Raw genomic sequence first — 72,089 nt, 5'->3', positions numbered from 1 at the left:
TAGATAGAGTGATGACCTAATACTCAGGCCGACCTGGGTTCCAGCCCTGCCTCAGACACATAACTGGCTATGGGACCCAGGCAGCTCTTAAAGGTTTTCATCTGCAGAGCAGGTGCTGGCTTGCCTTGATAGCATTAATTTTCTCACTAATAGTTCCCTACTGAGATACAACCCTAAAGTATGGTTCTGCCTCCTCCTAGAAGGTGCTCTATCCCATTGGCAGCCGAGGAAATTGAGATTCAGATAAAATGACTTGCCCAGAGCCATTGTGCCCAGTGCCAAGACAAACCCAGGAACTATATGAACACAGCAACAAAATACTTTTTCACACAAATAAAGACAGAGCTAAACAACAGGAAAAATATTAATTGCTTATGGGTAGGCCAAGCCAATATAATAAAAATGATGATTTTGCCTAAATTAATCTATTTATTCAATGCCATATCAATCAAAATACCAAAAAATTTATTTTATGGAGCTAGAAAAAACAATAAAATTCATCTGGAAGAACAAAAGGACAAGAGTATCGAGAGAGTCAATGAAAAAATGTGAAGGAAAGAGGTGGAGCTGTACCAGATCGCAGACATTATAGAGTGGTAATTATCAAAACAATTTGGAACTAGAGTGTAGATCAGAGGAGCAGATTAGGCACACAATACGTTGTAGGAAATGACCATAGTAATCTAGCATATGACAAACCCAAAGATCCAGGCTCTGGGAACAAAAACTACCAGGAAAGCTGAAGAACAATATGGAAGACACTAGGTATAGCCAACATCTAATACTGTACACCAAGAGAAGGTCAAAATGAGCACATGATTTACACATCAATGGTGATACCCTAAGCAAATCAGGAGAGCATGGTCCGGTCTACGGATAAGGGAAGACTCTGGGACCAAACAAGATATAAAGAACATTATGAAATGTAAAATAGATAATTTTGACTGTATAAAATTGAAAAGGTTCTACACAAACAAGACCAATGCAACCAAAATTAGAAGGAAAGCAGAAAATTGAGGGGAAAATTTGCAGCAAGTATCTCTGATGAAAGCCTCATTTCTCAAATATATAGAGAATTGAGTCAAACTGATAAAAATACAAGTCATTCCCCAATTAATAAATTGTCAAAGGATATGAACAGGCAGTTTTCAGACAAAGAAATCAAAGCTATGTATGGCCATATAAGAAAAATGCTCTAAATCACTTTGGTTAGAGAAATGCAAATGAAAACAACTTTGAGATACCACATCACACCTGTTAGATTGGTTCATATAACAAAAAAGGAAAACGACAAATATTGGAAGTGACGTGGAAAAACTGAGACACTAATGCACTGTTGGTAGAGGAGTAAACTGACCATTCTGGAGAGCAGTTTGGAACTATGGCCAAAGGGCCACAAAACGGTGCATATTCTTTGATCTAGCAATAGCACGGCTAGGTCTGAATCCCAAAGAGTTAAAAGAAAAAATGGGGAAAAAATGTGGTGGGGAAGGGGGGCGAAGACCTATTGTACAAAAAAATTTGTAGCAGCTCTTTCTGTGGTGGCTTAGAATTGGAAATTGAGCAGATACCCGTTAATTGGGGAACAGCTGAACAAGTTGTGGTCTATGACTGTGATGGAAGATGATTGTGCTATAAGAAATGACAAGAAGGATGATTTCAGAAAAACCTGGAAAGATTTACATGAACTGATGCTAAGTGAAGTGAGCAGAACCAGGACAATGTTGTACACAGTAACAACAATTTTGTATGATGAAGAACTGTGAATGACAACTATTTTTGGCAACACAATAATCTAACACAGTCCCAAAGCACTCAGGATAAAACATGCTATCTGCCTCCAGAGAAAGAATTGATACTGACTTAATACAGATTGACCTCTTTTTTACTTTCTTTCCTTCTTTCTTTCTTTCTTTCCTTCCTTCCTTCCTTAGTTAGTTTGTTTGAGTCTTCTTGTACAAAATGACTAATATGGAAATGTTTTACATGATTACACATGTATAACCTATATCAGACTGCTTACCATCTCAGGGAGTGGGAAGGGGAGGAAGGGATAAAATTTGGAATTCAAAACTTAAAAACCCAAATGTTAAAATTGTTTTAATGTGTAATTAGGGAGAAAATTCAATATTATTTAAAAAATAAAAACAAGAAAAATGTTAAAAAAAGAAATGACTTGCCCAGGGTCACACGCAGAGTTAGTAAGCCAGAGGCCAACATGGTATTTGAACCCAGGTCTCTGGCTTAGGTCCTCTGAGTACAAATACAACCCATTTTCCAGACTCATTTGTGAAATGACACTTTTTATTGCCATTTTATATTTCACATATAAAGATAATCAAGTCCATGGAAGATGAATGACTTGGCCAGTGTCAGAAAGATACAAAGTGAGAGCCGAGGCAGTAACAACAATTATAACAGCAGTTAATATTTACGCAGAGTTTTAGATTTGTTGCCTCATTTGATTTTCTCACCAGCCCTGCGGCAGAGGTGCTGTGCTGATGAGCCTCACTTTACCCCTCAGGAGACTGAGGCTGAAGAGGTTAAGTGACTGGGATCACTCAGCTGCTAGGTGCATGAGGCTGGATTCGAACTGGGGTCATTTCCGGGGACCTTCTGATGGCTTCCACAGCTTCTCCCACAGCCCTACATGGCCCCATCTCCCACTGCATACGGGGCCCACCACCTGACATTTCAAATTCCACCTAAGTTCTGGTGTGTGCCCTCTTCGAATGGACATTGGGCTTAATGATGATAAAAATCTGTATTTATCCAGTTCACTGTCTTGCATGACTTTGGGCACAGCTCCTTACCTCCCCTGGCCTCAGTTTACTCTTCTGCAAAAACATAAGGTTGTTCTGGATGACCTTCAAATTCCCTCCAGACCCGTGACCCCATGGTCCTGCCTCTAAATCGAAGGTTTGGCCCCGGGGACTCTTTGTTAATCCCGTTATGATGCCCCTTTGAGATCACTTCAAGGACAAATGCTCTCTTCATTTTCTAGACTAAGAGACTAGCCAGGTCAGATACAATGTGCCCCTCCTAACATGCCCAGGTTCCTTCATTCCTTCCTGCATGTCCTGGCATCTGGGAGCCATGCCACTCAGTGGGGGAGGGGACAATGGGGGGGCACACACCTCGGACATGAGCTGGGAGCGGTGAAGACAGCTCTTCCACGGTTTCAAAAAGCTTCCTGTAGCCTCCAGCTGGATGCTCAACTCTGAAATGGGTCAAGAGTCAGAAATAAGCCAATGCTGCTTCCCAAAGAAAACCTAGACAAAGAAGCCAGACCTGGGCAGGGGAGAGAGTGGGGAGCCCGCCCTCTCCCATATGCCAAGGTTTTATCTTCAGCACGAGGTCAGGCTCGGAAACCTCCAGCCCCTGGAAGGAGAATGGATTAATGATCCATTAATTGCCTGGTAAAACAGAAATGCTCCTTTGGTGCCAATGGAAACCATCTTAGAAATTCTTCCATGTGGCCACGGTCATAATAATTCACAGCTGGACTCGTCACTTCTCTAGGATTCAGTTTCCTCCTCTGTCGAGTGAGGACATTGACTGCATGACCTGCAAGGACAGTCGTCTCCCAGGCGGTCAGTCTGGGGAAGCCTGAGGACCCTTTCTCACAACCATGTTTTTAAAGAATTAAAGGAAATGTTCAGTGTCAGCTAGAGGCCGGTGAAAACAAAGTTCTTCTTTCCCATCCAAGTTCAGAGACGCCCTGAGGTCTACCCATGGATCCCTGGGAGTTGGCCCTCAGCTTAAGAGCCCTTACTCTGGTCAGATGCACCTCTTAAGTGTCATTGAATGGAAAGAAGATTGGGTTTCGAGTCAGAGGACCTGGATGCAAATACATCCTCCCCCCTTGCCACCTGTGTGGCCTCGGGCAAGGCACTTCCCCACTTTTGGCTACAGTTTCCCCATCTGTAAAATGGCAAGTGGTGTCAGATTCAAATAGAAGCAGACCCTGCAGCTGCATCTTCACTTGGAAAATCATAAATTAACATGATCGATGTTGTATTTGTGTAAATTTATTTTATTTTATTTTCCAGTTACCTTTAAAACTGGTTCTGCCAACTGAGGAGGTCATGGGCCTGAGCCCTCTAGGTGTGGACAGCCTCCAAGCCCTTTCCAACTCAAGATCAACGACGTTAGGACCCGAGAGGTCAAGTGGCTTGTCCCAAGGTCACCAAGCTAGTAAAGGCACAAGTCGGTCTTGACATCGCGCCTCTTGCCTCCAGGTTCAATGTTCTTTCCACCATCACATTGCCCCAGGTCCCTGGCCTGCCTCCCTGAGGCTCTCCCAGAAGCATGAAGGCAGCAGGAGGAATAACTTCTTCGACACCGCCTCCTCTCCTCTGCTTAATGACTGGGGCTGTCCAACGTGCCCTCTGAGCACTGAGTCACTGCCCTCCCCAGATCTTGTGTTCCCAATCCGTAAAGTGGCAATACCACCGCATAATCATAACAATGAAAAGCTAACACCTATAGACTGTTTCAAAGTTTGCACAGAATATTACCTCATTTGGTCCTCACTACAACCTTGGGAGGAGTGAGGGAAATAAGGCAGACGGAGGTTAAGTAACTTGCCTAGGGTTACAAAGCCAATAAATAACTGAGGCGAATTTTGAATTCAGGTCTTCCTGACCCTAGGCCTAGCATTCTACCCACTTTGCCATCCAGTTCTGTGTGTGTTATGTAGATGTGTGTTCATTTATACTTATACACGTACTTATATACATACATATGTATATACATATGTACATGTATGTGTACACATGTGTATCTACATATACATATGTGCATGTGTGCGTGTGCGTGTGTAGTCGTCTAGTCATTTTGCAGTCATGTCCAACTCTTTGTGACCCTATTTGGGGTTTTCTTGGCAGAGATCCTAGAGTGGTTTGCCCTTCCATTCTCCAGCTCATTTTACAAACGAGGAAACTAAGGCAAAGGGGGTAAAGTGCCTTGCCCAGGGTCACGCAGCTAAGTGTCTGAGGCCGGATTTGAACTCAGGGAGATGCAGGCCCAGTGGTCTATGCACTGTGGCGTCCCCTAGTAGCCTTTCTATACCCATCTGTATCATCTTCTTCACCAGGGGTTGTGAGAATCAATTTAAATAATGTCTATAAATCTCAAAGCCTTATCCTGCTGTTGTCTTTTATCATAAGGATCACAGACCTAGAGCTGGAAGGAGCCTCAGGACAGGCCCAGAGACTAAGAGGTCTGGCCAGGGTCACACAGCACCAGAGGTCACGTTTGAATCTGGGTTCTCTGACTCGAGAACCAATGATTCTTCACTGTTACCAGGCTCATCCTCACCTTCTATATTATGGAAGCTGCTGCAGGCAAGGTCCCTTTTTGATTTGGGAATTTATTTTTAATGGAAAAGCCCAGCAGACCGACCCTCTCCTCCCTTGCCCTCGTCAGCCTCCTCACCGGTCCTGGCTGCATTCCCTGACTGGCAGGGAAGGTGCTTCCTTGTCTTTTGCTGGTCCTGAGACGCACATGAGCCCTTGCACCTTCACAACAGAATCCTTGAAAAGACCCCTGAACAAGAAAGTCCGCTGCTGCCCTCCCTCAGAATGCTGCTGCCCCTGTTCCAGCCCCATCTTCCGCTCCAGAGGTGAAAATGCAGCCTCTGGGAGTTACTTACCCACTACACATGTTCTCCAGAGGGGTGGACCGAGTGGGGTGGCGGCAGGGGCTCAGTGAAGATGCCAGGGTTCAGGCCGCAGTATTTATGTAGCTGTTAAGTCCTTCTGAAAAGAGGGAGAGCTTTGGAGAAAACCCCTCAGCCAGTCATGGGAGGAGGGTGAACAGAGGCTGCTTTCACCCCTCAAGCCCTCCTAATGCTCTCGAGCTCTTAAGTTCTGCGTTCCCATGGCAGAGATCTTTGACCATATTCCAGAGACCTCAATCCTTCCCAGGGAGAGGTGGATGACAAAGAAAGGAGGGTGGGAGTGGGGCAGGCCGAGGCGTCCCATTGCAGGGACAGTGATTTCACTGGCACCAGCTGCCACCCCCGCTTCCTGGGCTCTGCCCATGGTGTGGTCAGGGTTCAGGGCCTGGCACCAGGTTCTAGGCCCTTCCTGCTACAGAGCAGGGCCACTGACCAGCTGTATCCTGGATCGGGTCTGTCCCTGTCCCCTCCTTCTGCACAGAATCCACCTTCACCTTCGCTGACTGCCAGAATCACTCTAATCTCTATAGGATAACTCTTACACCCCATGTTTCAATAGTATTTAAAGGCAACTCTCATATCCTTCTCTTCTTCTGCCTGAGCATTCTGAAGGTAGATAGCATAACTCTTTCCAGGCTTCTCTGAAACTACCCCTTTCATCATTTTTTACAGCACAATAGTGTTCCATAACAATCATATAGCACAACTTGTTCAGCCATTCCTCAATTAATGAGTATCCCTTCAGTTTCCAATTCTTTGCCATTCAAAAAAAAAAAGCCTCTACATTGTTGTGCATGTAGGTCCTTTTCCTTTTCCTTTGATTTCCTTGGGGTATAAATCTAATCGCAGATTGCAGGGCTCATGCACATTTTTGTAGCCCTTTGTTCCAACGGTTGGACAAGTGCACAGCTCCGCCAATGGTACTTTAGTGTACATACTTTCCTACAGCCCCTCCAGCATTTGTCATTTTCCTTTTCTGTCATCTTGGCCAATCTGATAGGTGTGAGTTGGTGCCTGAGACTTGTTTTAATATACATTTCATTATTAGTGATTTAGAGAATTTTTTAATATGACTATTGATAGCATTTCATATGACTATCGAAAGATTTTTTTTAATCTTGCTGTTCATATCATTTGATCATTTACCAATCAGGGAATGGCTCTTATTTGGCTTAGTTTCTTAAGTAGTTGAGAAGTGAGACTTTTATAAAAAAAAACTTGAAAATTTTTTTCCTCAGATTCCTGGTTCTCTCTCAATTTTAGCTGCATTGATTTTGTTTGTGCAAAAACTTAGTTTCTCATAATCAAAATGATCCATTTCACTTCCCAGGATCCTTTCTCTTATTTGGTCATATTTTTTCCCTTATTCAAAAATCTGACAGGTATACTATTCCTTGCTCTCCTAATTTGCATGTCTTATTTGCTTATTTAGACCCTTTATGTCTAAATCATGCACCCATTTTGATCTTATCTTGGTATATAGTATGAGATATTGGTCTATACTTAAACTGCTTTCCAGTTTTCTCAGCAATTTTTGTCATATAGTGAGTTCTTACCCCCAAAACTTGGATCTTTGGTTTTATGAAACACTATACTCTTCTGGTTATTTATTGCTATGTATTGGATACCTAATCCTTTCCAATGATGCAATGTTATCTTAGCCAGTACCAGATTGCTTGGTGATTACTGTCTTGTAATACAGTTTGGGATCTGGTATGACTAGACCACCTTCCCTCCTGTTTTTTTTTTTCATTGATTCTCTTGATATCCTCAACTTTTCTGTTCTTCCAGATGAATTTTATTTTTTCTAGTTCTGTAAAATTTTTTTAGTAGTTTGGCATGGCACCAAATAAGTAAATTAATTTACATTGTATTTTTGTTTTTATCACATTGGCTTGGCCTACTCAGGAGCAGTTAATATTTCTCTAACAAAAATCTCTAGATTTTTGTGTGAAATGTGTTCTATAATTATGTTCATACAGTCCCAGATTTGTCTTGACAGGGAGACACCCAAGTATTTTATATTGTCTTAAGTTATCTTAAATGGAATTTCTCTTTCTACCTCTTCCTTCTGGGTTTTCCACCAGTATATGGAAATACTGATGATTTATGTGGGTTTATTTTATATCCTGAAACTTTGTTAAAGTTGTTTCAACTAGTTTTTTTAGTTGATTCTCTGGGGTTCTCTAAATTTACCATCATATAATCTGCAAAGAGTGATAGTTTTGTTTCATCCTTGAAGGGTTATACTCAGTTTTGCTGGATTGTAATCCTAGCTCCTTTGTCTTCTGGAATATCATATTCCAATCCCTCTGGTCTTTTAACATGGAAGCTGCTAAATCTTATGTCATCCTGACTATCATTCCATGATATTTGAATTATTTCTTTCTGGCTGTTTGAAGTATTTTCTCTTTGACCTGGGAGCTCTGGAATTTGGTTGTAATATTCCTGGGAGTTTGGAATCTCTTTCAGAAGGTGATTGGTAGATTCTTTTAATTTTTATTTTATCCTCTAGTTCTAAGATATCAGGACAGTTTTCCTTTATAATTTCTTGAAATCAATGATTATGATGCCTAGACTCTACTTCCATCCTGGCTTTCAGGTAGTGCAATAATTCTGGGAATTTTTTCTTAGGTAGCTCATTGACGGCTTGTTCAATTTTTCTAAGATAAAATTAAGTATTATTCTATTTCCTCTTCTGTTAATCTAGGCAATTAAAATTTTTGTGAATAGTCACTCATTTCACTCAGTGTCAGTTTTACTGGTATATTTTGGGACAAAATAGTTCCTAAGCAGCTGGGCACTTTGGAATATGTTCTCTCTTTACATGTATTGTGTCATTATGCCTGTGACATTATTAAAAACCAAATAGGGTACTGAAATCTTGGCCAATTCTGCTTATTTGAATGGAGGTAGGAGGAAATTAAAAAATAAGCAGAATTCAATTACTGAGGACTTGTAAAAATGCAAGTTAGAGCCACCAGAGCAAATTGGCTCCATGTTTTGAGAGCCTCATACTTAACAGTTTAGTAAAAGGAAAAAAAGAACAGTCCTCAAGACCCAATTTCCCCGAGACACAAGCTGTGTTAAAAAAGGGAACCTGGAAGTGGCTAAACAAGCTTGCGATGGGTGGCCATTTTGTGCTCTAATTTTGAAAGGAAAGTCATTTCAGAGGTGATATGAAGGAAAGCTATATTTCTGCAAAGGAAGAGCTTGCCTCACCCAAGCACGGGTCACATTTAGGGGCTGATCCTGAATACAAGGGGTTGATTTCTATCAAACTAAGGTTCTTAGTCTCTGCAAGCTCTGCACATGAGGCGCCTCTGAATTTATTTGCTTTCTTTTTGAGCTAGCCTGCTGTACTGTTGGTTGAAGCCAGAACTCCATGTGACTGTTCCTATAGATGAGCAGGGATCCATATGAGAAGAATGGGCAGGTCTAGGTATTTCAGGAACCTCTGGGGAAGCTTTATATAGGCCTCCACGTGGAATGCTCTATGCATTGCAAGAATCCATTGCAGGAAGGTAGGGGGTTGCCTTGAGTGTTGAGGGACCTATGGAGGAATTTTCAGCCAGGACAATTTGGTTCCTTACCCAAAGGTGAAGGTCTGATTTCAGTCCACCTTCTGTCCTTATCCCTGTTGGAAGAACTCCACATGATTCAAGGTTCATTTGGGGCTAGAATTTTCCTCTAAATAGGGAAGCTTATTTTTTTCTTTTCCTTTCATTTTTCTGCTTTTGTCAGTTTAATTTTCCCTGTTTTAGTTGGAACAAGCTATTATAAATACCAAGAAGGCGGTAACCCATGACAACTTTGCAACAAGTTTATTTAACTTGTACAACTTGGTTTTTCCATGAAGGGCAATATGGCGTGACGGATGAGATGGCTGCCTTGGAGCCAGTTAGACCTGGATTCAAGTCCTGTCTCTTAGACATACTAGATGTGTGATCTTGGGAAGGGATCAAGCTTCACCTTCTCAGTGCTCAGGGAGTTCCATCAGACTGTAAGCTGTAGGGGAGCTGCGGCTAAGAGGATAATATTTGAACTTCCCCAGAGGCCTTTCTAGAACTGGGGCTACAGACATAGCCTCAACTGCACCTCAAGCAATTTGCTGAGGCCGACAAATATTTAACGGAGGATATCCTCTGAGTTGATCAGAGCAGTTCTTGTCTGCTGAATCGTGGGATCCCCATGGAGCACATGTGGAGATGAATCTGCCCCTGACCATTGATGTGGCCTTCACGATCCGGTTACACGTGTATCCTGGTCTCCTGCCAAAGGACACACGTCATCAGTCTTCTAGTTATCCCGTGGTCATCCTGACGGGCAGTGGAGGGGAGCGGGGTTGAGGGAGGGTGGAGGTTCAGTGAACCAGAAAGTGGCCCACTCTGGAAACTTTAAGAGAAATGAATGCCCCCACCCCTTCTCCCCTCCGTATAACATGTGGGACTCCAAGTTCTCATTCAGACCTCCAGGGAGAGGGCAAAGGCTCTCTCCTTCTCAGCAGCAAGGGTCACTGTGAGCACATGGGAGAGGAATGTGTGCTGCTTGTCAAGGTGAACCGGCAATGGACCTCAAGATCCTGGCTGTCTCTTCTGCTTTGTCTTCCTTTTCTCCCCCTGAGCGGAGTAACTGAATAGCAATTCTGAGATGTATTTCTCTAGCCTTGGTGGGAAAAGCCTGATGAGTTGAAGAAGTCAGGAGCTCCTGGGTCCAGCGGCTGATTATACAGCAGCAGGTGATCTCCGTAACATCTTGGAGATGAGGAGCCACGCGTGTCTGGATGGCCAGAAGACACCGACCTTGAGAGAACTGCTCAGACAGTACAGACCTGAGGTTAATGGTTCAGCAGCTCCACAAAGTGTTTAGTGCATTGATGTTACCCATGTCAGTCTCCTAGAAGAATGAAACAGGAATTATTCCTTACTGCTTCCTGGTTTAAGGATGTGTCCGTTCGCTTAGGAGTCTTCGTTTTAAACATTTCTTTTCAGGTGCGGGAAATGAATAGCTGTCCCATATTTGATCTATTCTGTTGTACAGAGTATAGAAGTAAAGAGTACAGAAACACACATTGAGTACGTTTCTAAGGAAGAGTGCCCTGCTGATCCTTTTCAGGGAAGACCTTAGACATGAACTGTATAAATGCTGTATTTAGAAGATTTTCCTGGGTCTTTGGAGCGTAGGCATAACGAAGGAATGATAAAGCATTTTGTCAAGTACTTCCCACCTCCCAGTCACTGTGCTAAGCCCTTATTCTTCTCCCTACATTGATACAGAGGCAGAGTATTTATTTTCAATACGCAGACGATAAGAATTCTGCTCTCAAAAATCTCAGGAGCCTTGAAAGGCCCTCTACAACAGAGTAGATCTAATCAAGAACCCCCTCCACAGCCCACTCATATGGGATTACCCAGATTCGGCCTGATGACCTTCAGGGAAGGGGGCTCACTGCCTCCCAAAGGTAGCTTTAAGATAAATGCAAGTTCCCCACCCCCACAAGTCTAATCACCAAAGTTTTTGCTGACATCAAGCCTAAATCAATCAATAAACATTTATTAAGTGCCAACCATGTGCCTGGCCTTGTGCTGAGTGCTGGATCAGCCTCTCTTCAGCTCATTCCCATGGCTCTTGGACTACTGCTACCGGCAATAGCTAACATTTATGCAGTGCTTTAAGGTTTGCAAAGCTGTCAGCCTGTAAGCTTTTAGTAGGTGTCCACTATGTGCCAGGGCACTGTGTTAAGTGCTGAGAATACAAAGCACTTTACATGTATTAGATGATTTATTCCTCACACAATGACCTTGTGAGTCAGGTCCTGTTTTTATTACCATCTGGTAGATGAAGAAAATGAGGCTGACAGTGATTAAGTGACTAGCCTAGCATCACATAGCTAGAAAATGTCTGGGGTAGGATTTGAACTCATGTCTTCCTGACTCCATGTCCAGTTCCCTTACTGCCTGTATGAGCTTGGGCAGGACATTTCATCTTTATGGCTCTTAAGATATGGCTTTTAAGGAAAAAGAAGGGGGCTGTGCTAGGTGACAGCTTGGAGTGAATTGCTGGTGAGATCCTATGATCCGCAACGGTGAGGAGGCTTTCTCGGAGGTCTGAAGTGCCCAATGGCCCTTCGGCCTGATGGGAGGCCATCCCCCTCACCCTGCTCTCTTGAAAATGGGTAAACAGCTTCTGACTGGACTATCCCTCACATGCTCTCTAATACAATCTGGGGTATGAGGAAGGATTTTTTAAAGGAAGCTGGTAGTATTCCATTAAGGTAGATACAAAATTCACCTAAGTAGAAAGGTGGATCTAAATGGCACTCCTATTTTGGGGGCCTGCTCTAACAGAGAAGGATAAATAAAAATGATTGATTATAAATACTTGAAAGTAGAAACTAATGCTCAGAGGAATGAATAACTGATGCCTTTCAGACTCAGAAGAATATCTTTTTTCCCTGCAAAAGATAACTGGTTCAGTAGATAAAACAAAACAAACAAACAAACAAACAAACAAAAAAACAACTTCTTATACATATACCCAGCTTAGAGCTGTATTTGAAATGGCCCAGGCTCTTGTCGATTCAGGACAATTACTCCAATTGGCCGAAGTAAGAATCTAGGCTGTGCTAACATCTCATAGACCCAGCTACCAGATTGTCTGGCTAACTTGGATATGAGAGAGAGGGAGAGACAGAGAGAGACACAGAGAGAGATAGAGACAGAGACACAGAGAGAAGAGAGACAGAGTCAGAGAGACAGAGACAGGCAAAGACAAAGGCAGAGACAGACAGAGAGACACAGAGAGAGCCATAGGAACTACCAGGATTGGTGTGCTGGTTAAAGTTCTGTCATGACGACCACCGTTATGAGGGAAAGATCTGGCTAAGGAAGCTGTTTGTACCTCTTGGAGGACGGTGCTCTGAGAACTTGGTGAGTTCCAATGACTTGCATACACCGGGCAAGCACAGATCCACTTCAAAAAAAAAAAAACTAAAAAAACTAAAAACATAGCTTGGATACAGATTTAACTAAAATTTCTGGAAAAGATGAAGCAAGAGTTTTAAAAAGAAGTTAAAATGTCTTATAAATGAAATGAGAATGTCAAGAGTAAAAAAATGGAAAAGATTTGAGAGCTATGAAAGAAAGAACTGGAAAAGGAATGAATAGTTTGGACAAAACCTTGGCCAAGCAACGAACTCCCTAAAAATTAGAATGTGCCAAATAGAAGCTAATGATTTCATGAGACAACAAGAAATATGGAAACCAAGTCAAAAGACAGAAAAAATAGAAGAAAATACAAAGTATCTTATAACAAAAACAACTGATCTGGGAAAGAAAAGTAGGAGAAAAAAATTAAGGATCTTTGAACTATCTGAATGCCATGACCCCCCAAAACCAAATCAAACAAACAAATAAAAAAACCCCAAACATTAGACATCCTGTGTTCAAGAAATCTTAAAAGAAAACTGTCTGTATCTCTTAGAACCAGGGGCAAACTGAAAATAGAAAGAATCCACCGGTAATCTCCAGGAAAAATAAACAAATAAAAAAAAACGAAAACTTCTTGGAACATTATAGCCAAAATCCAGAGCTTTCATCCAGTTCAAAGAAAATATATTACAAGGAGTCAGGAAGAATTCAAATACTGATGAACCATGGCCAGAATCACACACGACTTGGTCGTTACTCCTATAAACGACCAGAGAGCTTGGAATAAAATAAGCCAGAGGCAAGGATACAGAATCAGCACCATGAATAACTTACCTAGAAAACAAAAAACAAAAACTAAATATAATCCAACAGAGGAAGAACATGGATCTTTAATGAAGTAGAGGACTTTCAAGCATTCATAATGAAAAGCCCAGACCTGCATAGAAACTGAAGTGAAAACACAAGAGTCCAGAGCAATCAAAGAACAAGGATACAACACTAACATTCAGCTATGGGGAGATGATGCATGGGTCCTCTTTGAACCATATTATCATCAAGAGCCATAAAGGGAATGTAATTAGACAGAAGGCCTGGGAGTGGTTCTCTTATGTCTTGATGATCTTAAAAGAAGAATGGAAAGGGGAGAAGAATACACTGTGGGGAAAGGGGAGAAGGAGAGAGAATTTAGCGAAAATTATCTCACATAATAGGAATCTATACAAACAAGAAAGAGGTGTGGGAAATGGCTGGCACTTGAAACTCACTGAACTTGTCATCTGAACTTGTCAAAGGAGGGAAAAATGCACATGCAAAGTTTGGTTTAGAAATATAGTTCATACATTTCACTCAGTAGGAAAATAGGAGGGAAAGGGGAACTAGAAGGAGGGTAGATTAAGGGAGAAATCAGTTTTATGAAAAATAAACTCAAAGAGTACACAACAATATTTATAGCTTTTTTCTCAGTGGCAAAGAATTGGAAACTGAGGAGGTGCCCACGAATCAGAGAAAGACCAAACAAATGAAGCATATAAATGTGACAGAATGCTATCTTACTGGAAGAAATGATGAAGGGGATGGTGTAAAATGACAACCATATTGTAAATAGAAAGAACTTGGAAACCCTTAAGAAGTGTCGTCAGTGAAATAACTAGCCAGAGACCAGAGGTCTAATTGTGAAACATGATACCTACCCACCTCCTGCTTGGAAAGCAGAAGTTTTGGGGGCAGAGCATTGTGGAAATTCATTTTGTGCTCAGCACTATGCCTGGAACATAAGATTTAACAAATGATTTTTCATTCATTCATTCAATGAGTTAATTTAGTTCTTATTTATATTTTTTTCTTAGAACACTCTTTACTTTCCAGCTTAGGAAAAAAGGACCCAGTTTAAACTAATCACCATATTGTATTTGCATAATATTTTCACTCAGGCCAAGGTGATCTCATTAATCCCATGATGTAGATTAATACTTTGAATTCAAACTAGGCCAGTGGAATGAGAGGTCAACGTGAGGAAACAGGAACATTCCAGGAATAAGTTACTTAACTTGAGCCCAGAAAAGGACAAAGGTTTCCCAACAGATAAATAGTCAGTGGTTCTGCATAAAAAGATCTGAAAAGAACCTATGTAGGCTCTCAACAATCTTTAGAGAAATACTAAACCACTAATAATGAGAGAAATCTAGATTAAAGCAGTTCTGAGATTTTACCTCATATCCACTGACTGGCAAAGATGATCGAATAAAGGAAAAGTATGATTGCTGAAGGGGGCAGGCATACCCAGGCACTGTTGGCAGGTCTGTGAAGTGGTCTAGCCATTATGGAAAGCAATTTGTAATGCTAATCAGAAAGCCACTACATTGAACACACCTTTAACCCAATGCCACTAGTAGGCCTATGTCCAGCTATTCTCTCTCTCTCTCTCTCAAGATATGGAAAAAAACATTTCTAGCTACTTTTTTTTTGTAGTGGTGAAAAACTGGAAACTATGGGGAAACCCATCAACTTGGGAATGGCTGAACAGCTTATGATATGCAAAAATACAGGAATATTATGGTGGCACAAAAATGATAAAAAGAGAAAACTGGGAGGATTTGATACAGAGCAGACTCAAAACAACTTATATAATAACAACAACATTACAAAAGAAAACAACTTTGACAAACTAAAAATGTGGATCAATGGAATAATCAACCACACAATTTCAGGAGATCAGTGATAAATCACAGCACTAATGTTTTGAAGGAAAGGTGACTGGCAGCCCATTCCACAAATAAGAAAAAACAACAGAGGGATAAATGGAGATAAACAGATGTTTTCAGAAATGACCTCTGTGTGGACTATTATTTCCTTGATTTTGTTTGTTATAAAGGAGGGCTTTGAGGGGAGGAAGACACTGTATGGAGTTCTCAGTGGTGATAGTGATGCCTCCCCCACTCCCCCAAAAAAAGAAAGAATGTCATGGTAATATTTCACAAATGCCCAGAATAAAATAGGAAGAAATTCAAAGAAAGTCTCAGACAAATAGGACAGCTTTGAAACTAACATGTTGAATTTACTTATTTAAAAATAATAATAGTTAACACGTATATAGTACTTTAAGAAAGCACTTTACAACTATTATCTCATTTTATTCTCACAACAATCCTGGGAAGTAGGTGGCATTATTATCTTCATTTTACAGATGAGGAAACTGAGCAAAGGTTAAGTGACTCGCTCAGGGTCACACAGCTAATAAGGGTATGAAGCAGGATTTGAACATGGGTCTTCCAGACTCCAGGTCTAGCGCTCCATCCATAGTGTCACCTAGAGGCCTCCAAATTCTATTCGAGTAACAGAGGTTCACAGTTTCATATACAAACCTCTTCTTTTGCTCTTTTTATATAGAAATATTTAAGTTTGTTGATGTTTATCCAGTTCATAATAATAAAAACGGGGGTGGGGGTGGTATATGTTTAGCAACTGGCTTTAACTGCAGAAAAAAAAGTACACCTGACACACTTTTATGTATATTTTAAGTATAATCTGCACCATTAACACCTTCTAAAGTCTAGGGGAAAAAGGGCAAAGGAAAGGTGGTAATTAAAACTCTTAATGTTGCATTTATGCATTGTGTAGGTAATGGGGAGTCATGGAAAGCACAGTGGACTGGACATCAGTTGACCTCAGTTTAAATCCAGACACTGGTGATATTTAGCAGTGTGACTTGGGACAAATCTGCTCATCTCTCTGAACCTCAGTTTCCTCACCTATAAAATGGGTTCACTGCCTATTGTAAAGAGGTAAGTACTCGTAATCATGAAGTGCGACATGAATGGAGCTCTGGGCTAAATGGCTGTGGAACGCCTCTCTGCTTCCTGGGTGTGGTGTAATATTCTGGAGAAGCATCAATGCAAATCCACCATTCCAATCTCTCCTCCTTCCCTTCCCCACTCCGCTTCCTCTCCAGTGTTCTTAGACCTTACTCCCCTCCATGTACTCCGTGATCCAGTGACACTGGCCTCTTAGAGCTCTTGGAACGATACAATCCATCCCCTGACTCTCCTGCCTTCCCTGGTTTCCTTCCAATTCCAGTTAAAGCCCCACCTTGTACAAGAAGCCTTTCTCAATTCCTTAAGGCCTTCCCTCCATTGACTCTCTCCAATTTATCTTGTCTGTATTACTGCTCATATGCAGTTGTTTGCTCGCCGTCTCCCTCACTGGCCTGTAAGCTCCTCTGGAGCATGGATTGCCTTTTGGCTTTCTTCAAATATTCAGTTCTTAAAAATGCTTCTTGATTTGTCAGTCATGGCAATCTAGAATGGAGGTGAAGCCCAACACATCCAGTGTGACTAGAATCAGATTAAGATGTAACTGGGAAATTTTTAACAAAATGAAAATACAATAGAGCGGAGATAATGTTCATTTGTGGTTTTCTGTATCAATAAGGAGCTCTCAGGAATCCTTATGTACGACTTACTGACTCGTTTATATCTGAATTTGACACCCCTGGTCTAGAGAGTACTGATCCCCGAGGAACAGAAAAAGATGATGAAGTTTCATGACGTCACGACCAGCTCCATGAAGCCTATGTCTTTTTCCGCATCTTTCTCTGAGGCTGCATCACCTCTTATAACCTGGTTTTCCTGAGAGATTCTCTTGTTAGAGAATCTAACTCAGCTTTTTCACTGAATTGGAGAATGTATTCAATGATACCATCAGAGAGCCATGGCAGTCAGAGCCTTCTGGGAAATTTCATCTAGAGAATTTCCCCCAAAAGAACAAGCCTGAGTCCCAAGCATGGTGGGAAATGAAGTCCACAAAGAGATGTCTGTGTGCCAGTATAAGTCATTATTTTAGAAGGGAGCTTCAGGGATGTAAATGCAGGCTGACATTTGGAGAAATGCCAGGTGAAATTAAGGGAAAGCAAAATGGCAGCTAATGAAGCCTTGTGGGAGCCCAAGGCAAGGTTAGTGAATTACTTGGGCAATCTTAGAAATCTGCTTATCTCACAGTGCTAAAAGGAAAGCTCAGAAAAAAGCAGATTTGGGGCTTCTAATACCCAGAATTTCTAGACTGATCAATTAGTTTGCAAGAAAAAAATTAAAAGTACATTAAAGCTGTGAAACAGCTTATGAAGATGATGCTGAGTCTCTTGCTGTAAACAGACATTGCCATTCAATCTGCTCAGTGGCTTTGTCCAAATCCTTCAGAATCTTTTGCTCAGCAGCTGCTGGATGCCCAGAGTAGGCAGGCCATTGAGGCCATCATCCGGACTCTTCAGGCTCAACAATTCCCACTTCCCCCTGAAGATTCAGGTAACTGAGGTAACATGATTCCCTACCTCCAATTATCCAGACTGTGGCTTCAATTTTCCACTCCATTCTCTGTCCTGGTAGCAAAGTGTACTTCTCGACAAGGCAGTGTGGTTTAGTGGATAAAGCACTAGACTTGGACCTGAAAGATTTGGATTCAAATCCTACCCCAAATGCTGACTAGCTGTGGGACTCTGGGCAAGACACCCTCCTCTCTGGGATGATAATAGTCAGACCTCACAGGGCTGTGAGGATCATGTGGTTGTGAGCCCCCCACACGCCTCAAAGCACCAAGGAAACGTTAGCTAGTGTGGTTTTGGTGACTTAATATTCAGAGGCATTCTGAGTAACACAAGAGAAGGAACCTGAGTCTATTCTGGTGCCATCTTCCCTGTTCCAAGCTGGCCGAGAAGGTACAACAGAGGAGAGCGGGCCCTCGGAATCCAAGGCTGGGAAGCATGTGGTTACTTTAGGTCCGGCACTAGGGTAGGACCAAGGAAGCCAAGGACTGAGTTTCTTTCTCTTCCCTCCTTTCCTTTCCTTCTCTCTGTCCTTTCTTTTTGTCACTTTTATTGTCTTTCCTTTCTCTTCCTTTCTTCCCTTCCTTTTTCTTTCTTCCTTCCTTCTCCTTTCTTTCTTTTCCTTTCTTTCTTTCTCTTTCTCTTTCTCTCTCTCTTTCTCTCTTTCTTTCTTTCTCTTTCTCTTTCTTTCTCTCTTTCTCTTTCTTTCTCTTTCTTTCTCTCTTTCTCTCTCTCTTTCTCTCTCTTTCTCTCTTTCTTTCTTTCTCTCTTTCTCTCTCTCTTTCTCTCTCTTTCTCTCTTTCTTTCTTTCTCTCTTTCTTTTTCTTTCTTTCTTTCTTCCTTTCTTTCTCCTTTTCCCTCCACTCTGCTTACTCTCTGTGCGGGTGGGAGGTGGGGTAAGAGATGACAGTGGATGAGGAGGAGGGAAGGGAGCAGCTTTAAACAGGCATTCTAAACTGAAGAAGAATAAACACTAGAATACACATATTTGAAAAATGATGGTACATGAAAGCATAAACAAGCATTCTTAACCTAGGGTTAGTGAACATGTTTTTTTAATTTGGATAACTGTACTTCAGTATAACTGGTTTTCTTTGTAATCCTCTGCATTTTATTTTATGCATTTAAAAACATGATTCTGAGAAGGGCTCCTTAAAACTGATTGCCCAAGAGTGAAGGGATTTGGCTGCTATTAAAAGAAAAATAGCGGGGCAGCTAGGTGGTGCAGTGGACAGAGTTCTGGCCTTGGAGTCAGGAGGACCTGAGTTCAAATCTGACTTCAGACACTTGACACTTACTACTTATGTGACCTGGGCAAGTCACTTAACCTTGACTGAATCCTCACCAAAACAAACAAAAAAAATAGCGTGTGACCTTTAACAAGACAGTAACAAAAACATCTTATTTGCCTTCTGAATTCTATTTATTTCCTGTGCATTTTTTGAGAGTTGGGGTGATGTTTCTATTGTTATCTAAAACACATTTACATTAATTAAATGCATTCACAGGACTGTCAAAACCAGCTCCTATTTACATAGACAGGCTGCAAAGGGCTTTCTTCTGGGGGCAGGAAATAAAAACACTGCCTTTAGCTCCCCCCTTGTCCCTGCAGGGCCAAAGAATTCAAGCCTAGGCGGCCAGCCTGTGGGGGACGGACTCTCCATAAGGAGGAGGGTTGGCTGCTGGAAATCAGACGTAGCCTGTCACTAAGGCTGCCCTTGGAGGCTCGCCTGTCAGAGCTTGGCACCATGAACCCAGCCTTAAAAACCCAACATCAGCTCCCTGCTCCAGTATCATGGAGCCTTTGGAGAAAACCAGAACACGTGTGTAGGGAAATGTTATCCTTGTTTTGCTTTCTGCTATATCATAAAGTCCAGCTCGATTTCTCTGCAGTCTTCATGTTTGCCATTTCTTATCAAGTAATCCAGAAGCAGCTAGGTGGCACTGCGGACGATGCCGGGCCTCATACACTTACTAGCTGTGTGACCCCCATTTGCCTCAGTTTCCTCATCTGTAAAATGGGGACACACTGGAGAAAGCAATGGCAAACCACTCTAGTATCTTTGCCAAAAACAAAAACAAAAACAAACCCAAATGGAGTCACGAAAAGTTGGATAAGACTGAAAAATGACTCAACAACAAATCAAGTAATCCATTCTGCTATGTTCACTTTTCTGAGTCATTTTGCAATCATGAAATCACCTGGGTTCTACTGTGTTTGGGCGTATATTATTGTGAATAATGCTGCCATGTTATCTTGTACAAATAATCCCTCCTCCCCTCCCCTGGCCCCCAGACACACACTTTGCTCATATTCTATGATACACAAACAACTACATACAAATGAGATGTAGACAGGAGAACTGGAGGTCTGGAGGTACTCAGAATGAAGGCACTAGGTGTAAGGGGGAGCAGGAAAGAATGTCTGCAGAAGATGGGATTTTAGCTAAGGCTTGAAGGGAGTCAGGGAAGCCAAGAGGCAGCGGTGCAGATGAAGACAATTTCAAGCAAGATGAACCACTAGGGCATATGCTTGGATGCCCAGAGTCTGGGGACAGGGTGCCATGTGCACGGACAGCAAGGTGACTATTGCCACCGAACCACAGAGGTTGTGGAGGGCTGGGGTGCACGCCTGCCCCCTCACAGGCCCCTCTTCCAGCAAAGGGCGGAACCATCAAATAACCATCAAATGGATCACGGGCTCTCCTGATCAATCCCCATTACTTCACCATCATTACTATCAGTAGAAATAAAACTGAGGGCAATGAAATGTCAATGACACCTTCAGATTATGTTCCACAGGAAAGGGACAGTCAGGAAGTGTGTGACAAATGCTTTTGTAAAACGAACACTAAAGAGGGAAAGGCACTTCATTCTTCGGTCCTCTCATTCACTGGCCAGCATGAGGTTCTAGTTGGAGGCACACTGAGACGCAGCAGTCTTTGGATGCCAAGGACAAGACGCCTGCTCACAGATTCAGGAAGCATTCCCACTACACTCCATCATAATATATTCTCTAGTAATGGGCCACATCGCTACTTCTAACACAAATAGCACTCGTCCAACTGAGCTCATTTTGGGATGGGCTTTTTGATTTGTGAAACCTCACTCCCCGTCCCCGTCCCGTCTCCCACCCTCAGCCCCACTGCAGCTCAATTGGTATTCATGGGTCCTCTCCACTGCAGACCTTCTCCTGGTGCAGGATGCTGCAGACAGAGCATCGTGCTGGGAGCTTATTTTAAAAAATCCTCTCATCCTGACAGGAAGTAGGTACGGAGAAACAGCCAAAGAGTCGCCACTCTAGGCTGGTTGTTCAGATTCTGAGAATCAATGTGGGAGATCGCCTGAAATGATTTATTTTTAGAAGAGAGGACATCTGTATGTTCATGGCAGAACAGGAGAGCATGATTAGGGCCAGCAGGTGGCAGCAGGCGTGGAGACAGAGCCCACTGATCTGCGCCAGATCCTTCATGTTCTATAGGACCATCCATCACTCCCTACAGCTTGGCAGCCTCACAGAAACAGATACGAATCTGAGGGACAGGTTACGGAGATTCATTAGTGGTAATATTATTTTTCCATTTACTGTTGTGAAAGTGGCACACCACCAAATCTGCAGATGACGCAGTGCTGTGAAGGCTGGCTAACACTTGATAGCAGATCCACAATCTGGACAGGTTAGAATAATGGGACTAAAGAATTAGGTGAAATTTAATAGGGATAAATGTAAAGTCTTTTATGTGGGTCCAAAAAAATCAACTTGAAAGTACAAGTTGTGGCTCAGGGGCAGTTTATGTGAAAAAGATCTGGGGGTTTGAGAGGACTCCAAGATCACAATTAGCTGATAGTGTTGAGGTGGCGGTGAAAAAGCGAATGTGATCTCAGGCTGCATCAAGAAGCGTACCCTGGACAGGCCCAGGGAAGGGTCTTGAGGACTCTTCTCCACCATGGTCAGAACACATCTGCAATGGGGGCTGCAGTTCAGGAAGATTAATAAACTGGAGAGCATCTAGAGGGCAGGCAGAAGGGTGAACGGCCCCAGAATGATGCCACCTGTCTCTCAGTTAAAGGAGCTGGGTACGTACGTGCCTAATAAATGCTTGTTGACTCGAGAAGAAAAAAGGAAAGAGGATACAACGACCATCTTTAAATATCTGAAAGGATGCCTCACGGAAGAGGGAATAGGCTTGTTGGATAGAGCACCAGACCTGGGGTCTGCAAGACTCGAGTTCAAATCTGACCTGAAAATTACTAGCTGTGACCTTGGGCAAGTCATGTTATGTACGTATGTATGAGGCACCTGTGTGCACCTACCTCCCAGGGTTATTGTGAGGATACTACAGAAATGCTATCTGAATGTGGCAGGCTAGGGAGGATGAAGAGTTCTCGGTGACTTCTGGGTGGTAAATGAGTGACTGGAAGAATGGAGGGCAGGAGAGTTTGGGAAGGAAAGACAATGAGGAGTTCTATTAGTAACGTATTAAGTGAGCTGGAGACATCCAGTGGAGACATCGGACCAGGGCTTCACGTACATACCTGGGGGGGCCCACAAAGAGATGAGAGGGGGTGGAAATAACAAAAAGGCTAAAAGACAAGAGGGCCTGGGAGAGAGGAACATGAGAACTCGTGTTAGAGGGATGGCAAACTGAAGAGCAGCCAGATAGGTAGGAGAACCAGGAGGGAGAAATTTCACAGAAAACCAACATCCGAGCTGGTGGGCACCGGCGTCAGATTCTGCAGAAGTCAAGAAGCGTAAGGACTCCTCACTGACCAATCTGACCATCTTTCAAAAGATCTTGGGCATCAGAGGGACTGTGTGAGTGAACACACTAATGCACGGCTGGTGGGGCTTTGAAATGGTCTGATCATTCTAGGGAACAATTCGCAATCATGCAAAAACCCCACAAACTAAAAGGTTCCTCCCTTCGACCCAGAGATCCCTCTGCCAGGGAAAGCTGCAGAGGCAAATATCCACAGCAGACCGTGGCGCAGGACCCAAGAACTGTCAACAAACAAGAAATGCCCCCTCCCTCTCCTTTGGGACAGGGGCTGTTTTTGCTATACTAAATGCTTCATAAATGCTCCTTGATCATGAATACAAAGAACTGAAGAGAATCAGCATGGGAACTTCGATGAACTCATGCAAAGTAAAGTGAAGCAAGTAGTAAGTACTAAGAAAATGCCATCTGTGACTGCAACGATGCCTGAGACTGAACACTATGTAATGATAATGACCGCTGCCGGCCTGGAAGAGATGAGCAAATACAGCTCCCACCCCGTTCTGCAGGGCAGGGAACTCTGGGTGTGCAATAGTGCATACACATATTGCCCCAAATCACAAACAATCCACTTGGGCTTGTTTCTGCAGGGCGTTTGGCAAATGCCTACCCAAGAAATGACTCCTAATGAAAAATGATGTTCACCGTTACGGACAATTCTTGTCTTTTAATTTAAAGAAAATCTAAAAAAAAAAAATCACCTATCTATGTTGATTAAATGACCTGAATAATTAGTTACTAACAAAATTATTATTTGGAGACCCCTGAGCTGGGCAACATTTTCATGAGGAAAAGTGCCGACCATTTTAGTCAACAGCTCAAAGATATTACCATTAGACTGCCTTATGGAGGAGGCTGATAGCCACGTGGGATATTCCTCCTGTATGCTGTTGTGGCTAGAACACGTTTGGAGTTTAATTCAGTTCTAGATGCTTGAGAAAGAATAATAAAGAGCAGAGGAGGGTGAACAGGATGATGAGAGAATTAGAAACCTGCGCCAGGTGAAGAAGGACTTCAGGATGCAGGATGTTTTTCTTCCTGCATTCCAACGGCCTTAATGTGGGAGCTCAATGAGACTTGGCCCGACAGGCAGAATTCAGAACAGCGATGCGTGCTGCTCCAAAGCAGGTCATCTGCAAGAGGAGATTTCAAGCAAAGGCTGGATGGACAATTTGGGGGGGGGCGGGATTTACATATTGGATGAGATGACTTCTGTAGTTCCTCCCCAATCGATTTTGTCGTTCTGGGCCTAGGCTGGAAGAACTGGCAGATAGGGCAGTCTCTAGCTCTAATTTGTGAGAAGTATTTGAAGACTGTATAAGAAAAAAAAATGTAGTGAGTATCATTAAAAATGCAAAAAAAAAAGTATACGTGGAAACATAAAATCAACTGATTAATTTTAAAGTAACTAACAGGATACAACATGCTGGGCTTCTAAATGCTACAGGGCTTTGATGACATTATATGCCATTTTCCTTAAGAGGCAGTGAAGCTACAGTCTAGCTTTCAAACTTTTTCATCCATCTCTAATACACACAATCAGGTACACACCTTGATGGTGTTTTTAAATTGACAAAAATACTTGGGAGGTGTTACTAGTTGTAAACAACGTTGGTCTTAAAAGTTTTATTTTACCAGGCATTTTAAAACTTTTAATTTCATGATTATAAGTCTTTTACTGTGTCTACTTATATCTTTATTAAGGTAGTTAAATATACAAATAAACAAAATTAAGCCATTACAAAAAATCCACATAATGATTTTCACCTCAACTTCCAGCACAATCACATTATCACATATTTTTAAACAGCAAAAATGCTTGTATACAAAGTACTTGGACATACTTAAGATGTAATTGGGTTCAGTATGTTCAGCAATTTTAGAGACAAGCTCTCTGGATGAAATGTATACTTATCTGAACCATCTCTCTTTAAACTATCCAACCTTTTAATAAAAAGTGGTAACACGTTAAATAGAATGCTATCATTTAGCAATTAAGGCATCATGAAATTCCACTGAGAAGCTGAATGTACCCTATTTCTCAATTCAGCCTCTTTTTTGACTGAAAGGGTTAAATTATTAGGGTGGAGAACAAATTTGTAAACTGGAGGAGGAAGTCCACGTCGTGAGGGTGCTCAGTATAAGCAGCTCCCTACCCCCATTTCCATGTTATTCGTGACATCTTCCTGGGTGAACAAGGCATCATCCTTCTTGAGCAGGTGACCTTTCTAAAGAACACTCTTCACCACAATTCTGTGCAGGAGGTAGGGCAAGGACTACTGGGATTTTACAAAGACATCTGTCGGAACTAACCCTGGCCCTGGGTTTGTGCCTATGAAAGGTGTTCCCCTCAAACTGGGCCCCAAATGGGTCCAAGTGGAGAAGGTAAGACTAGGTGGAGTCAGGGCCTCGCACTCCTGGGTTGGGAGACACAGGCCAAGGCTAACATTTCTTTCGTATCCTTAACACAGCACGCATCTCATCTGGTTGAACCACCAGACAGAAATATAGTAAATGTGTCAGAAAACAAGTGAAATGTTATATTGTTTTCAGCTTTTGAACAAATACACACAAATATATAAAAAATATGGAAAAACATATGAGTGCAAAACGTAGCAGAACATATAAGTTACTGAGTTTATAAAAATTCCTCACTAAGCTATCCTTGGACTAAACAGTTAACTAGCAACCCTAATCACCTAGAACTTCATGTCCCAGCATGTCCACATAGCACACGTGAGTAAATCTTTTCAAAGAATTCTGAGTTCGTCTTGCTGCTCAGGCATCCTTTGGCCAACAGTCATGTGCATCAAGTTATAGCCCACATGGTCATGGCTTTTCCAGTCGTTTGCATGAGATGCTCAGAAAACTTCTGGTTACTTATCGTGCCTTCACTCTTCATTTGTTCTCCATCGAGACCTACTGCGTTCTATGTGATCTTCCAGAGGAAGCACTAACTGCTTTGGCACCTTTCTATGTCTGTAACACGCTCATTTTGGGAAAGGACAGGAAAGGCAGATTGCCTTAACGTAACGTCCTTCAGTATATGGCTTCTTTTAATAGCGTCTGATAATCGGTCAGTACCTAAGGCTACGGAACTTTGGCTTTCTTAGAATTAGCATTGGTTGCCTGATTGTCGGCTTGTCCCCAAACACGGTGGCTTCACTTTCTGTTGTCGGAAATCTCTTCTGGTAGATGGCGGGATATTCCTTCTGAAACTTAAAAAGAAGATTTGGAAGGACGACTGAGTAAGGTTTGGAGCGGCCACCCAATGGGAGGGTGAGAGTTCTGGGGCCCTGTCTATGATGACATGGTGTTTAAACTCCAGGGCTATTTAAACTCTGTAAAATGAGGCTGAACTAGATGATTTCTAGGGGCATAACTAAATTTGGAAATATCATGTTTCTAAATATTGCAAATCACCATCATTCTCTATGCTCTCCTTTTGCCTCAGCATTTCAACCAGGCAATGCTCGCGCCACAAAGGGTGGGGCATCCCAGAGGTACTTTGTCAAGCATTTCCTGTAAGCATCTGAGCTTCCACCTAGCAAGTTCAGTTTATCACCAGACTACAAATTTAACCACTTGACACATTTGTGCAGCAACAGCTTCATGGACTGCAAGATCATCATGCAGATTTATATAGTTTGTTAATAAGAAAACTTCAAAAAAACAGAATCAAGACTTTGATTCCCTAAAGGCAAATGACAAACAAGCACACTCTGATGTCAGGAACTTATTTTTAAAATGTTTCCGGGGGGTCAGAATATGCTCCCTTAATTTCCCTTACCTTCTATGTCTACAGCATAGTGTAATGATAACTGACGTTCCAAAAATCTTGAAAGGTTTTCAATCAAAGGGAGACTTAATTATACTCACTACACGACATTTACACAACAGCAAAGGTTGGAACGAGAGTTTTCTGATAGATTCCACAAGTAGCCGCCTCCTTGGGGCTGAGCCTAGGGCTGGACTTGTGGAGGTCAAAGCGCCCATGTCTGTCACCTGCCTTCGGTCTGATTGTTTTATTAGGGCTGTCCTCTATGTAAACTATGGTTCTCTAACAACGTACTCAACTTAGAAAATGGTCACGTAACTATCAAAAGATTTCTTCTCTTACCTGCTTCAATTTTTTCTTTTTTTCTTTTAGAGATAAGCTTTTGTCTTTGATGATATTCTCCAAAAGTTCTGCAATTGCAACCTGAGAGGTAGAAATTTTCTGTTCATCAAACTCCTGGGTGCTTATCTGCTTACAATAGGAGTAAGTTGGTAAAGCAGCAATCAGCTCATCCCCAGGATACGTAATCTGAGAATAAAGGGATATAAGAAAATTCTGTTATTTCTGTTCTCATATGAAAAAGGGTCATTGCACTGAAATTTGGTAACTACTAGTCTGCACGTGAGGCACACCTAGAACTCTTTGGAAAGGCTCATCTCAACTTTGAAATGAGCTACAAAGTTTACTTAATGTTTTTATTTCATTTTAAGACAGAAGGGCTGATAGTCTACTATTAGGAGTTTCCCAGTACCTACATGGCCCTTTCTCAGGCAGTCCAGGTGCTTCTCCACGGCAGCCTGTAAGTGGGATGGCACTTGAAGAATTTCTTGATGATGATCCATCAGAAAGGAAACTAACCGTGCAGCAAGCAGCTCGTCGAGATCGACTTCCTCAGCACAGCGCAGCACGCATCGGGAAAACGTCTGTATCATCTGGAAGCATTTCAGAAATTGGGAATAAAAACCCAGACTTTCACAGGAATCAGAAGATCGGTCATTTCCTGGCAGTACCAAGCTGAAGCATTCAGATGAAGCCATAAGCTGATTTCAATGTTCAAATGAAGACAATTTACTCCTGTTAGAAAGATTAAGAATGCTGGCTTTGCTTAATTCTCTACTAATGATCTTGCATTAGCTGAGTATTTTTCAACCAAACAATTCCACAGGATTAAACAGGTTTAGGATTTTCTTTTCATAAATGTTCCTTATTTCATCAGGAAACCGGACAGCACTCATTAATACCAGATTGATGTAAGCTGCTTAAATTTAAAACTGGTTAGAAAACAATGACTCTTCACATAAAATCAATCCAACAAAAATATAAATCAGGAGAATATATAACACACCAAAACCCAGTATTCATCAGGAGTTGCAAAATTGGAACTGGTTTACCTTTTAAAACTTTGGAAAAAAGTAATTTCATATCACATTCAGTTTAATTTAATCAAGATTTATTAAGTATCTAATATAAACAATAACTGCTCTAGGCCCATGAGTGATTCAAACATCTATGCATGGACAAGTAACCTTAAAAGTTAGAAGGAACAAATGCACAGGAGAAGTCAGAGACAGGCACAAGCAAACAGGAAGAAGGAGGTGGGGGTGGGGAATCACTTATCTCTGGGAGGCCCAGAAAGCCTCTGTGGAAGAGAAGGCACCTGCCTTGAGCTTTAAGGAAATGTTGAAAAAGTAAGTCTACGCCAAAGATAGCGGTGGGATGCACAGAGATGTGGCAGGGTTAGGAAAGCACTGGGGAAGATCAGGAACTGGCTAGGAGTCCAGTTTAGAAATTTAAGGTATATTTAAAATTTGAGTTACCACAATGAGATAAAAACTACCCAAACTTGGAATGAAAGGCTAAAGACTTGGCCTCTGTCTTGGCACAACTGCCTTGGAGAACAGGGCAAGAGTTTGCTTTTCACTCCATAGATTAGGGGCCCTGAAGGTTCTGAGTAGAGGACAGACATAAGCCAGCTCGCATACCAGTAATGTACCGTTAGCTAGATGAAGGATGGACTGGCCAGGGGCACACTAGGTAGGAAGCTTATTCAGTCTACGTGGGAGGTCATCAGGGCCTAAACTAAGGTGGTGCAAGAGAAGAAAAAGGCAGAGAGGAGAGACATATGGGGGAATAATTAATTGTATTTTAGCAAGTGATTAACTATGAGGGTTAAAAGAGAGAGAAAGTCCAAGAGGGCAGAGGGCTCGAAGGTTTTGAGCCTACATGAATGGGAGAAGAACAGTGTCATACAAAATGAAAGAACAACAAAACAAGTTAGGACATGAAGATTGGGGGAAAAATTAACTTTGGATGAGTTTCAGGTATTTGGGGGCCATCAGGATGGAAATATCCAACAGGATGGGGGACCTGCAAGGATGGGCCTTAGAAGAGGCAAGAATCCACATTTATCACTAAGCCCATTTTAAAAAATATAACCATATACAAGTACAATCATCAGATTCTTAAAATCTTGGCTCTCCTGTTAATTGTCAATAATTGTCACATACATACTACAGAGGCCAAGTCTTTAGCCTTTCATTCCAAGTTTGGGTAGTTTTTATCTCATTGTGGTAACTCAAATTTTAAAACTTTCACAAATCTGGACTGTTACAGAGATGTGATTGCTTCGTGGACTGCCAGGTTTGCTCCTGATCTTTTTGGTGGCACATATGTGCACTACGACGGAGTGTTCAAGCTGATGCCACCAAGGGAACAGTCTTCTTACTGAGAAAGTACCTTAAAGAACAATTGCTCATTTCCAAAGTGTCATTTTTGAAGGCAAATGGTTTTTCCAGCCTCTATGCCTTCATTAGAAAGGCGGGATTTGCAAATGGCAGAACAGATGGTAGGGGCCTTTGTGGATTTTTCACAATCTTCCAATTTTTTGAAATACTCCTCTCCATAGCCCTTCTATGTTGGGTAGATCATAGGGAGCAGGTGGTAAGAGGGCATCATTAGTTTGTCCACTCCACCTCATTAAATATGACTGGAGAGGTTGGGGGGGGGGGGCGGGGAACGGGACATAGGAGACCTTCCAGATTCCCCATTTAAGGACAAGGCCCAGGGCAGTAATCAATTCCAAACTGGGTTGGGATTTCATCTTTGTTTCCAGAAATTCATCTTCCTGCAGGATGAAATCAACTCCAAACCTCCTCAGTACCCTCTGCCCCTGGTGGTCAACAGTGTCAAAGACTGCAGAGAGGCCAAGGAGAATGAGGACTGGGAAAAGGCCATTGGATTTGGCAACCTGGAGATCATTGGTAACTTTGGGGACAGCGATTTCAGGGATCTGTAAGAAATTAAGAAGAGTGAAAGGAAAGAAAGTAAAGGCATTGATTGTAGATACCTTGTAGGCAGTAGGGAAGGAGCCAGTAGATAGGGTGAGACTGAGAATAAGTGAGAGTGGGGTCACAGGGGGCAATCTTCTGATATCTTCTCTTACAGTCATCTACAAGTTGACACACTTATGTGTCAGTATTAAATGTCCTTTTTCTCTCCTCTTCCCACCAGAATCTATCATTTCTTAAAGAGAAAACTTACGAGTGATCTTGTCCCCATCAAATCATGAAGTTTTGGCATATCAACGTTCTGACTCATCCGAGAAGTCATCCTCATTAGAAGCTGGAGCTTTCTCCGGTTTGGCGGAGGAAGCAACAAGCAGCATACTTGCAGGGCATCAATGGCAACTCTCTCTAAGTGAGGCTGCAGTAAACCTACAAGGAAAAGTTACTACCATAAAAAAAGAGTCAGGGATACGATGACCTGTCATTAGCAGGCAGTAAAAGCCAGCGGGTTTCATGGAGCCTTATTTCATCTACTCAATATCGCTGTAATCTTGTTATGGATGTTCAAATAAAGTAGACTCTTGTTCACACCAGGTAGAAACAATGTGGTGAAGCAGAGCCAAGACTCGACCTGCAGGTGGGAGACCAGCATCTCTACCACATGTGTGATCCTAGGCAAGTCATTACCCTCTCACAGTCTGAACTTCCTCATCTGTAAAACGGAGATAAGAACACTTATACCACTACCTATCTTACTGGGTTATGAAGTATTCTGTAAACCGTAAAGCTCTATCGAAATGTCGGCTATTATGATACGTCCATCTGGATGTTAAGAATCATTCACTTGAACAACAACAAAAAAAGGTTATTTGTAACCCAAATCACTGAATATGGGGAAGAAGAATGATGGGAAGAGACATAATGCTATTACATAAAATATGCTAAGGATCAAAAAGCTAAATAACTCAAGTAAAACTTACAAAAATACAAAATACCTATAAAAAGCATGGTCAACCAAACATTTGTTTTGCAAAAAGCAAAGCAAATTCTAAAGTGCAAGAGGAAAGCAAAAAACAAAGGGTTAGTCATCAGTGAAAGTTACTATTTCATGCAGTGGGAAGCATCAACCTTACTCTGCGTGCCAGTCAGCATAGAAGAATCTGAAGGAAAAGACTTTCCTGAAAGCTCTAAGGTACTTTGGCAGAGTCTTTTCCTGACTGTGGTCCTGGAATCCCAAGGCTCACTCTCCATGGCTACAGACACATCTGTGATGCTTTGTCCAAGGTGACCCACACAATTGGGCCTCATGGTAATTTCAGCGACAGGCATATTGATGCGGCAACTTCTTCTTCTAGGATTACTGAAAAGCAAACTCTGAGACCTACAAAGCTGTTTCGACTTGACTTTCCCATTGCATGATTCCTCCTGGTCTTCAACAGTTACTGTAGAAGTTCTTTTAAAACCAACACAGGACGACTTTGGACTCTCTCCGTCTGAACACGTAGCCAGTTTGGAGTTCTCTTCAGATTCAGAATCCAAGAATGGTTTTTCTTTATTTTGTCCTGCTACGTTAAGATCAGACTGACTGAAGCTCGGGCCGTCTGTACTACCAAACCCTGAAGTATCTACAATTCTTTCCAAGGAATAGCACCTTGGCTTAAGCTTAGATAGAGGCAACACAGGTTCATTTTTCAAACCTGTTAGGTTCTGACAACTTCCTCCAATTAACACATTAGCCCTGGATCTTCTGCTGCTTGGATCGCAAAGGGGCAGCTTCTCAGTGCATTGGTTTTTCAATTCTTTCTCATTTACATGAAGAGTATCAGGGGTTTCTGATTCTTCCTTATGCTTCTCTTTATGAAGTAGACTAAGAAGAAGACACTCAGTTGATTTGAAAGAGTTCATACTATTTACACGGAGGCCTTTTGAAGACTGTGGATCATCTTGGATTTTATGTTTTCCACTGGTTCTATTTGGAACCGTGATGTAGCCACAGACAACTAACAGAAAATGAAACAAAAATTAAGATGCAACTGGTTTGACAGTAGACAAAAACAGAAAAGTTAAAAAAAAGCATCATATATTGTTAGTGATATATAAAGAGCAGGTATTTAATTCAGAGGCCACTTAAAAAACAAACATGCAAGATTAAAATGCAAACATGCAAGACAGAGTTTTTCCCATCAAAATATGACTGTTTTACTTCAAAAAAAAAAAAAAAAATTTGCACAGCTGATTAAAATTTCTACTTCAAATATTTCCAATCAGAAAATAATTAGGACTTCTACTATCTATATTCATGTATTAATTACCCTAAGAATTCAATCATTTTAATAATGAAATTAAAAAGTTCTCTACAGTAAAGGTTTCCTTTGCATTTTTTATACAAGGGAAGTCCAAAAACGAAAATCCATAGGAACCAAGACGTCATACATACCCAATATATTAACAAATAACTCATAATATTTGAAAGTAAGTAGCGGCTCTGGGAGATCTAGAAAATAGTCAGCAATGGTTCGGAATACATCTCGTTCAAATCCAACGTAAGTTGGTTGGCTCAGGTCATTACTTCTTGGCCCTAAAAGATTGAGAAAAGGGTATATATGGTTGTACCACAAATCTTCTTTTAAAAAAGTTTCTTTTAAGAGCTGTACACTTCAACAATAAACCTCTCTATAACTGATCTTTAATGTTTTATGTATATGTAGGAAAAAGAATAGCAAGTCCAACAGAAAGTAAAGGAAAGCCCACGAGGTACATGGGTAGAAAAACGGGTAGATGGGTGCTAGATGTCACTGCAGGGACAGGCAGCAGCCAAAGGCAGGGCAGGTTATGTGCTGGGGTAGGAAGCTCATCATAGGGATTAGCTGACATCGGCAAAATGAAGCTGTAAAGAGACCAAGGCAAGGGCAAGGAAAAGGGGTGACTCTCAAAAGAGGCAGGGCATGAGCCTGTCAGAACAGGGCTGGAAATACAAAAGCTCAGTGAGCTGAAGCCCACAGACAATTCTAAAGCTAACAAAAGAGGAAGATTAAAGAGAAAAGGACTGCTCTTTTAGGTGGATGGAGTGAGAGATGGCCCAGAAAAATGCTCAACTTATTTCATCTGTTTTCTCTCCTAAGGAGAATGATTTTTGGACCGGCAAGGTTGGAATAAGGATGATTAAGAATAAGAATGAATAAGAATAATAACAGAATAAGTGAATGGAAGGTAAGAAGGGGCAATCTGAGCTGCTAAACCACTGCCTGGATGTTCCTGCCAAGGTCACCACCATCCTTCTCCATTCCTCCCTCATCCCACGCATCTAGCTTGTCATTCAATGCCGTTTCTCCCCACCCTCCCCGGCTCTCTTTCAGCTCCTTCTCCCCATTCCCATAACCAGAGCCTTCTCTCTGCTTCCTATTCTTCATCTCTCTTCATTCTCCAAGTCACACTGTGCCCGGCAGCTCCAAGGTGGTTTTCCTAAATTCCAGGTCTTAGTGTCTCCTTTTCTCCACACACTTGAGTAAGCTCCCTGTGGCCTTTACGTTTAAAAATAAACTGTCTGGAATTCACGGCTCTTCACGTGGTGGGTATGTAGCCATCACGCCCTCCTCAACTCTACTCTCTGGTGAACCTGACCTTGTCTCTCCCTGTTCCTCACACTTCTCCCCAGTGCCTGATGTTCACCTCCCCCTGCAGCATCTCTTACTTCCTTATGACTCAGCACAAGCACCGCCTCCTGCATGATCTCCCAGAGGCTAGTGGGGTCCCTTCCAAACTACCTTGAACTTAATTTGCATATACTTCTGGAGGCACCTAGTGTTTTCCTGGATAGAACATAAGCAATTGGAGAGCAGCCATGGTTTCATTTTTGGCGGCTCTAGGCCTCCACACCTGGCCCAGAGCAGCTAATAAACACTTATTAATTGATCTCTGAAAAATCAGGGAGAATGGGAATGACAACATGGATTTAGGGCATGGCAATGCTGTTCTAGTTTTCAAAAAAGGGAAGAGAACAGGCTAAACAATACAGGGCAGAAACCTTGGCTTTAATGTTTGGTAAAATTCTAGAAAATCTGATTAAAATGACTGGTTAGAAAAGGCTACAACGTGGCTTTACCAGGATACTCACTCCCTTCGTTCATCATGTCACCGGACCTGTAGGTTAATGTTTCTGTGGCTATTGCCGTAGCCATTGTGTGTAGCGTGCCCGGTGCTGGTGACTTCAGTCTGCATCAGCACAGGGACTAAGAGCCTACTATGCGCCTGCAGGCACTGGGGATGCAAGGACAAAGAACGAACCCGGTGCTGCTTGTAAGAAACTTACATTCTCATGGGGGAGACGGGAAGATACAACACTATTTACAGCACAAATAAAAAGTGAAGAAATCCAAACATACACAAAGGAGTTAAACAGCCGTGTTGCACAGGAAGGCAAGGAGTCAGGAGGGCGGCGGTAAGGGGAGAGGGCATTCCAGGCCTGGAGGATGATCAGGTCTAGGCTCAAAAGGCTAAAGAATACACTTTATCATTCTGCCCAGCTAAACAAATTTTATGTTAATCCTATCAGAGGACAATAAGCCAGTTAAAAAACAAAAAAGCCACCAAAAGTCCAAAAATGCAACACAAAATACACAATTTAAAAAGATATCTATGGAATTTTGATTCTCTGGGTCTCACTTTAATTTTATTCAGACCTTTTTAAAATAAACTTTTAAACATCTCATTTCTTCCATTAAAGATAATAAAACGAAACTTTCTTGCATAACTTACAATTTGCTAGACACTTCATAGCAGATAGTACCCAGTGAGGAAGGTCGTCTACACAGCAAAACAAAACACAGTCAATAATTCACCTACTTAGAATGATAATAAAAGCAATGCCATAAATAACTCTATGCAGCATCTGGATTTGCATAATTTTAGAAGCTCACGGCATATCAATTCTCCTCTAATTCCTTAAGTAGCATGCAGGTGAACTTAGGAACAGCGATTCCATTTGTGTGCCGAGCTGCCCTGGTCAGGAAGGTGTGGTTCCCCCCCCCCCCCAAAAAAAAACCCACAGAGGAAACTGAATCGTGACTTCCTGGGAGTTTGCTTTCCTCTACAATGTTGGAAGAATGACGAATAACCTTTTATGGGTTGTGCTGGTCCATATCAACTCGTCATGTCTTCTCCATTTAGGAGCGTGAACTCTTTGAGAATAGACAGGGCTTGGCTTAGTGAAGGTTTTGTCATTCATTCAAGAATCAAGTTCCTATTACTACTGTTTTATCTCTTCCTAGGTAGTCTTATCGAGCATATGCTTCCTCAATCTAGGATCACACGCGGTAAGAACACAGACCCTCTAGGACACTGGTAGTGGTCATGAGCTGCTGTGGCCAGCTTTAGTCGCCTGGCATCTCCTCAATCACTGAGCGGTCCATCCCGAAGCCCTTTTAGCTTGGTCAGGCCTGCCAGATTGTATTCTAAGGAAATAGCTTTGGCTAACTTAAGGATACCTTCATGCCACCCTTTGTGAAGCTTTAGTGAATGATTAAAATCACCCACACATTTCTGATTTTAGTATATGATTTGTCTGGGATTGGGCAATAGTTTAACTGGTTCTGTTATATATTAACATGGTTATAATTACAAAACATCTACTTAATGGAATATTTCACATTATTTTGGCTGAAAAGACAAGAACGTTTAATTCTTAGATTCTCATTTATTAGAAGAGTTGACATGCTCTGCATGGGATAAAGAGGATTCTGCTTTCTTCAATAGTTCAAAGCATTGTCCTTTTGTGCCTTAAACAAGATAAAGCCATGACTATTTCTTGGGAATTGGGGCCTTAGTTTAAATTCACTCAAACAGTTAAATAAAATTATTTGTACAAAAGTTGCTGTTGTTCATATATCTAATATTTAGATAAATCTACATAATAGACAAAAGTAAAGCCCACATCTAGAACACTTATGAAAAGGACGTGACTATAGAGTAGTAAAACCGGAAAAAAGTTTTAATATAAAAATACAATCAAATAAATAGTTTTATACATGTAGTCAAAGCAAAACACTGGCCCTAAGGAGTCTGGACTAGCGTCTGTGAATGGCCTGCTCTGTTGGACTGATTTATTTTGATCCCGTTCCCTCCACTGCCAATCTGTGTGATAACCAATCACATCCTAATGAGGGTCTTCCAGTCACCTGCTTGCACGTCTTCAGTGCTAAACCCTGGCAGCAGGGGAGTTTTGCCTGATGCAGGACAGGGGATAAACACAAAAATCGTCCCAGTGCACTAACTCCAGTCCCCTAAAACAACATTAGTAGCATCACTCAACATCATCCCTACATAACTGTCTGTGCTATCACTCCGACGTCTGGTTCTACCCTTACTCTAGCCACAATCCCAACAAACAAGCTCCTTTCTCTAAGTACTGAACGCACTTTGACATACTGACCTGCTTTGTTTTGCAATACAACTACTCCGTGTTTACTCGTATTGGCCATGTTATATATTATATACTGAGGTATTACTTGTGCTGGATCCAAGACTTCTTCTAAAGACAGTGTACCTAAGATGGTATGTAAGCTGAATGGAAACAACAAAGAGAATTTTGCTTCAGAGAACAAGGAAAAGAAAATATAAAAATAAGCTGCACTCAGATTCTTTCAAAGATCAAATCTGATCTGCAAAGAGGTTATTTTTAAAAGAACATAAGTGGAAATAATCTCCCCATTCTCCCTTTAACAAAATTTCACAGATGTGTGTGTGTGTGTGTGTGTATGTGTGTGTGTAGAGATAGACAGAAAGAGAGAGAGAAAGAAAGAATTACTTTGTTCCCCCCAATAACTTTTTAGGATTCTATAATAGTCATTTCAGGAAAGTATATAAAATTTGGGTTTAAAGGGCAAAAAACAGAGAATTTAACTGAAAACCCTAAATTCTTTGAGACTATACATTACAGTTTTCACTTGTATATTTGAATAAAAAAGACCAAAGTCTGGATAACTCAAGAACTTGGTCATAACTAAATACAGACTTACTGCATCAAAATAATATGTCTCCAAATTTCTTCAATATCTTCTTGGCTTATCTCCCTTTCTTCTACTGGGTTTTCTTTATTTTCACCTCCAATTTCACTTTTAACATTTTCTGTAGTTTCCTAAAAAATGAATAGCATAAGTTTAGCTTGGTAAAATGTATTAAAATAATTTACCAAATAGGAAATAATTAATGCTTTCCTTAAAATGCTTAGTAATCTAGTCATTTCTTTAAAGTGGTGCTGCAGACAAGGGCTGCCTGCCTCAGTTATGAAAGGTCATCCCCACAAGCAGCTTCCTTCATTAGATCTATGGCTAACAAGGACAGAATTTAGGCTTCTATGACATAACTCAGGGGTCTTTGTTGCCCCTTTAATTTCTCTGGGTATTAAGGTCAGTTTCTTGAGACTCATGAAGTTATGGAAGAGCATGCATAACTGAAGAAACATTTCATTTTTAAACAGAAACTCAATCTTCCAAATAAATTACTAAAATACAAAGAAACTTTTAAAAAGCAGCCCATCATATAACAAGAGATCGCTTCTCTTTGACCATAAGGTCCTTGTAACAAGGCATCACTTTACTCTTTGTCAGTACCTCGAAGAGTCTGGCACATAGTAGGTGCTTAACAACTACCATTACATTGTCGGCAAGAATAAGTTAAAACCAAATTCCTTATTAACACGGAAACATAAAGTACGATGCAAGCCTTACAAGCTGGACTTCCCCAGGCTAGTGATAAGCTGATCACTGAGGTCACAGAGCTATGGTTAGAAAAGTATTCTGCAAAGCTTAAAAAACTATAAATGTAAGCTGTTACTACTCTTTCCAGGAAAGATATTATGTGTTCCCAGTGGGTTACACATATCAGCCAGGGAAAAACCAGACCCTTGAAATGAATGTGTGCTCAAAACATTCTTCTTCTGTTAAAGTAAAAAGGTTATAGAAGAGCAGACCTAAGGCTGTCCCCGACTTTGGGCCACTAAGTCAAATAGTGCGTATGTACCAACAAGCAGCAAATGATTCTAAGCTCCTACCTTCCTCATTCCTCAGAAAAAACGACATTTTGTTCAACTGGAACACCTGGGGTTTGCTAGATTTAAAACAAACCCTGGAAGGCACTTTCTTAGGCATGGAGAGGAGCTCCCAGAGAGTGCAGCCTTCTGCCTTTCCCTTCCTTCATGAACCTCTGATGACTTGGTGAAAACTACGTGCTCCCATCATTACCCAGGGATCGAGAGCGATGCATTTTCCATAAAAGTAACTTCATAAATGTTGATTAGACAGTTGAAACCATATTAAGAATACCATTTAAAACACTTTCTAAGACAAAAGGAGTGATTACTCTCCACCTGGCTTCCTGGACGGTCTACAGGAAGCAGAGGTGTAACTCCCTTAGCCAAAGAAATCTAAGTCCTCTATCCTCTGTCCTGTTCTTTCTCTGAATCCTGCAGGACCCACATTATTTTAACCTTCACTTGCATTTAAACATCACGTCTGGTCCGCTTGCTCCTTCCCGGGTCATTCCTCTTTCTTTGCTAACCCGCTGTGCTCTTCCACTGGAGCCGCGTGGCTCATCCCCAGCGCAGCGTACCTCGCTTCTGTCTTTCTGGGCTCTGCTGCTTTACTTTCCTTGGGCCTTAAACAGATCACCCCTTGGCCCAAATGCCTTCTCTCTGCAGGCAGGAGGAACATGTGGCTTAGCCGTTCTGTGCCTGTCTGGGAATCTCTTTGGATCTCTGCTGACTGTCGAGAGTCATGTTACGCACATCAGGCTGCTCTGAATGCCAAAAAACTGACTTAAAATGAACTTTTGAAACCCAACTACTTTTAAGTTTGGGATTAACTGAATGAGCTTTAAATAGGGGAGGGCTACTTCACTTTTTATTGATTATTGGAAATCATGTCGATTGGAAACATGTATTACCTGATAGACATGCTTTTTAGGAGTTCTCCGAGATAAATGCCGTAACTTAAAGATACTTTCTTTCTCTTTAGAAATATTCTCTAAGCTGCTTTTTCTCAATTCTGGATGATGGCGTGGTATACTTTTTAGTGGAGAAGTTGTAGGAAACCTGTTTCAAAAATAGATTTGAATTGATATAAATTGTGAGACTGGGAATCATGTTCTGTAGCTGTTATGTATGATAATCATACTGATTAATAAGTTACAGTAATATCAGATTATCTGGCCCTGCTAGGGAATGAAATATTTTACTTAAGTGATTTTTCCAGAGGTAAACCATTCTAATCATATTTACCGAGCTCTTTAAATAAAACATACCCAAAGTACTAGAACCTCTCCTGACGACTCAAGGTCAACAGCATGAACATCGGTCACCATACTACGTTGTAATACAACGACACCAACTTGGCATGAGGCTCTTTGCTCCCATAATAAACGCCTCTAGAATACTAAGCTTTTTTAGCCCTCTTAATAATTTAAGTCTCTTCTCTTGCAGTGAAAAGTAATCGCTTACCATTTTATTTTCCACATATTTTTTTGTCTGCCTTTGTGGCCCCTACGTCTTAAACTTGCTGCTGTGGTCTGGGAAAACACGTACAAAACTTTGAAAAGAGGGGACTTCCCCTCCCAACCTCAACCTGCCAATCGGTGGGAAGACAGGCCAGAATCATTTGTTACCACTTAGGGGAGCCATGGTCTTATCCCTTCTTCCAACAACCCTCATTTCCTACTGCTGGAAGGATTCCATGGCCCCATAGCACTGTAACCTTTGAACCCACTATCCTCTTGGTAGGAGACCATATGCCCTATTACTCCTTAAAGAGCTTGGTTTTTCCATCATCTTGGTACTACCTGTCCCTTCCATCTCTTGGCATCCTCAGTGCTTAATAAATTCTTTCCCCTTTCCTGGGCTCCAGACCCAGCTCTATCACTCACTAACTATGTATGTGACTTTAGGAAAATCATTTCACCTTTCTGAGCCTCATTTTCTTCATTTATAAAAATGGGGGGTGCTCGGTGATTGTGAGATCTTGTACAGAACTAAAATGTTCTGAGTTCACATTAGAATTCTAAGCAGTTGATATCATCTCTACTAAGAAAAAAAACCAGTCCATCTAGGGTGAACTCCTTCACATCCTCTATACCCCCAGTTCATTAAATTGAATATTATTTTACACGTCAAAATCCTAAATTTTACACTAGCATTACTATTCCAAAAGGAATTTTTAAATTCTTCAATTGATAAATGGTCAAAAGATATGAACAAGTAGTTGTTAAAGAAAGAGATTAAACTGTCAACAGCCATATGAAAAATGGCTCCAAATTACCAATAATTAGTGAAATGTAAATTGAAGCAGCTCTAAGGTTCCACCTCATGACCACTGAATTGGTAAAGATGATGAAAAAGGAAAATGACAAATGCTGGAGGGTCTGTGGGAAAATAGGCACATTTATACACCATTTTTGGAGAATAGTCCAGTCATTATGGGAAGGAATTTGGAGCCATGCCCCCAAACACTCAAGTATGAAGATATTCTTTCACTCAGTGATAATAGTACTAGGTCCATTCTCCAAAGAAAACAAGGAAAGAAGAAAAAGACCCAAAGGCACGAAATATTTCCAGCAGTGCTTTCTATAGTGGCAAAGAACTGAAAACTAAGGGGGTTCCAATCAATTGGGGAATGGCCGGACAAATTATGGTATATAAATGCAATAGAATATTATTATGCTGTAAAAAATGAAGAAAGGGATGAATGCAGAGTAAAGTAAGTAGAACTAAAAGAACACTTTATGCAGAAATCACATTGTAAAGCCACAAACAAGACTTAAGAACTCTAATCAACAGTGACAACCATGACTCCAGAAGACTGATGATGAAGAATGCTACCTACACTGCCTGACAGAAGAGGTCATGAACTCAAGGTGCACAGTAAAACACACATTGTTGGACATGGCCAACGAGAAAATTTGTTTTGCTTGATTTTGCATATGTCCAGGGTCACACAACTAGCAGGTATACAAAACAGCTTTCAGTAAATATGTGGTTGGCTATTATCATATTGGAGGGAGCCAGGTGGCTCTGGGCCTGGAGTCAGGAAGACCTGAGTTCAAAAGTCACCCTGTTTGCCTTGGCTTCTTCATGGGAAAAATAAGCTAGAAAAGGAAACAGCAAACTACCCTTAGCTATCTTTGCAAAGAAAACCCCAAATGGGGTCATGAAGAGTGGGACATAATCATATAAATATGATCTATGCTACAATATAATCGGAAATCTAAATTAATTTTTTTTACACTGCTAACACTCACTTAGGCTGACCTTAAAATGCCTCCCATCATTTCATAAATATTCAAAGTTGATTATATCTCAGTTTGTTTTCATTGATATCCGTTGCCTTTAAATTTCACAGAAGAAGCTGGAAGGTACCCCTGAAGCCATCCTTCAACCTCTCCACAAGCAGAATCCCTCCTGCAACATACCTGACAAAGGAAAGGGAAGGGTCAGCCTCCATTCTAGTGGGGGCCAGCTCTCCTGGTTACAAAGTTTGTCTTGCCATCGAGCCTAAATTGTAATCTTTATCTTATCACTCACTGCTCCAGGTTCTGTCCTCTGGAGCCAGACAGAGTAAGTTTAATTCCCCTCTATAAGACAGTCCTTCAAATAAGTGAAAACAGGGACACTTCGTGTCTTCTCTGGTCTTGTCTAACTTAGTTCCAATTTCTTCAATAAAATGTTGTTTTGCATTTCAAAATCCCCAGTTTTAAGCCAATTCACTTTAAGAGTACGATTCCAAAGGGGCTCAGATAAAATTGAGACCTACACTGACCTACATGGAGAGTGGTGAGGGGAGGAGGAGGGAAGGAAAAGCTATATTCCCTACAGAAAGTCTTTGTTCTGGCAAAATAACTTGAAATAAATAATTCATCAAGAAACCAACTTCTTGTTAAGCAGTTTGATTCTACAGTTACCACATCTGGACAGCACCTGAAGAGCTGACTGTTGTCATCAAGATTTTCTGATCCCCATCTTCCTTTAACATCTTCAATTACATGATTCTTGAGGAATTTTCTTAGCAACTGAACAGTCTGTTGTCTTGTAACTTCAGGACCAAAATTGCTATTACTTCTTAATAGTTCATACAGCCAATCTACTGCTTCACAGGCAGTAAAACAGTTGCCATGTTTTTTAAAGTTCTGCCTGTGTTTTCTCAGAGGCATCCCTGCTCGAAAACAGGTAGTAACTTCATTCCACTGCAAAAAGGAGAATATTGAAAACATTTCATTTTTAATGTATTTGGTAGACAGAGTTACCTCGAATAAAGTCAGCATGCCTATCACATTGTAAAATGATTGAAGACAAAACGTCCCTATATCGGACAGGCACAAAAATGACCGTGGTCTAAATGATTTTCGTTAATTCCGGTCCCGAATATCATTTTTACACAGCAATTTTCATCCCAAAGTACTCCACGGGACCGCCAGCCCACATAGAAAACCTGTGAAAAGTTTCAACCGCTTTGCTTTGTGACCCTGCACTGGGAAGGGGGTTTACCAGCACTAATCAAAACCCACAGACTTCAGTGAAACAGTAAGTTGAGGAATTGTTTGAAGTGTCCCAGCTGTTTATTTCACAGTCTCCTTCCACGCTGCAGAGTGAGTGCTCTGGAGACGCTGTGATCCAAATCCGCAGCAGAAGTTACAAATACCGACACTTAACTCACGGTCACACTTAACTAACAGTGGGCTGGATTTGATCGGAGGATGCGAGTTCGGATCCCCACGGACCCGTGACCTCGGCGGGCCTCAGCCTCCCCACTTACATAACGAGGCTCCTCCAGACTCTGCATCGTTCCTTTAGGGGACGGCTGAGAGCAGTGTGGACGGCGCTGACGTCAGCGTTCTAACAAGCGTCTACACTGGAGCCCCCATCAAATGACCACCGGCCCGGCCTGGACTCCTCTCGGGTCTCACCCGCAAGGACGTTACCCCTCCCTCCTTCTCCCCCCAGTCCAGGCCCGACCTCGACGGGGGGTGGGGGGCTTGAGACCTCTTTAATAAAAATAGCTCACCCACGTGACCCAGAGGGGTAGGCCCACGCCTCCGGGGTGTTTACAGGGGCAGCCGCCCTCCCCCACCCCAAAGTCCGGCCGCTGACCGCCCCTCCCCCCAGGTCGCGCTTCAGACATCCGGCCACGCAGCGGAGCGAGCCCGAGATCTGGGGCCGGAGCACCTGGGGCCTCGACCCTCCCCGCGCCCGGGGCCAGTCTGTGGAGGGCCCCGGAGGGATCGCCGCGGGGGCCCTCAGGGACACCTGGGGAAACTGAGGCCCGGCGGGCCCCCTTACCAGCTTGGTGGCCCGGTAGGGCCCCGTGGTCACCCCCCGGCTCTCCATGCTCCCCGCCGGCCTCTGCTAGCGCCACGGGCCTCCCGCCATGGCGGCGCCCGGAACCCGAGCAGCGAAGCCTCCCGGGCCTCCGCCGCCCCCTCCAGCCGCGGCAGCAACCGTCGGCCGTGTGTCCCGAGAGCGTTTGAATAGCCCGGGCGGCGCCGCCGATTGGCTGGAGGCGGCACCACGTGACGCGATCGGGCGGGGCAGGAGGGAGCAGGGGCGGGGCTTGCGGAGCGGGGGCGGACAGGAGGGAGCCGGGTGGGGGCGGGGCAGGCGGGGGCCGGGCAGCAGGGAGCCGGGGCGGGGCTTGTGGAGCGGGGGCGGGGCAGGCGGGGCCGGGGCGGGGCCGGGCAGCAGGGAGCCGGGGCGGGGCTTGTGGAGCGGGGGCGGGGCTTGTGGGGCAGGGGCGGACAGGAGGGAGCCGGGTGGGGGCCGGGCAGGCGGGGGCCGGGCAGCAGGGAGCCGGGGCGGGGCTTGTGGAGCGGGGGCGGGGCAGGCGGGGCCGGGGCGGGGCCGGGCAGCAGGGAGCCGGGGCGGGGCTTGTGTAGCAGGGGCGGGGCTTGCCTGGCCAGGTCCAGCTGTCCAGCTGTCAGGTCCCTCGTGGAGGGATGCGGGCGCTGCTCTAGGCAGGACCGTGCGCGGTGAGCAGGCGGCGCAGGAGGCCGCTGGAGGCGCCCCTCTCCCTCCCGCAGAGGAAGGCTCTGTTCCTGGAGGGAGGCCAGACCAGGGGCATTGACACGTCCCCAAGGCAGCTGGGGAGGCGAGCCGGGGAGGCTGGCTCCGCAGCCGCAGGGGCTAGACCGCGAGGAGCCTGCAGCCCCTCCCACTGAGACGGGCGATCGCAGCCTCGAAACTGGGAGGAGAGCTCAGCCTTGGGAGAAGGTGAGGAAGGGGTGGGCGGGCGCACCGAGAGGTCGCCCGAAGCATCGCGTTCTGCACACCGCCGAGGGTCTCCAGGGGCACGCGATCAGTGCCACAAAGGGATTCCTCTCCTCTGGAAGACACAGAAGGGCATTACAACGTGGCCCCCCGAATCAGAATGCAGAATTCAGTTCAATAAGCACAGGGAGTGGTCTGAGTTCAAATCCTGCCTCTGGCACGCATTGGCCGGGTGACCCTGGGCAAGCCACTTACCCTCTGTTTACCTCGGTTTCCTCCACACCCCGGGGGACCCCTGATTGTCCTTTCGCCTCTTCAGACCCCTCTGGTCACCCGGCGGAATTCTGTGTAAGGAGAGGGAAGAGGCAGAAACTCCTCCCGATTGATCCCTTCTCAGGAGCCGGGTGCTGTTCCTCCACGACTGAACTGGCCGGCCCCTGGACCACTTCAAACGAATTTGCTGTTTTATGTGTGGGCGCTGAGGCCCAGTCATCCTCAAGGTCCAGTGATCATAGCTCTCTAGTCCTCTCCGAAAGATCAAGGGCTTTTCACCGCAGTGAATACAATTCTGATGGATGGATTCGGGTGTATTGTCTGGGCCTTACCTGAAGTAGGGAGAAAACTGCGCCCTTGCGTAGTCATGGCTGTGACAACGTGGAAACGATCTTATGGGTTTTGCAGATGTGATTCCTTGTTCAGAAATGTCAGAAATTTGAGGAGCTTTCACATCACTGTTCCTAGAATCAGAACAATCGGACCTAGAAGGGACCTTAGATTCCGTCTCGTCCGAACCCCTCATTTTATGGAAGGGGAAACCGAGGCCCCGAAGAGTGGAGAGTTTTGCCCAAGGTCACACGGGTCTTCAGCACTGGAGCTAGGATTTGAACCCATGTTTTCTGACTGCAGATCCAGCATTCTTTTGAATCAACTACACCCTATCCTGGGATTTAGAACTGGAAAGGACGTAGAGATAGTGAAGCTACTGAGACCCAGAAAGGTTTAACAACTCCCCCACATCACAGGTAGTAAGTACCGAAGGTGGAATTAGAACCCAGCTCTCTTGCCTCCAAATGTAATACTCTTTTGCTGTAGTACATTCCCACACAGGTCCTCTTGCCCCAGCTGGTTCGGGATAGCCGGTGACTCTCCAAATGCTAAATCATGCAGTTATTGAATAAATGTTTTCATCTGCTTAGATCCCAAACTTCAGGCCTTGATCTTTACATTTTTGAACCTTTCGGCCTTCTTCATCAGTGCGGTTCTGTCCTCGGGGATTTTAATCAACTGTGTTATTTGCACTCCTACATACACGTTTAAGAAGATAATGAATTAGTTATTTTTGAAACAACCTTTCAGAGCAGAGCTGCACGCCCTTAGGTTTGGTTCATCAAATATCTAATTATCCTAGTATTACATTGATTTAAGCCTTTTCTTGTTTCTCACTGGTTTTGATCTTGATTTCAAGGCATATCAAATCATTTTGGAATTTGGGGTTTTCACCAAAAACCTTAAAGTATTCTCTTAATCTCAAACCTTACAAATGAGAACACACACCTTTCTGTATAGAATTAACAGGGAACTTATCTCATATAAGTTATCAGACAAGGAAGGAAAAAATAGAACTCTTGAGATATCTGGAGAGCCACTAGATGTTTGATAATTTGATTAAGAGTATAAATTGTAAAAAGAATCAACATGGCCCATTGGGCAGAGTTAACTGTCTACATAGGTGTCAGGCACAGAAGACAAAGTACAATTCCTTCCTCTCAGTAGACAGGTAGGGGTCTATGGGTGCAGAATATTTGTCCATCAGTTTTGATTTTCCGGTTTTTTTTGGTTGTTGTTGAAAGACAAACATGTGATACTTTATATAAAATGCTTTCAAGTATGGAACGCACCTCCCATCTATTATTTTATTTAAGCCTCATGACAATCCTGTGTGGTAGGTATGATAAGTGTTATTATCCTCATTTTACAGATAAGAGAACTGAGGCTCAGAAAGGTTAAGGGGTCACATAGTGAGAAGGTGCCAGAGGCAGGATTTGAACTCAGGTCTTCCTGATTATGAATCCACTACACTGATAGGGAAGTGTATAAAACCCAGAAGATATATTTAAAAATGCTTATTTAATTCTTATTTGTTTTAATTTAATAAAGAGTTACATGGGACATGTGCCTGAAAAATACTGTGTAATTTGAAACAGCACAGCTGGGGGCATCAGGTCTATGGCCGGCTGGGTGTTAGACACCCATGATAAAGAGCTGGAAACTTTATTTAACAATAATAGCATTTATATAGTGCCTACTACGTGCCAGGCACCATGCAAAGCACTTTACAAATTATGACCTCATTGTATCCTCACAACAACCCGGGGGGTTGGTGCTGTAATTATCCCCATTTTACAGATGAAAAAACTGAGGCAGATGGAGGCAAAGCAACTTACCTAAAGTCACACAGCCAGGGAACGTCTGAGACATTCTCTATCTAACTTGGTTTTTCCTGCATGGATAGTTAGACCAAACTCTTTTAGGGCATTATGTATTTCATTGAAAACCCTGCAAAATAATTCACATGTAATCCAACCTCCTCTTTTCCCCCTATTAAAATTTAGACTTAGCTCATTGTGCACCTGATATGCAAATACATAAATTTAAATATGATTTTAGCTTCCACTATAAATGAGAATGACCCATTTTTTATTAATTTATTTTGATTAATCAACAATCACTTCCATAAGCTTTTGAATTTAAAATTTTTCTCCCCCCTCTCCCCATCTCCCTCCCCAAGACAGCTCGCAATCTGATATAGGCTATACATATACATTCCTGTTAAACATATTTTCACATTAGTGATGTTGTAAGTAAGAATTAGAACCAATAGGAGGAACCACCAGAAAGAGGAAACAGAACACAACAGAAGAAAAAAAGTAGCAAATAGTATGCTTAAATCTGCATTCAAACTCCATAGTTCTTTCTCTAGATGTGAATACTATTTTCCATCATGAGGCCTTTGGAGATGTCTTAGATCCTTGCAATGCTGAGAAGGGTGAAGTCTATCAATATTAGTCATCGCACAACATGGCTGTTACTGTGTACAACGTTCTTCTGGTTCTGCTCACTTCACTCAGCATCGGACCATACAAGTCTTTCCAGGTTTTTCTGAAATCAGCCTGCTCATCAGTAGTATTCCATTACATTCATATACCACAACTTGTTCAGCCATTCCCCAATTAATGGAGAATGACCCATTTTCAACATCACAAATGAGCAGACCCAATAAACACAAATAATAGGTCATGCAGCTAGTCCTCGAAGATCTCTGGTGGGGGTCACTCCCTGCCTCCTGAGGCAGTCCTTTCAACTTTTAGGAAAGTATTTTCTTTACTTTGTGCCTTTACTTTTGCTTTAATTTGCCACTTGTTAACATCCACTCATAGTTTCTTCTTCTGCCCTCTAAGATCAAGGAGAACGAATCAAATTCTTCTCTCATGTGACAGCATTTCAGGATAGCTAAATTGTGGTCCTTTAAGACCCCCAGATGATTTTTAGAAAGACCCAACTTGAAATTGTGATGCTGACTTTTTGAGCTCTGGTATAAGACTTTACATTAATCCCTACTAAGTTTCATCTGATTTGATCCAGCCCAGTGTTCTAGCCTATTCAGATCATTTCATATCCTGACTCAGCCACCCAGTATGTTTGCCATCCCTCCCAGTTTTGGGTCATCTGAGAATCTCCTGCAGTCAATGCCTTTTCCCAAGGACATTCTTTCTTTGCCTTATTTGGTCTGCCCAGAGATACCGAGACCTACTTTTGGCACATGCTGATTTAATGGGAAAGGAAACTGAGGTACAAATAAGTCATGTTTTCTAAAGGCACGTAGCTAACTCATGCTAGCACTGAGACAAACTCAGACCTCCTGTATCTTGTTCTAGGTTCTTGTCATTTAAAGTTGTTATCAGAACAGTGATGCCTTATATTACTTCTGCTGTTGCTAATTGTAAATGACAGAAAAAATGCAGCTAATACCCAGATGATGAAAGAAAGGAAGAAAACATGTAAGTAACTGCAAAAAGGAGAGTGATTATCAAACCCTAGTCAATTATGTAAGGGACATGACAGAAATAATGGACTTCAGTAGTTTCAGGCAAGATGAAAATGTGCTGAGTGTCAAGTCAGCAGAGGAGGCTGCAGTGAATTAATACAATAAATATGTTAGTAATGCTGTCTGATTGATGTCTGGAGAAAGCTCTCTTCCCTCTGGCCCGTTAATTTTATGTTGAATGTGTGTGAACAATTAAGATTTATGAGAATTGTGTCACCTTCAGATTGTCAGTAATGTTGAGAAATGAATAATGTGGAACTTGGATTATTAACATTAGAGGAAAATGACACCTGCCAAGTGTGGTGGAATGTGTAATGCTGGATTGATTCCATTTTTGACACCATCTGAGGAGATGGCTAGAAGAAGCAGGATACTTTAGATACTTAGTCAAAGCAAGCGCTCTAAGCGTTACAATCCAGCTGTGTACATATAATGATGATGATGATGAGGAGGAGGATGAAGATCATTAATATAGTGCTTTATGATTTGCAAAGCCCTTCATAAATATCATCTAAGTGGATCCTAAAAACAGCTTGGGAGGTAGGAACAATTATTATTCTCATTTTCTGAATGAAAAAACAAGCCAACAGAGGCTAAGTGACTTGGCCAGGATCACAAAGCTAGTAAGTATCTGAGGCTGGATTTAAACTCATATCTTCCTGACTCCACACCCAAATATCCATCTACTGTGCCATCCAGCTACCTAAGAATATGTAAAAAGATGTCTATAACAAGTTTTGAAGAATAAATGTACAGTGACATTCATTTTTACTTCTTACAGCATCGCTATTCCAAGATGGATCTTTCTAAAAATGATCAGGGAGTCTTAGTGGACCACAGTCTAACTGTTCCAAAATGCTGTCACATGAAAGAAGAATTTGATTTGTTCTCCTTGGTCTTAGAGGTCATGTGTTCCATGTTTTCTTGCCATATAACAATAATGATAACATGTTAGTGCTAAAAAGATCTTTGTGTTCACAAAGGGCTTAAGGTCAGTAAAAGACACTCATAGTTTCCTGAAAGGAGTCCAGCCCCCTCTCCTCTTCCTCATGCTCAAGTCTGGACCCAGCTCACTTTTGATCTGTCTCTGTCTCAGATATGCATACTGTTGGCTAAGCATCCATCCAAATGCATGTTGAAACCCGGGCAATAGACATTTGTCATGTTTGGTCTTTTCCTTGTGGATGGACAGGCCGCAGTCCTTGATTAGACTCTAGGAGGCCTGGAAAAGTTCTGGGGTTTAATACAATAGCATAATGTCATCTGCAAGTGCTAGAGCAGGTAGAAGACCCATGGGTACATACGTGATCCCTCTTCTCATGGGACAAATGAAATCTTTGACAAAGAACGGAACAAAAGATGTCATCAAGGGATCGTCTGAGAGGAAGAGAAGGGCTGTTTGCATGGCAAGAATGAGAATTAGCAAGTGCCCAGCCAAGGATCCCTCCTCACCCCCCCAATTCTGTAATGTGAGGAGAAAGTGAAGGATTTCACATGTTGGGTGGATCTCCTTTGGACTTCAGAGGACATGAACACAAGGATGTTCATAGGAAGGCTGGGAATGGGTGGGCTGGAGAGAACTCCTGAACTGACGGGATCATAGATCCAAATGGAACATTGGCACTGATGCTCCCTGTGCCCCCTCTGGAACGGTCGACTCTGATTCCTCGTTACAGCTTGGAGCGAGCCACGGTATCCCACAATTACAGAATCACAAAGTGCGGGAGTTGAAGGGGACCTCCGGGTTTAGTCCAATCATGAATGAGGGACTCCCACCTTTCACATAGCCGAGCGTCTGCCTGAAGACCTCCCAGGACGGAGAAGGAGTCACTTCTCCAGGCTTCCGTTCCACTCTGGGAGTGCCATCATCATGAGCAAGTTTTTCCAAATCAAAATTTGTCTCCTTGTAACTTTCATTCATCATTCCCGGTTCTGCCATCTTGGACCAAATCCAGGTTGAGTCCCCCTCCCAGCTTTTCAAACCCTCGAAGATCGATTCCCAGTATCTTCCCTTCTCTAACCTAAACATGCCTGGGAAGGGAAAGGAACAAGCATCTTTTAAGCACCTACTATGTGCCAAACACTGTGCCACACGCTTGACAGATATTATCTCATTTTATTCTCACAACAACTCTGGGAGGTAGGTGCTATTGTGTTCCCATTTTACAGTTAAGTAAACTGAAGCAAACTGAGGTTGAGTGACTTGTCCAGGGTCACACAGCTAGGAAGTGTCTAAAACTGTAGGTCTTCTGACTCTAGGCCCCGTGCTCTCTCCACTGTGCCACCTTTCACCATCCTGATCGCTATTCCTGGGATGCTCTCTAGCTTATTCATATCCTCATTAAACAGCGATGCCCAGAACTGATAGGGGAAGAGAACAATGCAATTCTCCTCCCTATTCCTGGAAGCTATGCCCCCTTTACTGTTTGTTGTTGCTCATCCTTCCTTTGTGAAGAGGACCAATCACATCAGGAGGGTGATGACGGGGTAAGTTGGATGTAAGTGAAGCAGAGCTGTGCAAAGTCATCAGCCTCACTCCCTCCTCCAGAGTCATCCGAGTCCAGTGGCACGATGACTGACGATGGCCCAGCCTCTCTTACTGTCACCCGTAATCCACATCCCAAGGCTGATTCTTATTGAGCTTGCAGTCCACTAAAACCCCCAGATTGTTTTCAGAAAAACTGTGCATCCCTATCTGGTCCTTATGAAGTTGATTTTTGGTACCAGGTGGCAGACTTTGCATCCCACGAGCTTCAGTTCATCCTGTCTAGCCTGTCAAGGTCCTCTTTGGACTGACTGTCACCCACCGTGTTAGCGTTCCCTCCCAGCTTTGTGTCAGGGATAGATATGATGAGTGTACCATTTATGTCTGCGCTCTTGCAAGAAGGCTGTGCCCAGAGAACTCAGTGCCTGGTAAGCCCCACCTGCCAGAGAGGCAGCCTGGTGTAGTGGGAGTGTGGGAGACCTGGCCCAGGAGATCTTGGCTAAGATCCTCGGTAGGATCACAGGAGCTGCACTTCAGAGCTGGGCAGGCCCTCAGGGGCCATCCTTCCCTCCCTGATTTTGCGGATACATAAAGTTGGGGGTGGAGAGTCTTTGGGACTGTGCATAGAGTAAGTGTTGAAGGCAGAATGTGAACCCATGTTGTCCTCCGTTCAAGTCCACTATGTTGTTTGGGTAATGTCACTTAACTTTTTCAGTCTCAGTTTTTTCATCTGTAAATTGGGCATTATAATACTCGCACAAAACCATTGCAAACGGTTGCTCTGTAGTGCTTTGCAAACCTTTAACTATAGAAATACACATTATTATTTTTATTTCCAATCTGGAAAACCACTGACTAGAATTTGGGTATAGACTGTATCTGCCATTCAAGGATACTCTTAACCAATCAACCTGTTAAGTTAACCAATCTCTTAACCAATCAACCAACATTGATTAAGAGTTCACTGTGTTACAGGCAGGCACAAAAAAAGGCAAAAATCACCTCCACCCTTACATTCGATTGAAGGAAACAACATGTTAATAGACACAAATATCACAATGCAATTATATTATTATGCATAATAGAATACAATATTAGACAAATATTGTTATCATTATAATGCAAAAACAATAACTCTGCTCAAAACCTTCTGCGAGGTGCCTTTCCCATTTTCCTTGCCTCAGGGGGAAGAGGGAAGGACTTTGCTCTGAGATTACCCCCACTTGACCATATACATATCTTATTTTCGATCTCTATCACTATCTCTGTATCTATCTGCCTATCTTGTATATGGTTGTGTGCATGTTGTCCTCCCATCACAGTGTGAGTGAGGGTGACTCTGTTTTTGTCTTTCTTGGTAGCCCCCTTCCCCCACCTTCTTAAGGTGTCTCACACCTAGTAAGAGCTTAAGAAATGCCTGTAGAGTATTGACTGATAATGGTAATATCTAACGGTTCTATTGAACTTTAGGGCTTACAAAGAACTTTAACATTAGCTCAACTGAAAAGCTCATAACAAGCCTGTGAAGTAGGAATATTATGACTCCCATTTTACTGATGATTAAAGATAAACTAGATGAAAGGTAACCTTAGAGGGTTTGCCCACCAAATGATTTTTTTTTTTCCTGCAAGTAACTTGTTACACCCTCTCCAAAGGTAGAGAGGGGTTGTGGTCTGTTGGTGGATGGCAGGAGGCATAAATTCTGGAAGTATTGAAAAAAGCATCTGCCTTCCTCACAAAGCATTTTCTAGAGCACTTTTTAACCATAACTGCTATATGAACACAAGTGAGGCTGAGCTCCAGGTGTTATGGAATATATATATATATGTTATATGTGTACACACATGTATTTGTTATAGTTTTTATATGCATATATGCATATACTTTCATGCATCTACATATGTGTGCATTTATCATGCATATATATGGGTTTAATATAAGTGTACTGGGATCAGTTCCTCTTGCCGATATGCCTATGATGCTTTTAGGTTTGGAGAGTGCTTTCTAAGCACTCATTGAGATCCTTCTTGCCCTTAGGTGATAGCTTAATAAACATTTACAAGGGCTCATATCATCTGAACCTCACAGCAAGCAAAGGGGCATGACACTGGTTTTACAGCTGAGGAAACAGAGGCTTGGAGCATTTAAGTGACTTGACCAGTGCGTCAGATGACTAATAAGTGTTGGAAGCAAGATTCCAACCCAGGTTTCCCTGTCTCCCTGTGCAGAACTCTATGTATGCAAATGTCCCCCTTCCCCAGTAGATGATTTAGCAGAATGATCTCAGCATGGAGAACTGCTGAAATCACCTTGTATTAGGGCTGAACATGTTTTGCCCCTGTCCGGGGAGTGCTTGGTGAGCACTTAATGATTAATACTTGAAGTTACCAACTAAGAAACACAGGGAATGTTGGAGGGCCCATAGCCCTGGGGCCATTTTAGGGACAACATCAGATCCATCTTCTTGGGAAGGCAGAGGGAAGTTAACTTTCATATTCTGGCCTATAAGCGACTGGAAACATACATACCTGGGGTGGGGGGGGGAGGGATGCTCATTGAAGGGTTTATATGTGATGTTCCATTGGCTGTTTTCTTTATTCTTTCAAAGAAAAATTACTATCTTTAATGCTATGTATTGCATACTTGTATGAGTCAGGAACCGTATATAAGGTAGTGTCCCAAAGTGTTTTCCCCACTAGTGGGTGGTTTCAGTGAAACTGACCAACCCTTTGGCTGTGTCTGATAGTTTCTGCCATCACTAATCATACCTATGGTCCTCTTCTTCAATGAAGAAAGATTATATATATGGATGGAGAGGGAGAGAAACAGAGAGAGAGAGAGAGAGACAGAGACAGAGAGAGACAGAGATAGACACACACACACAGATGGAGCTCAATCTAATAGGAGAGACAATAAGCAAATATGTGCAGAGATGCTATCTGAAGGATAACTAGGAAATAATCAATAGAGGCAAGGCCCTGGAATTAAGGGGGTTGGGAAAGACTTCCTGTGGAGGTGGGATTTTACCTGGAACTTGAAGGAAACTAAGGAGGTCGGTCATCAGAGAGGAGGAGAGAGAGCATTCCAGGCCTGTGGGTCCATCATTTAGCCCAGCAGAACTATTAAGAATATCCCTCTCAGATTCTAATCCTGGCTCTGCATTTGTTACCCAAATGACCTTGAGCAATAACTCATGTCTTCTGACAAAGTCCTGACCTCTCTCAGTCTTAGTTGGGAGTTGGACAGGTTTCCTTTTCAGGCTCCTTCCAGTTGTAGCTCTATAAGGAAGCTAGAGACCCAGTGGATAGAAAGCTGCACTTGGAACTAGGAAGACCTGAGTTCAAATCCAGCCTCAGACACTTAGTGACTATGTAGCCCTGGAAAGTCATTTAGTTTCTCTGTGCCTCAGTCTCCTCATCTGTAAAATGGGGATAATGATAGCACATACCATCCAGGGTTGTTGTGAGTTTCATCTGAGATAATACTTGTAAAGGGCTTAGCACTTTGCCCTCCACATGGTAGGCATTTCATAAATGTTATTATTAATGGCTGTAGAATAGGAAAAAATTAAAACTCTACAAACAAACAAAAACAGACGTGAGTCACACCAAAGAGCAAACTAATGGTAACCCTCTTTCCCTGTCAGCCTTCCTTCTCCTCGTCCCCAGAGCTGATGGAGCAGGAAATAGGCAGGCAGAGTTAGTAGCGATTATTATAATGCATTAGGGTACTGAATGTTACTAAATTGGGCCCTTTGACACCATTACATTTATTGTGTAGATTTTCATACCTTTATATTTTTGTGTACTCTTCCCACATATCAGTTAAATAATTTCTTCTCTAGTGCCTGTGGGAGTAAATTAAAACCACCGGGGGTTTCTGAAGAAAAGTACTGCTGGTATATTATGGTAATGTTATCAATGCAAACCTGTCCAGAGACTCTTGAGAGAGATGGTGAGGAAATGCCATATGTGTAGGACATGATTTCTGGAGGGTTTAGGGGCTCTTAAGTGCTGACAAGCTTTCTAAAAGTCTGTTGGGCCCATTTTTATGTGCTTGAGTCATTTACCTGGTAATTACCATTCTGCTTTTCAATTTCAGCCTTAAGATGGTGTCAGAAGCTCAACATTTAGCTTATAACTGAGTAAGCACTGGAGAAACCAGATTTGTGACGAATCCACCCGTTAAGCCTGGGCAGAACTGGGCAGGTTTGTGTCTCAAAAGTCTGAAAACGATGGAAATTAAAATGCAAGCGACATTCTGCAGGTTGAGGCAAGATTTCTGAAATATCTAGATTAAAGAATGAAAAAGCTTTTTTTTTTTTTTGATTAAGGACAAAAAAAAAAAAAAAGGAAGTGGACCATATGACAGGTCCGAGCCTGAAGTCGTGCTTATCAGCACACATGCTTAGAAAAACAAAAGTGATGGAGAGGAAGCCAAGAGCAGCAGCACATTCTGGAGACTTCTTCAGCAGGGAAGCCATGACAGAGCAGAGAAAAGCAGAAGTAGAGCTCAGGAACCAGGAAGAAGCAGGTCCTCAAGTCTTTACCAAACGCAGACCTTCACTCTCTTTCCTTCTTTACCTTTCTTTTATTCATGCTGTTTAGTTTTGTATTACATTTATTTGCAAATGCAGCCCTCCGTTCTACTTTATTTATCAAGGCTTTCCTCATGGTAAAGATGAAAAGAAATAGAAAAAAAATCATTCGTAAAACCAACCGACTTGTTGACTGTCTGGTAGTAACATGTACCATTCCCTACCCACAGTCCTCCACTTCTGCAATGAAGAGAGGGAGGTGAATTTTATCAGCTTTTCTCTGGAGCCAAGTACGTACTCCAGAATGATTTATTTTTTCAGTGACCTTTCCTCTAGCTGTAATAATACTCATCATTTATCTAACAGAGCTTTTAGGAATAATAGGCTGAGATTCTCTTCCCTCCCCTCTCCTCCCAAGCCCTCCTTTCTCCTTCTCTCCTGTCCTATAAGCAAAATAGCATCTACATACATTTGAAAAAGAATACATATATATATATATATACACACACACATACACATGTATACACAATACATGTACATATTCAATTCAATAAACATTTACTAAACACCTACCATGTGCGAGGGAGGCGGCGAGGTGGATAGAATGCTGGACTTGGAGTCCAGAAGACCCTGGGGGAGTCATTTAACCTCTGTTTGCCTTAATCCACCGGAGAAGGAAATGGCAAAGCACTCTAGTATCCTTGCCAAGAAAACCCCACGGACTGCAATGGCATGGTGTGGTTATGGGAGACAAACGTGACTGAATAACTGAACAACACAATAACAACTATGTATCAGGCACTGTGCTGAGCGCTGGGGATACAAAGAGAGACAAAAGACAGTTCCTCCCCAATATATACATGTATATATAATAGTTCTGGACAGCTAGGTGGTACGGTGGATAAAGCGCCAGGCCTGGTGCTCAGGAAGACCTGAGTTCAAATCTGCCCTCAGACGCTTACTAGTTGTGTGACCTGGGCAAGTCACTTAATCCTGCTTGCTTCAATTTCCTCATCTGTAAAATGAGCTGGAGAAGGAAATGGAAAACCACTCCAGTATCTTTGCCAAGAAAACCCCAAAAGGGGTTATGAAGAGTTGGACATAACTAAAAACAACCAAATAACAAACACGTAATAGTATTCATTTATGTAACAGAGCTTATAGGAATAGTAGGCTGAGATCCCTTGTCTCACACATACACATATATGTGTGTGTACATATATACTGATGAATATCGGCTACTGCACCCAGACGGCTCTGGAGGAGAAAGTGAGGCTGGTGACCTTGCACAGCTCTGCCTCACTTAAATCAAAGTCAACTGCAAGTCACACCATCACCTCCCTGATGTCATGGTCCTCTTCGAGATTGAAGGACAAACACAACAACAACATATATGTATATACATGACGTATTTATTCAGACAACAGAGGGTACTCAAATGCTCCAAGAGACCTTTGATCTCACTGAGCTGGGCATTCCTTCTGCCAACATAGCCTTTCACTGTCTCTATCATTCCCATCTATGTCCTTCCATGTATTTGCCACTGCAGCTCACCCAACATTCATCCAACATTCTGGACAGGTTATCATCCAGTTTCCACTTGAAAAAGTCCGGTGATGGCAAATTTCTGACTGCGAGTCTAGGAATTAGGGTGACAGAACGCAGGATGGAAAGGAAAATTGTGGGCTCTCTATTCAACCCCCACCCCAATCCCTGCCCATGCCTCTATTTCTTTAATGGCCATACTCATTTTTAAGACCTTGGACTATCTCAGTATGTGTGGTTCTATTTAAGCTTTTGGGGCTTAGCCAGCTGTCTCTGGGCAGGAAGTAGCAGTAAACCTGTGGTTTATGTGGAAATTTTATTGCTTTGTTGAACTGTAAATTTCTTTTTCTCCAAAGTGCTGAACTAGCAACTCAATCAATAACTCTTAGGAACTCAGCTTAGGCGTTTTAATTAAACATCTTTAACTTTCAGGCAATAATAAGTGACTAATGCCAGATACGATGGATCTCTTTGGATCCCCAGATTGGAAGCTCTTCAGATAACTGGAGTCAGCTCCATTCTGTACATCATTCTGATTTAGTCCCTTGAGGATGGCAGAACACTTTTACTATCTAAAAGTACACACATATCGGATTCCATCTGGACAATACATATTCTTAACGGATGATGAAATACATGTATGACTCCATTTAGTATTTCCTACCTCCTATGCCTAAGCACTGGGGCAGCTAGGTGGTACAGTGGTTAGAGTGCCAGCCCTGGAGTCAGGAAGATTTGAGTTCAAATATGACCTCAGACACATACTAGCTGTGTGACCCTGGTCAAGTCGCTTGCCCTGGTTTGCCTCAGTTTCCTCATCTATAAAATGAACTAGAGAAGGAAATGGCAAACTGTTCCGGTATCTTTGCCAAATGGGGTTACCAAGAGTCGGATACAACTGAACAGCACAGTATATTAGGAATTTCAAACCCTATTCTTGTAGGCTGTGTGCGGCTACTTGGATTCCTTCAAAGTTTAATCTCTTTTTTGTTAATATAAGTTTTCCGAGGTACAATTTTTCTTTGGAGGACATCTTTAACATCATATCCATTTATCCTTTATACAGGGTATTCCAAGAGTCTTACTATAGTTTTAGGCTTTAAGACCCTGTAGATAAGCCCTTTGCCCCTTTTTCAGGTGAACATATTATAAAAACTTTCAACTGCACGAACATTTCTGGCGGTACAACGATGGAATCATGCCTGCTTTCAAGGGAGTTCCGGGGGATAAACTTGTGCCCAGATAATTCAGTACAAAGTAATCTGAGAGTGGGGTGGGCCCTAAACCTCGGCAATACGGAGAGTCAGAGTGGACTTCATGGAAGAGAAGAAACACTGAAACCGAGCTTTCTAGGAAACCCAAGAATCTGAGAGGAAGCAGAAAGGAGAGAGTGCATTCTAGGCACCATGGACATGACTTATCCCAATGCATGGAGGTGAGACATGGGACTGTGGAATTTGGAGGCAACCTGAGGACCTGGGTTCAAATGGAGCTCGGACTCTAGCTTTGTGACCTTGGCATTTTCTTGGCGTCTTCATCTGCCTGGGTTTCAATTTCATTATCTGTAAAATGAAAGGACTGGATTGAATGGGCTTTGGGATCCCTCCAGTTGAAAGTGGATATAAGGTTGTCTTCAGTATCTCCCTTTTCCCAATCACATTATGATTTCAAAGGGAAACTCAGAGGATTTTTTCTAGTTCCCAGGAGCTCACACACTTCTCTTTATCCTAATGAGGCACTGAGTGGGAGTTTAACACATGTTAAGAAGCTAATTGACTGATAAAGAAGATACCCTCTCCTTTGGAAGGTGTAAATGGCCATGCTAAAGGCCTTTGGAGCTGCTTAAGATCCTTTTTCTTTTGTTAAAAATGTTCCTTTTTCTGTCTATAGGCCCTACCAGATCTTTGCCAAAACTACTTTGTAGGCCTGCCTGCTTGACCCGCCTAACTTTACCCAGACTCTAGGTCTTGTAACTCTGGAGGAGAGGCTGTGTGTGTGCCGTCTGTCTAGCTGCGAGGCTCCCAAGTCCATCACCTACTGATAGAATTTGTCCCGCTTGTGAGTGGACAAATCAGTTGCAGTATGCCTGTCTGTCTGTGACCTGTGGCTTATTTGTATGTGACTTTCAAGGACCCTGAAGATTCTTATGATACTTCCAACTCCAAACCGATATTCCTAGGATCCCAGAGGTCCGATTTGACAGGCCTATGTTATGTAAGGAGAGGAGTCATATTAAATCTGTCTGGAATGGTAGGTCACTTGTAGACCAATTGTAGCGACTCTTAAATGTCAGGCATTCTATCCGGGGGGTAGTGTGGTGTCGTGGATAGGGAGCTGGCCTCAGATCCAGGAAGAGCTCATTTCAAGGTATGTCCCTGACATATGTGGGCTTGGTGACCCGGACTGAATCACTTACCTTCTCGGTGCTCTAGGAAATTCTTTAAGACTAAGTTGCAGAGAAGTAGCCTCAGTAGATAGATCACTAGGCCTACAGTCAGGGAGACAAGAAGTCAAATCCAGTCTCAGACACTTACTAGCCATGAGACCGTGGTCAAATCACTTAGCCTCTCTCTGCCTCAGTTTCCTCATCTGTAGAGTGGGTATAATATTAGCATCTACCTCACAGGGTTACTATGAGGATAGAATGAGATAGTATTTGTAAAGAGTTTTTACAAATGTTAGGACATTATATCAATGTTAGCTAGTAGATTGTGTATCTGCTTTGGTAGAGGGTATTTCCTCGCCTGGGAGCTCCCTATGCCAATGGAATCACAGGTCTCTGTCCTATGCTAGAGGTAGGGACCTGCAGGTGCTTGAACGTGGGATTGACACAGTGGCTGTCTGTTGGTATTCAAAGACTCATCCCGTGGACAAGTCTGGGAGACAGCCTGGTGGAGTCCGGAGAATATTGGGGCCAGAGGACTTGGCATCAAATCCCACCTATGCTAGAGCCACCCCCAAGATTCCTCATCTCTGAATCAAGAAGGGGAACTTGATAATCATCTTCTGGCTCTAAAGCCATAAACCAATGACTTGTTCTTTTTGGGCACAGAGGGATACAAACAAACAAAAACCCAGGAGCGATTGGTGGAAGAAGCAAAGAAGCTGACTTAGGTCTGATGTCAGAGGGAAAAAGACTGCCTAAAAATTAGAGCTATTCAATAGTGAAGTGGGCTGCTGGAGAGGCGCTAAGTTCCCTGTCCTGGGAAGTCTTCGAACAGAACCTGGGCAAACCATCTTGTGTATGTGATTGGAGGGAATCCTTTTGGGCCAGAGCTGGATCACCTGGCTGCCGGGGTTCCTTCCGCCTCTAAACTTCTCCGATTCTGTGATTTGGTGAATCGATCCTTTCAAAAATGAGGCTTAGGAAAAGACGGCCTCCCGACAACCAACCAAACCAGACAAGGTTAAAATAGTGCTGGGAGACAGGCAAGGTCTACAATGACAGCAATAGTGGAATGGCGGGGAGGAAGGAGCCAAGCTTTTGACTCTCAGAAACCCTGTTGTGGGTCAGGGATATAGAGAGAATAGAGAGAAAGTGAATGGGTAACTAGATTTCAAAGCTATCTAGAAGGAGAAAGAAACACAGAGTGAGATAAAAGAGGTGATCGTTCCTCAGAAATGCACACCCACCATGAAGAAAAGTTACTCAAGTTGAGATTTGATGGGCTGGGTTTGGGGAGGCAATTGGGCTTCTGAATAGAGTTCTTATCTGGGCTAGGAGAGGAAAAGGTTAAAGAGAAAAACAAACACATACAAATATAAAGAAAAAATAATAACTTAAGCAAACAAGGCATATGGGATAGGACAGGAATATTGAAAGAATAGAGGGCCTTTAGGAAGAAGTTTGGATCAAATCCATATGAACAAAACTAATTGGTAGACCAAAGTTTTGGCTATGAAAAGGAGGAGTCAAAAAAATCCAAGCAGAAGAATTAAGTGGAAGAGACCAGAAATCTAATTTTTTTTTTAACCCTGATAAGTGTGTATGGATTAAACTTACTGACAAAATAAACGAGGATGACAAAGTGGATAAAGGATACTGAGGTCCCTCTCCCTCCATGGGCAGTGTTTTGAATATAAGAAATACATTTAAAAATTCACATATAAGATAAGAATGATAGACTGGAGCAAAGTTTAATAAGTGTTAAAAGATTCCAAAAAAGCTAGAAATCATGGTTTTGGACCAACTAATAATAAAAGTTCTCTATTATTGTTTTTTCCCAGTTATTCAATTACTTTTCTAGTTATTCAGAGTTCCTCTTACTTTTAGTGATCTTTTCATTTCCATTGTTGTAATAATTGTTTGTATTATTCTCTCGCTTCTGCCTATTTTAATCTCTCTCAGTTTATAAAGGCCTTACCCACATTTTTATGAATTCTTCATATTCATTAATCTTATGGCCAAATAATGTTTTATTATAGTCATATACTACAGTCTCTTCAGTTGTTCCCAAGTCAACAGACACTTCCTTTGTTCTAGGTGTTTTCTTCCATAGAGAGTTTTGCCATGAATGTTTTGTTATGCATTGGGCCTTTATTTCTCTCTTCTGCTTCCGGAGGGTATGTGCCAGAAGTGGGTTCACTGTTTTTAAGAACATTGATAGTTTGGTCATTGATATCCAGAGCAGATAGATTGATCTGCAGCTCCCCTGACATTTTACTCATCCAGCCATAGCGGCCTCTTTGCCGTTCAATCTTCCATCGCGTTTCCTTTGCACCAGCTGTTGACCATGCCTGGAATATTCTCCTCACTCACCTCCAGGTCCTACAATCCTTGACTTCCTCCAAGGCTCAGCTCAAATGCTACCTTCTGCAGGAGGCCTTTCTTGGTCCCTCCAGATGCTCATGTCTTCCCCTCTTGCGTTACCTTTAATCTGCTCTACAGACCTTGTATATACCAATTTATGCATATCATCTTCCCTTTTAGATTGCAAGCATCTGCAGCACAGGTACTATTTTTTTCTTCGTCCCCGTAGCACTCAGCACAGTGTCTAACACAGAATAAATGCTTAATCTGTGTTGATTGACTTATGCTACCATAGCGTTCCTTCTCTGTTGGCATGCACCAATGCCCACTCTTCCCTTCTGTGATCTGCCTCCAAATGTTCTTCTCATTTTCTGATAATCTCAAGGCATGGAGGAAACCAAAAGCCTCTCATCCTTTTCTCCTCTTGATTGCTGCCCACCTTTTCCTGTGCCAGCCCAAGAGAAGTTCCTGTGAATTATCATACCAACTATAATACTGATTTACCAATAGGAGAATAAGGAATTTTTTCATCCCTTAAATGTAAATTCATTTCATTCTTTTCATGATATATCTTTCGTTACTTATATCCTTTAGCTCATGGATTCTCTCTTGGCATTCCCGTTTCTCAGATGTATAATTAAAAAAAAAGAAAATAAAATAATTAACAAAAAGATTTCCTCCCCCCACATTCATGGTCTTATGTAGGCTTAGCCTCATGGAAAATAAACACTTAATTTGTAATTATGGGAGATTCCACTGGCAGGCCAGTTAATATAATCAAAGAAAGCTCACATAGCTCAAGGAACTCAATCAAATAATTAAAAAAAATGTACACTAGGTCCCAACAAGTCTGTAATCAATTTGAGAGGACTAAAGCACTTTGATCATTGGATTAAAAACAGATGAAGATGCACAGGAACTATTTTGAGTTTGGCTGAAAGAATCATATAACCTTCTGGGTCCACATATAAAATAGCAATCCATTTGGGGTTCATGGATGGATGGTTGGGGAAAGGGATCATTTGGTGATCTGGTGGGCCCTGGGTCCTCTTTTCCTATGAGAATCCCTGTTCTATATTTTCTGAAATTTGGTTGTCTGGCATTCAAATAAATGGAGATAATAACCCTCTGCCTGGGATATGTATAGCACCATCTCCATGTCCCCATGGATCTCAAACTCCTGTGTACTCATTACTCCATTTATCTTCACCCTCTGTTTGTAGAGTACATAGTGGGGCCCCTGCGATCCTGTTTTCTTCCCCATCACCCTTTTTCTTTGGGGGAACAAGGAGATAAAGTAATACACTTTTTTTTCCACACCGTCAGTGGTGGTGCTTGAAGCCTTCCTCCCAGCCCAATGCATGTTTCTTTAGATTGCTTCTTGTCCTAAGAGGAGGCTGGTTCCGTCTTCTTTTTAATAAACATGCAGCTGGACGGAGTTTTCTCAGATTAGTTGATCATCAAGTCTATTATTCCATAAATGTGTATCAGATGTTGCTTAAATCCAACTTGATTACAGATGCTCCCCACAGTTTTTCTCAGTTGGTTAACTCCAAGCATTTTGTCATTAAACCATTTAATTTAACTAGCTCCAAAAGTTCCACTTAAATTGCTTAATGTTACAGACACGAAATCAGCCATCATTTGCCCCATCAAAGGGGCCATGTTATAACCAGCTTCCTCTATATTTACATGTCCTTCTGCCCAAGATACCAACACATTTATTTACTTTAACTTATTGATTCCTGGGATGTTTCTGTGATACAGAGAGGAACAACCTAGAGGAGAGAGGAGCGTACTGTAGCTACCTACAGTTGGGATTGACCCAGGTTCTAATCCTACCTCAGATGCTTACTAACTAAGTGATGGGTCAAGTCCCTAACCTCCCTGACTCTTAAGAAGAGATGATAGAATAAATGCCCCTCCCTCATCTCTTCCTACATGAAGCCTTTCCTGATTCCCTGAAGCTGCTGCCTGGTGTGGAATGGAATGGAAAGCTTCTGTGCTTGTCAGCAGTGGAATGGACTCTTGCCCCTCCAGCCTGGGACACCTGAAGAGACCCATTCTCAAAGAACTAAACCAAACTGCAAGGGCTCTATCAACATGAGTCATTATCATCGGAGAGACCAAAGGCCCTGTAGGAGATTTAGAGATGGAAAGGGCCCTAAAGATCATGAGTCATTTTACAGGCAAGGACACTGAGGCCCAGAGTGGCCCGACATGACCGAGGTAATAGAGAGCAGAGTGGGGATCCGAGCCCAGGCAGGGGATCATGGAATCTTGAGCTGGAAGGAAGGTCAGAGACCAACTAGTCTAAAGCATCTTACGGCGGAGGCACCAGAGGGCCGGAAGACTTTTAAGTGACTTGCCCAAGGTCACACGGGTAATACATTTGTTTGCATGTTGTCTTCCTTATTAGATGGTAAGCTCCGTGAGGGCGAGGACTGTCTTTTTTTGTATCCCCAGCACTAAGCACAATGCCTAGCACATAGTAGGTGCTTAATTAATGTGAATTGATTGACTGAAGTGGCAGTGCCAGGATTGAAATCTAGGTTGACTTCAAATCTAATGTTATTTCCACTCCGCCATAGACCCTTGGAAATAATGTCCTGATTTTACAGATGAGGAAACTGAAAAGGAGAGACAAGCTAATTTGCCTTAGGAATCAATACAAAGAAGCTAAAATTAAATGGCAGTGTGCTTTTGGTTGTACAAGCCCACAGACATGTCGCCTTCTGCTTAGCAGCAGCGATGGGGCCAGAAATGTGATTATTAGCACGTATCCTAAAATGCTATAACAGGGGATGATCTTTTGTGAAACAAACCTGTATTTTTAAATCCCCTTGTTCCCCCTTCCATATTGTTCTGATGACCTGCCTTCCTTGGCTCTGGACCTTTTGTTCCCAACCTTGTGTTTCCGCCTCATTCTTACCCGTTAGAGCTTTGTGCTGCGTCCCATTCTACTCGTTTGCCCCTTGAGCAGGGCGCTGGACTTGGCCCCAACATTTTCAAGCTTATCACCTCTTCGTTAGCCACCCGCTAACCCCCACGTAGGCCCCGTGTTGGCCCTTCTCTCTAATCCCCACCTACCCCATAGGAAGGAGACCGTGACACTGATCCCAGAACGAGGATACACTTTCTTTTTATATTTACACTATTATTAAATCTCCACAGTGTGTTATAATGTCCAACCAGTAATTACATTGCAGGGAAAAATAACCCCCAAATGAAGATTGACAAATATAGGGAGAAGAAAGAAATAAGCAAATACTAGCTGATTTGGTAAGGACGGATTAATCCCTGCCCTGTTCTCCTCACCTTGGGCAACATATACTAATTCTATTTTACTGGGCACTACATGTGGTGAATGAAATAATGATGAATTTACATAAAATTTGAATGTGATTTACATAAACACATAATTTAAATTAATTTTTAATTGTTTTCCTGAAGTCTTTTATTTCTTCCTTCCCCCCTTCATTATTAATAGCTCATAATTATATAAAGCTTTAAGATTTTTGAAGTGCTTTCTGCCTGTTAATTTAACTGTTATTACATTAACTTGGGGTCCAGGTGCATTGACCAGTGAGCTGCCATATTATTAGAAACTAAAGGGCTTAGCATAGGGCCTGGCACATAGGAGGCACTTAATAAATACTTATTGACTAGCTGAAATGACTAAAACTACGACACCTTTCTGATTAATGAATCAATTAGCTCTGAAAAACAAATCCAGTTAATTATTTTTTATTTATTAAATGTATTGAAGAAACCTCTTTTCTCGAAAACTTTTGCTTATCTTCTTCTCTATATAAAGATTCACCCCTTCCTCTTATCTCTTAGCCTTAAACAGCAGGGTCGTTGGTTATCAAAATCGTTAACAGCATGACAATAAACAATGCCATAAATAATTATTCACAGTCTATCAGCTGTGAGAAAGATCACAGCCAGAGTCTCATCTAATCACCACTCTGTAAACACAGTCCCTCCAATCATGGTAGTAACCAAAATCTCTCAGGAACTCTCTTCATAGTTTTTTTTTTTGGCAAGAGTTAAGTCAGTCTCTTAGTAAAGTCATAGACACATGTATACACGTACATACATGTGTATATGCATGCGTATTCATATAGATGGGATCCACATAACTTTATGTATGTGTATGTGTTTGTGCGTTTATGTGGACTCCAGTATCTCTGCCAAGAAAACCCCAAATGGGGTCATGGAGAGCTTAACATGACTGAAAATGACCCAACAATATAAGGATTTTTTTTTTTTTGAGCAGTAGAGTGATATGGTTGAGACCTGGGCTTTTAAAAGGTTATTTTGGAAGAGGCAAAGCCGAGGGGCCCTAAAAGCATCCTGGTGGAGAGGAGAGAGTGCTTGCTTTGGAATCAGGAACACCTGGGTGCAAGCACACTTTCGTGTGTTTTGTGACCACACCCCCTGTTTGAGCCTCAGTTTCTTCATCTATAAAATGAAGGGGGTTGGCTTCTCTGGCCTCTAAAGTCCCTTCCATCTCTCTTTCTATAATCCTACAACTGCTTGAATGCTAAGGCCCTCTCCAGCTATTGCATGATAATTGGAGGGTTTTCATTCCCCTTCCCAAAGCATCTGTTACCTATAAAGTTGACTGGTCCCCCCAACCGTAGCTCTCCTTCTTAGATAGAACTGAAGACTTTTGAGGGTATACGCTGTTGAGTTTTGCCTTTAAATCCTCAGCATGTACCAGAGTGCCTGCACATAGTAGGTGCTTTCAAAATTCTTGCTGGTTGATTGATTGGATGCCAGTGTGAAGAAGCAGATTACTATTCTTGGTACCTAGGTGCTAAGGTCAGTTCCAGTAGGGAGCTGCTTAGTGGTCCTTCCTCTAAGCCCTGGAGGACTCTACCCAGAGGGCCTTGTTGTTCTCCTGGGGCTCCATCTCATGGGCTGGGGTTTGCCTTGTCGCTCCAATTGAGCATCTCATCCCCTATGTCTTGTCCTAGGTATAGTTGGTGATATTCCTGGTTACAGCTCAGATCTCACTGTTGTGTACAAGGTAGGTGCTTAATTAATGTTTGCATCTAGGACTTGAAGGGGGTAGGGTGGAGATTCCATTTATGGTTTGCTGAGTGCCCAATGCACATCTGAATCGGATGGTTACTTGTCTGTGTATCCAGCCAACTAGTCCCTGAATCTTGGCTCCTTGTCTCTAAATGGTGGCTGAGGTAAGGGGGTTTTTTGTCTTGTTTTTTAGCCACGAGGGTGGGGACAAGGTCTGGCTTTTTTTGGGGGGAGGATATTAGGGACCTGAGGATGAGTCAGGACTTATGCAGAATAAAATGGCTTTTGGTAGTCATTACATGATATCTCAGAATGGAAAAACATTACTGCTTACTACGTGCCAAGCACTACCATACTAAGTGCCGAAAATACACATAGTAAATATCTAACGTCCTTGCCCTCAAAGAGGGGGAAGTAAAATAGAGAGAAGAGTTCAGCTGCAGGGAGGATAGCAAGGCCCAGGGGTCCTTAGGTCATATCTGTAAGGTCAATGGTGAGGCCCAGGGGTTTTTACATGGGAGTTTTGGGATGGGGAGATAGATCATGGTAGGACCTGGGTGAGTGGGGTTTGAGGCAGGGCCATTTGGGAAAGGAGATAGATCATATATATATCATATCAATTCGTACATATCTATTTATCTCTAAGATTATATAGATACACATTGAGGCATTATCTAGATATCACTGAGGCTATATTATCTATGATAATATAGATGGTGATAACATTTAGGTAATGCTTTAAGATTTATAAAATACTTTGTATGTATTATTGTATTGATCCTCACAACATGCCTAGGGATAGGTGCTATTTTCATCCTCATATTACAGATGAGGAAACTGAGGCTGTCACTCACCCAATATGTGTCTGAAGCAGGATTTTCATGAATACAAGTCCAATGCTCTACCCACCATGCGACCCCACCTGCCCAGGGTCACAGGTGGTAGAGTCACGTTTCAGTCTTCATTTCTTACCTGCAGATCCAGGGCTTGGGCTCATTCTCATCTATTTGGAACCGGAAAGGGCCTTGGATGCTGTCAGGCCTGACCCACTCACTTTATAAATGAGGAAAATGAGGCCCAAGGAGGCTCAGCGACTTCCCTTGTTTATATAGCTGTGTCAGAGGTAGAATTAGAACCAGTCTCAGTTTTATATTTGTATCTGCAGGCCCCAGCGTGATGCCTAGCACATAGATATATATTATGTGTATGTATACATGTATCCACATAAATATCTCTTTATATTTATAATATATACACATGTGCGTATACACACATCCACAATGTATATATATAAATATACCTGCACATATATGTATACACGCCCACACATATATGGCAGCTAGGTGACACGGCAGATAGAGTGCTGGGACTGGAGTCAGGAAGACCTGAATTCAAATTGGCCTCAGATACTTACAAGCTGTGTGAGCCTGGGCAAGTCACCTATTCCTGTCTGCCTCAGTTTTCCCATCTCTAAAATGAACTGGAGAAGGAAGTGGAAAACTACGCTAGTGTCTTTACCAAGAAAACCCCAAATGGGGTCATGAAGAGTTGGACATGACTGAAAATGACCGAACAACCAATCTCTGTCTCTGTGTGTGTGTGTCTGTGTGTGTGTGTCTCTGTGTGTCTGTGTCTGTGTGTGTGTGTCTCTGTGTGTGTGTCTGTGTGTGTGTGTCTCTGTGTGTGTGTCTCTGTGTGTTTGTGTCTCTGTCTCTGTCTCCCTGTCTCTCTGTCTCTCTCTGTCTCCCTCTATGTCTTTGTCTCTCCATCTTATCTCTCTCTTTCCATATCTATCTATGTATCTTTGTAATTGTTTGAACCCAAGGTCCCCTGCCTCCAGAGCCAATAATCTTCTTCTGGGCCATGCTGCTTTCTACATGACTCCACTCAGGGATGGCTCAGGGCTGCCTTTTTCATGGCATTTTTTTTTACAAGGCTTGCTTTTCTCAATTGTATGGGGGTGGCTGGATTTTTATACACCTATTAGATACTGTTGCACAGTTTCCATTTTTTTTTCATGTTTCCTCCTATTACTAAAGATAGGATAGAAATGATGAAACTGCTATTAAAATTCAACTAAACCCCCAAAAGCAAATTCTGAATCAATCTATTTTTTATGTATGTTGCCCACAGTTTATGAAATTAAGTTGTTAAAATTATTCTCTTAAAAGCACTAATATTTGTCTAAAGAGGCAGCTGGGTGGCTCAGTGACCTGGAAGCGGGAGGACCTGAGTTCAAATCCAGCCTCAGACACTTACCACCTGTGGGACCCTTGGCAACTCACTGAACCTCTGTTTGTCTCGGTTTCCTCATCTGTAAAATGAGGATAGCCATAGTACCTACCTCTCTGGGTTGTTGTGATGATCAAACGTGATAACATTTATAAAGTGCTTAGCACAGTGCCTGGCATATAGCAGGGCATACAGAACTACTTGTTTCCTTCTTTCCTCATTAAAGCAGGGAACCAAAACAAATATGAATCTTGTTGGTGATAAAGCGCCCCAGATTTGGTGTTGGAAGGAGCCTCAGAAGTCATCTTATCCAATTCTCCGTCTTACCAATGAGATAATTGAGCCCCAGAGAAATTAAGTGACTTGCCCAGCGTCACATAGGCAGTAAATCAAAGGGGTGGGATTTGTCACATGGGCTGAAATTTCATCTCCACATGGGGACATTTTTTCCCTAGGTGATTTCTTCACTTTTTACCACAGGGTGGTAGTATTGCTTCTCTTGTTAAGCAACCAAAATGGATTTCTGCTGCTAGTTCAAGTTGTAAAAATTTTATTTCTCTAAGGAGATCTAACAATAAAGCATCGGTTTAATAAAAAAAAGAAAATGACTCCTACACTTTTCATGTTATTTTTAAAAACCAGGAAATATTCATGCCAATGTTTCCTGAGGAGAATTGCAGTTCTTCTTTGGGAAACAGATTTTTCTATAGGTCAGGAATGTTCTCATCATCCTTTTTCTTTGGGGCACCTTGTTTTAGGCAGAATCCTTTCGGGTGACTGTCCTTTTTATTGGGTTCTTACCATCTAATATAATTTCTTTCCTTGCAAGTTAGGGAAGACTTTTTTTTTTTTCCTCAAGAAAGTAAGTCTTAAAGATGGTTTTAATATTGATAACATTCCTAATCAGTTTTTGAAGAATTATAGAATCCTGGCATTGGAAGGGACGTTAGAGGTTATCTTATTTCACATGTCATGCAGTGAAGAAATCTGAAGCATCTTTTTCTTGAATACTTCCAGGGATAAGGAACTTGCTCTTAATAAGGAATTACTTCCCACTGCTGGACAGCTCCAAATATTACTTGTTAGGACCCACATTGTTAGTTATTCTCCTCCTTCTTGATATATTTATTTTCTATCTATTTGGTATCTCCTCATCTGTGTATGTGTTATTTTCCTGCAAGTAGAATGGAAGCTCTTTGAGGTCAGAGACTGATTCATTTTTTTTCTTCCTACTGTGCCTGACAGAGTGCTTGGCACCCAGTAGATGCTTAATAAATGCTCATGGAATGGGCTAAGAATGGTTTGGTTCCATTTCCGCATCTCTGCAGTTTGTGCTAATCCAAAAGCCAGCCCCTCATCATCATGGCAACTGTCTTGTTGAGAGCATGAGTCATATGCTAAAAGTGTGAAATGGGATTTATCTGCCATGGTACTGTAAAGTCAGCCACAATCTGTTCTCCAGCTTCAGCAAATACAAGGCAAGATCCCCAGCAACGTCTCAGGCTCAGAGATACTAGGGTATAACAAGATTGAGATGAATTCACATGCATGCTGGCTACCAAAGACTTCTCCCAACATTCAGACAATCAGGATTGCTAGCTGTCCCATTCCCAGAAGGATACTTTCTGACAGCCATTAACAGTTTGATGGTAAGCAGGTTAGAGAAAGAGATGAACTGCTTTGTTGTTCTGTCAGTGAGAGAGAGGCAGTTAGTGCTGAGAAGTCTGTTCTGGCACCCTTCAAAGCACAGCTCAGCTGCCAACTCCCACATGAGGCCATTTTTGATCGTCTTCTCCCCCCAAGCTATTAGAGCTCACTCTCTCTTAAAATTACTTTGTTTTGGGAGACCAAGGAGATGCCTGACTAAACCAATTATGGTACGTGAATGTAATGGAATATTACCACGCTGTAAGAAATGCCATATATGAGGGATGCAGAAGTAAGAAAAGTATGGAAAGGCTTATCTGAACTGAACCAAAGTGAAGTGAGCAGAACCAAGCAAACAATTGACAGAAGAATTGCAATGATGTCAATGGAAAGACCAATAACCATGAAATGATCAAAACTAAAAGTACTGGAATTCTACTGACCAAGATGGCCCCTAAGAGGAGAGATGAGAAAACGCCTCTCTCCGTCCTTTACAGAAGTGGGCGACCAGTAACACTGGCTATAGCATCTGACTTTTCCAATATGTTGGTTCATCTTGTAGAAGTTTTTTTCTTCTTCTTTCCTATATGGGATGACTCTCTGGGACAGGGTCAACCGAAGGATGTAGTGGGAAATATAGGGGATGTAAAAACAAAAGATATCAATTAAAGATTATTTTAAAAAGAGATTTATTTTACTTTGTATTTACTTAATTGCACATTTTATCGCCCAAGGAGACTATAAGATCATTGAAGGCCGCGTTATTTTGTTTTTCTCTCTGTATCCCCAAGAAAAGTGTCAGAGAAGGGGACGTACTTGGCAAATTGTAGTTGAATTGAATTTCATAGGATCACAAGATTTAGAGCTTGGAAAGTAGCCCCAGAGGTCATTTAGCCCCTCACTTACAGATAAGGAAATGGAAACCCAGAGAAGTTAATTGATTTAACCAAAGTTGGGCAGAGCTTTTCCTAAACGCTGCCCACTTGGGGCAGCTAGGTGGTGCAATGGATAGAGCATGGGCCCTGGAGTCAGGAGGACCTGAGTTTAAATCTCGCCTTGGACACTAGCTGAGTGACCCTGGGCAAATCACTTAACCCTGATTGCCTCTACCCCCCAAAAAACCCCTAAATGCTGCCCCCAGCAAAATTCTTAGGTGCCTAATAATAATAATGATAATAACAGCTAGGATTTATATTGCACTTTCAGGTTTACAAAGTGCTCTACTTACGTTATCTCATTTGATCTTTATAACAAGGTATTGTGAACAGGGCATCTTCAGAATGCTCTTGAGGTAGGTGCTACTATTGTCACCATTTTGCAGAAAAGAAAATTGAGGCACGGAGAGGTGACATGATTGTGTGCAGGGTCACACAGTGAGTCACTCCCCAAGGCTATATTTAAACCGAGGTCTTCCTGACCCCAGGCTCTGCACTCTACCCATTGTACCACCTGGCTGCCTACCAGTTTAGCTCTGGAAATGCCAAAGGTGCTGTGGATGAAGGATCTCCAACTCCTATCCCTGACTGAGGCTTGGGGAAGCCTTGTTCCCTAAGAAAAATGGCACAACACTTTATTCCTTGGTTTGGGAGAATATGTAATTAGATTAACAGCCCTTCTGGAAGAGAAACAAAGGTTTAGTTGGAAGCAGGAGTGATCCTAGATTAGAGCTACCCACCTAAACAACCATTAGAGTTTGAGGCTCTGATGCAGCCCAATGTGTTAAAGATGGTGGAGGAA

The 72,089-nt window shown here is 42.4% G+C and overlaps 2 protein-coding genes across 8 annotated transcripts in view; both read right to left on the bottom strand.

Moving 5' to 3' along the window:
- Positions 1 to 3,237, bottom strand: part of RPE65 (retinoid isomerohydrolase RPE65) — a gene marked incomplete at its 5' end in the record, with an annotated part of 19,520 nt that extends 16,283 nt beyond the window's left edge. The window contains one exon of the mRNA XM_027874038.1: positions 3,138 to 3,237. Coding sequence (XP_027729839.1) covers positions 3,138 to 3,237 — 100 coding nt within the window. The remainder of the gene's footprint in view (positions 1 to 3,137) is intronic.
- Positions 3,238 to 24,414: 21,177 nt separating this feature from the next.
- On the bottom strand, positions 24,415 to 43,174 carry DEPDC1 (DEP domain containing 1). Of its 7 annotated transcripts, none has more exons than XM_027873984.1 (12): positions 43,085 to 43,174; positions 41,726 to 41,991; positions 38,704 to 38,851; positions 36,780 to 36,898; positions 36,194 to 36,324; positions 34,522 to 34,569; positions 32,204 to 32,344; positions 30,900 to 31,766; positions 30,023 to 30,195; positions 27,238 to 27,414; positions 26,825 to 27,010; positions 24,415 to 25,922 (listed from the first exon to the last, which is right to left on the bottom strand). In XM_027873984.1, exons 1-12 carry the CDS (start codon positions 43,130 to 43,132, stop codon positions 25,782 to 25,784), a joined length of 2,445 nt encoding a protein of 814 aa, XP_027729785.1. In that variant the 5' UTR covers positions 43,133 to 43,174; the 3' UTR covers positions 24,415 to 25,781. The 7 variants fall into 7 exon arrangements, with proteins under 7 accessions (XP_027729785.1, XP_027729786.1, XP_027729791.1 ...); XM_027873985.1 differs by having other exon boundaries at positions 30,945 to 31,766; XM_027873990.1 differs by lacking the exon at positions 30,900 to 31,766.
- Between the last annotated feature and the right edge of the window lie 28,915 nt (positions 43,175 to 72,089).

The sequence above is a fragment of the Vombatus ursinus genome, unplaced genomic scaffold, assembly GCF_900497805.2.
Source record: "Vombatus ursinus unplaced genomic scaffold, bare-nosed wombat genome assembly UNPS02014804.1, whole genome shotgun sequence".
Classification (NCBI taxonomy): domain Eukaryota; kingdom Metazoa; phylum Chordata; class Mammalia; order Diprotodontia; family Vombatidae; genus Vombatus; species Vombatus ursinus.
The sequence above is the reverse complement of the archived record's forward strand: the minus strand, read 5'-3'. Positions and strand labels throughout refer to the sequence as shown.

Bases quoted from the DNA above. Each gene is read 5' to 3' on its own strand.
- DEPDC1 (XM_027873984.1), bottom strand. From the start codon at position 43,132: ATGGAGAGCCGGGGGGTGACCACGGGGCCCTACCGGGCCACCAAGCTG. The intron at 38,852-41,725 runs GTGCTGTCCAGA...TTTTTGAAACAG, and splicing joins GACAACAGTCAGCTCTTCAG to GTTTCCTACAACTTCTCCAC. The intron at 25,923-26,824 runs GTAAGAGAAGAA...CTTCTTTTTAAG, and splicing joins AAAAGAAAAAATTGAAGCAG to TTTCAGAAGGAATATCCCGC.